This window comes from Schistocerca nitens, chromosome 6 (assembly GCF_023898315.1).
Source record: "Schistocerca nitens isolate TAMUIC-IGC-003100 chromosome 6, iqSchNite1.1, whole genome shotgun sequence".
NCBI lineage: Eukaryota > Metazoa > Arthropoda > Insecta > Orthoptera > Acrididae > Schistocerca > Schistocerca nitens.
The window spans coordinates 281,566,483-281,638,571 of NC_064619.1; positions in this window are offsets into that span (position 1 = coordinate 281,566,483).

Here is a 72,089-nt window from a genome sequence, read left to right on the forward strand (position 1 = left end):
TCTCCATACAAGTCTAGGATGGAAGGTAAAATGGATGTCTGAAGCTTCTGAAGGTACACCTCACCGGTAACTGTGCTGTCAAAGAAGAATGGCCCAATCAAGCCCCGGTAAGACAACCCACACCACACATTTACTCCTGGCAAATTCACGGCTTTGTCTACATGGACGTTCGGATTTTCGGCGGCCCAGTAGATGCAATTGTGGCCATTTACTGTACCATTGAGTTTGAACTGTGCCTCATCATACCACACAATCATCTCTGCAAACTCGTCATCGTTGCGCACCATGTTAATCAACCACTCGCATACTCCATTCTACGATCTGGGTCGTCCTTGTTCATTGCGTGTAGCAATCGTGGGATGTAGCAGTTCCACTTTGCTGTCTTCAAACTTCGCCGAACACTTGAGCGACGCACTCCAGTTTCACGGGCACACTGTCTCACAGACTTCTGCGGTGAGCGAGTGAGTTGTTGTAACACACGACGGGAGTTAGCTGGACTTGTTACTGTTACAAAACAAAACAACGCAATACAACGCTTGTGTGGATATTGCCGGAACTGCAAACTATTACGCTACCACAGATGAGACAACTCCACCAATTAGTTTGCCAGTTATGGACTTTTAAACAGTGGATACATTTTTTTGGACCGCTCTGTACATTCGAACCTTCGTCTTGCTCTTCAATCCCCCCCCCACCCCCTTCCTAGCCCTCTCTTCCCCTTCCCCCGTCACACACACACTTCGCTCCATTACTAAATTGATGATTTATAGATGTGTCGGGTTGTGTCTCATAAACCCATGTATACTTTTACTCTATTTACCCTATAAATTTAGCAGTTTCCAAATTAGATTCAATACCTGCTCCTTAATAATCACATCTACCTGTCTAAGTTTCACCATTCTTCTGTAGCACCATACCTCAAAGGCCTGTGTTCTCTTTTTCTCTGGACTGCTTATCATCCTCGTTTCACCCCCATACATGGCTACATTCCAGACAAATACCTTCAGAGAAGACTTCCTAATACTTATACTTTCTTGCTGCAACCAGCTTTCAGTTTGCATTTCTCTCTACTTCGGCCATCATCATTTATTTTTCTGCCCAAATAGCAAATCTCATGTACTACTTTTAGATTCTCATCTTCTAATGCCCCTAGCATCCCCTCATATAATTTGACTACATACCATTAGCCATGTTTCACTTTTGTTGACATTCATTTTATAACCGCATTTAAAGACGCTTTCCGTTCTGTTCAGCTGCTCTTCCAGGATTTTTAGTATCTTTGACAAAATTAAGATGTCGTCGACAAAACTCATAGTTTTTATTTCTTCTCCAAACCTCTCCTTAGTTTCTTACACTGCTTGTCTAGTGCACAATGTAAGCATCAATGCCAGATTACATCCATAACTCACTCCTGTCTCAACCACCGCTTCCCTTCTCGGCCTTCGACTCTTATACTCGCAACTACAGTCTGGTCGCTGTGCAGGTTGTTCATAACCTTTTGTTCCTTGTATTTAATCATTGTTGCCTTCAGAATTTGAAACAGTGTAGTCCAGCTAACTCTGTCAACAGATTTCTCTAAAAAGAAATTTCCTGGCAGCTTGAAACTTTGTGCCAGGCCGAAAGTTGCAAGTGGGACCTTCGCCTATCGTAGTCAAGTGCTCTACCAACGAAGCCACCCTGCAGCGGAGTGTGCGCTCATATGGAACTTCGTAGCAAATTAAAACTGCGAGCCAGACCGAAACTCGAACTCGGGACCTTTGCCTTCTGAGGGCAACTACTTTTGACTCAGAAGTCAAATCAAGGCAGTGTCTTGAACACTTGATTCAGAAATTTTTTAGAGCGTTGCTCAATTGCCATTTGTCATGCGACAACGTTGACACACTGCTACGTGCTACAAATGATTGGTCTACTGCACACCTGTTTTTTACAGTCGATAGAAGAAGCTGCCACCGTAGTTGCGGAGCCTCATGTCGCTTGTACGCCAGAAGTAAAATCAGTCTCGAACCTCTTTGGACGAGTGTTTTAGACAGAATATATACGAGTGATGATAATATTTTGATTCTAGTACAGATAAACGTCAAGCACGATTGAAAAAACTTAACAGAGAAGATACGTAATCGAGACAATGGAAACAAAGTAGTTGCAATTAAGAATGAAATCACTGAGCAAGTAGATCAGTTTCTATAATTGGGACAGTTAAAGACTAAAGTTGAATGGACAACAAAAGTAATAAACAGAGTAATGCTAGAAGATGAAAGTTTACATTCGCTGTTTACTACAAATTTTTACTTGTGGCAGTCAGACACAGGCTCTTAAGAAGAAAATGTTTCAAAAATGAAGTTTTTTCCGAGAGAATTGCAGAGAGTACGTTGAGAATTAATAGGATGGAAATGGATACGAACAAACTCATCGGGACAGCCTGGAGTGGAAGACGTGCTTTTGACTGCAAAGAAAATAAAAAGTCAGCGTCAGAGGACAAGGGAAGTTCTCTGACGGAATGAGAGACACAAGACTCCGGCGACCTGTTAGAAATCGGGCAGATGGTTACAGTAAACGTACAGGAGCAACATGCATGCCTATAGCTGAAAACTATAGCGCAGTGGGCGGAGTAGGCTTTCATCTAGCGGTGGACGACAAGTAGCTGACGCTCGTAATTCTATTTGTTTATTTGTCCATATATTACTCTTTTTCAGTTCATATGTGGTACACAGGATATTGGACAGAAAACCTTTTATCTATTGGTTTTTCAAATGTGAAACATACATTATTTAAATTTTTATAACAAATTGGATCTATGCAGTTAATAATTACAATTTTTTAAAAATACTGTATATTTATTTCTGCAATTAAAGATACAAATTACACTTTTTCTTGCATAAGATACTGAGAGATTAAATAGTAGCAGTTTTCCAGAAGGTGGGCTGTCGCATACGATGGACCTAGGACAATACCTCATTGTGGGCTACGTGCTATTTATTTAACTGTATTACACTGATGAACTACATTACACCGATGAAATTGATAGAGTAGAAAAATTTCATGTCATGAATTGATTAAACTACACTGCTGCCCAAAATTAAAACAACCAACTGCTATTTCCCAAACTGCTAATTCACGGTATAATTACAAAAACTGTCAACAGATGTTACGAACGTGTTCTGCACGGAAGATGGCATTTAGATCAACGGACAACCACGCCAGCAATGGTGGCAGGGCACTTATCAAATAGGGGAGTGTTTGCAGGGTAGTCCCCCATCCACAATCGCTATGTACACTGTCAAGACGGTGCCGTATGTCACAAAAAATATTCAAATGTGTATGAAATCTTATGGGACTTAACTGCTATGGTCATCAGTCCCTAAGCTTACACACTGCTTAACCTAAATTATCCTAAGGACAAACAGGCACACCCATTCCCGAGGGAGGACTCGAACCTTCGACGGGATCAGCCGCACAGTCCATGACTGCAGCGTCCTAGACCGCTCGGCTAATCCCGCGCGGCAGTATGTCACAGAGAAGATGCCTACAGAAGTTCTGTGGAGGGCCATAGGAAGAATGGGAGCTGGAGAGTTGCTAACTGATGTCGCCCGATGGTTTAATGTGAATCATTCTGTTCTTTCTCGGATGAGGCGACAGCTTATAGAGACCGAAACTGCATCCCTGAGACAAGGACGGGGCCGAGCACGTGTGACATCAGAAAGAGTGGACCGTTATTTGGCTGTAAGGGCACAATGGTTCCGCCCCAGTACTGCACTACTACTGGCATCTGACCCCCCCAGCATCCACTGGACGTGCTGTATCGAGGAAAACGGTGTACAGAAGGCTTCAGCAGAGTGGCCTATATTGTTGGAGATCTGCTGTCCGTTTACCTCTGGCGTGTCTTCACAGAAGAGAGCCGTCAACATACCATCTGGTCGGTAGAACTTAGGGCCAATGTTCTTTTCACAGATGAGTCCCGGTTTGGTCTGGTGAGTGATTCTCGACAGATTCACATCTGGAGGGCTCGTGGAACACCATTTCGGGACCTCGCATCTGGAAAGAGACCGATATCGAGGGGGTTCCCTAATAGTGTGGGCAGGGATTATGTTGACCACTTGATCGCCTCTTCATGAAATTGTACGGGTGTACAACAACATTTAACGACTGTCAGGTATCACGAGGGGATCTTGGGATCTCATGCGAGGTTGTTGCAAGCTGCCGTGAGCCCAGACTTCGTCATGATGGGTGATAATGCTCGGCTTCATAGAGCACGGGTATCTGATGTTTTTTTTGGAAGATGTTGCACGCATGGCGTGGCCTGCTCGCTCTCCCGTTTTGAAGCCTATAGAGCATGTCTGAGATGCATTAGGGAGACGGGTTGCATCACGTCACCATCCACCAACCACTCTTCAGCTCTGCAGGAACAATGGGCATTATTGCCTCAACATGAGAGTGATGATATCATTCACAGCATTTTTCGCTGTTGTCAGGCCTATAGTGTTGCCAGATGTGGTCACACCCTACACTGAGCACATTATCCAGTTGCCATACTGTGTGTGCCAATCAGTTAAATTGGAAAAAGATGATCATTTTTGTCTACTGTTATACAAGTTGCAGTTTATTACGTTCTGCATTCTTTACATTGTTTCTCCTTTTCTATCATTTGTTTATACTGCTTTGCGGCAAAATAAACGCAACCTTGCAAAATTTCCGTCTGTTGCTTTAATTTTGTTCACCAGTGTACATTGGTTTTAGCTGCAGCAGAAGTAGAGGTTTAACATTCACAACTCCAAATCATCTTTTTTGTTAGATACCTTAATGTTTTCTACTTCCCTGTTATTTAATTTTCTGATGAAAGATAACATAGTAGATGATACCATGGGTGCATGGAGAAGTTATTAATTTCTCAGACAGGTGACGAACAGCTGTTAATTTTTTAGATCGTAAGATGCATTTATTTATCGATGTAATCCCCTTTCAGGCCTCTGCACTTGTTTCGAGGTTTTGTAGTGATCACCATATAAGTTAGCAGCCGTAACGAATGTACCCAATTGGAAAAAGTCTCCTGCCACAAATCTCTGTAGATGTGAGAGTGTGTGAAAGAGCGTGCCAGATTTCATCATATGTACTGTGACTGAAATAACCGTATGTTCGACAGGCGTCAGTGTGGTCCAGTGGATGTCGGTTCCCGCGACGGATTCCGTGTGTCCGGTAGCTGAAAGGAACGTTAGTGCAGACACTATGATCATGTATGATCTACCTCTGGGTTGGAGGCTGTAGCCATTGTGACAAGTTTAATAAAGTTTATGTAATATTAGATCTCGGTGTCTTAGTATATAATTCTCGTATATCTCTAATGCAAGCATAAGACGTACCATCAGTTTTGTTAAGTTATACCTTTTATTGAAATAAAAGTAAGGAGAGACCGAGTGGGAGTTAGATCGCGTTGTTGGCTTACTTTAAGCCATTATGCTGTGCAGAGAGTAAAAGGTTAGGAATCGTGGGCTCTACTACATTCTTGCCGTGCGGTAGACGGTACAAATGTTGTCTCAGTTCATACGTAGAATGTTGTGGTTGTGTAGGTATGTTTTGAATTTTGTTGTAAAGACAGTTGAGAGTGAACAGTAACCCATCGGCTAATGAACATTTTCGTGTTACTTTTGTTAGTGCTACAATTTTTCGTAGATTTTCTTTTAAGTGCTACAATGGTTTCTCCAGAATTTTAAATAAAATTTAATCATTCTCATTACAGATCAACACGTTCTCATTGTGGGTATATTCCCGTGGTAATCTGGTGCTCTAATGTTCAGTCATTTTACAATGTTTCTCCCTTCCGACGTAGTTGCCACCGGTAGCAGATCTTGTGATAACGAACACCAGTCATATCCCTGATATCCCACTTGTAAGACACTTATGGCAAGAGAAACATGTTGAAAAAAAAGTTTTAGGCTTCTTCTCGCTTAAACACTGAAGAGCCAAAGAAACTGGTACACCTGCCTAATATCCTGTAGGGGCCCCGCGAGCACGCAGAAGTGCCACGACACGACGTGGTATGCACCCGACTAATATTTGAAGTAGTGCTGGAAGAAACTGACACCATGATATCCTGCAGGGCTGTCCATAAATCCGTAAGAGTACGAGGGGGTGGAGATCTCTTAAAACAGCTCGTTGCAAGACATCCTAGGTATGTCCAATAATATTCATGTTTGCGGAGTTTGGTGGCCATCGGAAGTGTTTAATCACAGAACAGTGTTCTGCGGTAATTCTGGACATGTGGGGTGTTTCATTGCCCTGCTGGAATTGCCCAAGCCCATCGGAATGCACAATGGACATGAACGGATGTAGGTGATCACACGGGATGCTTATGTACGTGTTACCTGTCAGAGTCGTATCTAGCCATATCAGGTGTCCCCACACCATTACGAGCTTGAACAGTCCCCTGCTAACATGCAGCGTCCATGGATTCATGAGGTTGTCTCCATACCCGTACACGTCCATCCTCTCGATGTAATTTGAAACGAGGCTCGTCCGACCAGGCAATATATGTTCAGTCATCAACAGTCCAATGTTGGTGTTGACGGGCCCAGGAAAGGCGTGAAATTTTGTGTCATGCAGTCATCAAGGGTACACGAGTGGGCCTTCGGCTCCGAAAGCCTGTATCGATGATGTTTCGGTGAATAGTTTGCACGCTAACACTTGTTGATGGCCCAGCGTTGAAACCTGCAGCAATTTGCGGAAGGGCTGCACTTATGTCACGTTAAATGATTCTCTTCAGTCGTCGTTGGTCCCGTTCTTGCAGGATCTTTCGGCGGCCGTGGCGATGTCGGAGATTTGATGTTTTACCGGATTCCTGATATTCACGGTACACTCGTGAAATGGTCGTATGGGAAAATCCCTCCTTCATGCTGTGTCCCGTCGCTCGGGAGCAACTATAGCACCACGTTCAAGCTCATTTAAATCTTGATAACCTGCCATTTTAGCAGCAGTAACCGATCTAACAACTGCGCCAGACACTTGTTGTCTTATATAGGCATTGCCGACTGCAGCTCCGTATTCTGTCTGTTTACATATCTCTGTATTCGAACACACATGTCTGTACCAGTTTCTTTGGCCCTTCAGTATATTTCATGTATGTACAGTAAACATTCTTCAAACAGTAGTTTTCCATAGCTGACATGTTCGTGCCCGAGTTTCTGAGTGCAAGCACTGTGATCTTCCGTTGCTAGTAGCGTTGTTGTTGCGGTAAGCATTCTAAGAGAAGCCAGAGAGAGTCGGCACACTGCCGAGCGGTCTTGAAATAGCTTGCAGACCGCAGGGACTAGATTACAGAGGATGATGAATTGTGAAATATGATTTTGTAAGGATTAATTGGACAAGTGAATATTTATTTGAGGTAAAGTGTTGCTGAATTGTTTGCTTGCGCATACTTCTGATGTGTTTGGAAAATGTGAAGTGTTAGTGCAATTTTCCCTTTATTAGTTTGGGTTAGTCGATCTGATTGCTCAGACATGGCTTGCACCTAGGTGTTCTATATTTACCACTCCTTTACCATTTCAGTAATTAATCACTTGGGAGAGTAAACTTTGTTATAAAACATAAATTTCGTGCAGTGTTTCAGTTTTTGCAATACAGTTTTGTTTCAAAGATAAATTTTCTTTCAATATTTACAAAATTCAAATTCCATCAGCGTCCTCTCACGAAAGAATTTCACATTTAAAGGTTTTTTGTGTCGCTCAGTGCACTTTGCGGGAACACAGTGATTAGAATAATTTGCACGTCCTTACATTACGCTGCGCAAGCCTCTTGCTTTCCTTTTAGCTTGCTGGTGGGCTACATATTGTGTGCTCACCACTTCGAGCACTACGTTCCCCTCACCACAGGTAAGCCATAAAAATTTGTCAGGACCAGATTTACGGTACAGTCAGGTTACTGTTAGATCGCTCAAGGTCAGCTTTGTTTTTCGTAATTCATTATCAGATTTAGTTTAGGTTGAGCTGTGTTATATTTCCTCGTGTATCATTTATTGTTTTGGAAGCTCGTTTAGTCAGATAACGTATGTAATTTCACAAGATATTTTAAACATTTGGGTTATTTATGCTTTCAAAGTACGATTGCTGTTTTATGTAATACTTTCGCTCGGTTAACCTTGTGTGCTGGATTTGCAAGCCACGTATTGTAGCACTTCGCTGCACTGTACAACAGAATTTCACAGAACAGCTTATTTAATACAGTTACTTTTCTAATCACTTTGATAGGGCTTATTAAAAATAAAGTTATACAGTTTCAGTTTTGGCGGCTCGCTTATCAGATAGCGTTTCTATAACTACACCATTTGCATCGTTCAGGTTTACAGTACAGATATACGAGCTATAAAGAATAACATTCGATCACAGTCCAGACTGAGTTCGCAAGATTTATTAATAAAAGTTGCAACGTGTTTCATATAGCCAACTGGTACATTGTTACCAATTCACTGCCATAACGTAGTCAGCTGTGTAAGGTCACATTATCACCTGCTACCAGTTATACTTTATCTAAACGTTTTATAACGACCAATGTGCTCTTTTAACTGAGTCACTAATAATTTCTGCAGGGAGATTTTGAAAATCATACCGACACTACGTTCCTGAGTTGGGAGTAACCTGCGATTTTTTTTCTGATTTATATTACTTTCGCAGGCAGGCCACTTTCTAAGTACTTTTTGGAAAGAAGATATATTTTAAGTTTTCAGTTACTGTGCCGTTCTAGAACTGCTGCTGATGAGACGCCGATGTTAGCCCATGAGCCTCATACAAGAGCCCGTTGAGTAGCGTAGAAACAGAGACAGAGGTAGAGAGAGATGGGTTTGAAGGGAGCTGGCGGTCCTTCGGTTTTCCTCATTACCGTAATGGAAGCGAAGACGCTCATTTGTAAGCGGAAACAGAGGGAAAGCCCCGAGCCGCCACAGTTCCGAAAATCTTGCCACTTGTCAGCGAGCGCGCACTCGCAACCGGCAGACAGCGCTAAATTGCGGCCGCGGAGACTCCAGTCCCGCCGCTCTTACCACCACTCCTTCCCTCCACGGGCCTTCCGGGAGGGACGGAATTCCTCCGTGGCTGGCGGTAGAACCTCTCAACGTACTCACTCGTGCCGTGCCTGGGGATCTGGGAGGTGGTGATGCTGGGGAGAGCTGGGCGGAAAGGGGGTGGTGGGATACTCGGCGCCGTGTCTGATACGACATCGCCCCCCCCCCCACCCTCCCATCCCCCTCGCCTCGGTTAATTAGCGGAATTCGTTGCCGTGACGCAGTTGGTCGCGGGTCGCCCCAGCTAACCGCATCTAATCCGCCCGTCCATCCGTCGGCTGCGGATAGATTTTATATCTGCTGCGCTGCGAAATTGGAGGCGACTTAGCCTCGTCGCGGCGGAAACTTACTACCACTCTAGCAGAGGGAGATAGAGAGAGAGAGAGAGAGAGGGGGAAAGAGGGGAGGCAACTTAAGTGGGGTGGAGGCACTCCATTTCAGAGATACTTCGGTACGAGGAAATATCTCGGGAAACTTACGACGACTTTGTTCCGTGATCTCCGGACTGGTTTGACAAACACGATGTTGACTTTGCCACGAAGTACTGCCGCCGTTCTGTAGATTCGTCACTGCTGGTTACGTTTTAGTAGCATTTTCACACACGCACACACGCACACACACAGATTCATCTCAACACCAAAATTATACTGTAGACAGACGTTTAAAAGGTAAAAATTTCCTTAATTTGAATCCGGGTTTGTTCAGTGCAATGCTTTACTGAACACGGGCCTGTTGGAGGTGATAATTACGCTTTTTCCTTCCTCCGACCTTCAAATTTACGTATATCATCTTCCAGCATTATAATTTTTTCTATTCTACCATTTTTATGAACTGCCTACATGTTAAAGCACTCCGTATAATGCATAACATTCAATATGTACTAATACTATTACCCATATAAAAGCGCGCCTCTTGGTTTCGGTACCAAGGAAGGCTGCGACATTTATGTAAATCGGAAATGGGGTGCCAGGGTTCTATAAAAAGTTTGCAGACTGTTTCTCCTTTACTTTTCATAATCAACTACTAAATAAAACGAAAAGCTGACTCCAAGGAAAGATCTGTAGGCAACAAGTGCTGCCGACGATGTTGAATGTCCCGACACTCTAGAACAGCAGACATGACTATAAATGACATGTAAAGCAGAGATCTTTAATGAAATGATGCATATTTTCGTAATTCGCAAGTATAAATACGAAAACCACCAACTACGGCAAATTAACTTCGCTTCATGCTTATCGTTTTCCGTGTTTTAGACTCTGAACTTTGGACGTACAGTTTGTGGCCTCCTTTTGAGTTCGCGTGATAAACCAGTCAAGTTTTCGTGACGTATCGAATCCCATACTTTGACTCGCTGACTGACTGACAGACTGACTCAGGAAAACCGAGCAGCCGCCATGTATATTTAAGTTTCTGTGAGGCTAATATGCCATGTTTGGTGCTTTTCGTATTCATACTTGGGTAATCCGAAAATATGCGGTTTAAGTATTTTGTTATTATTATTATTATTGTTCATCAGTCTTCTCTGATGCGGTCCGCCACGAATTATTTTCCTGTGCCAACTTCTTCATCTTAGAGTCGCACTTGCAACGTATGTCCTCATTTATTTGCTGGATGTATTCCAGTTTGTTTTCCTCTGCAGTATTTGCTCCCTACGGCTCCTCTAGTACCATGGAAGTTATTCACTGATATCTTAACAGATGTCCTACCGTCCTGTCCCTTCTCCTTGTCAGGATTTTCCGTATATTCCTTTCCTCACCGATTCTCAACAGAAACTCCTCATTCCTTACCTTATCAGACCACCAAATTTTCAACATTCTTCTGCAGCACCACGTCTCAAACGCTTCGATTCTCTTCTTTTCCGGTTTTCCTGCAATCCTTGTTTCACTGCCTAACAATTCTGTGCTCCAAACGTACATTCTCAGAATCTTGTTCCTCAAATTAAGGCTTACGTTTAATACTAGTAGACTTCTCTTGGCCAGGAATGCCCTTTTTTTCAGTGCTAATCTACATTTGATGTCGTCATTGGTCCGTCCGTCGTGGGCTATTTTGCTGCCTAGGTAGCAAACTTTCTTAACTTCATCTATTTCGTGAACACCAGTCCTAATGTTAAGTTTCTTGCTGTTCTCGTTTCTGATATTTCTCATAACTTTAATCTCAATCCGTATTCTTTGCTCATTAGACGTTTCATTCCGTTCAGAAAATCATGTAATTCTTCTTCACTTTCAGTCAGGATAGCAATGCCTTCATCGAATACTGTGATTGATATCCTTTCACTTTGAATTTTAATTCAACTACTGAAGCTACATTAAATATCGTCCACAAAGCGTCAATTTGAGCACAGATTCTTGTGCTAAAGTATCAGGAAACGTGATGTTAGGTCAACATGTTACCAATTCATACTGTGTTTGTTTTCACATTGACGATTTGTCACAATTGTTCACAAGGAAATAAAATTTACAAATCACAAAACAATACACTCACAAAAGGAAACTTGCTAATAATCCACGTTATACTGCAAATGCTGCCATAAGCAACGAAGTTCTTAGTAACTAAAGGTAACGGCATATGTTTTGTGATCTTATTTTTTTTCAAACAGTCGTGAAACTGTTGCTGAGTGATGAAACTTATGTTATCGTGTTCTAATGCACTCTAGTGAGACATTTACAAACTTAGCATGCCTTTACAACAATACATAGAATCACCGAAACCAGCATCAAAAGGTAATTTTAATGCTATCAGAAATTAATATTAAATGTCCCCTAGTAACGCATCGAAGTATAATATACGAGGTTTCGAGAGTTAAGGTTCAACCACTCTGTTGGTTCCCTTTCGTTGTAAGCGGCGGAACGTGAAGAAATTGTGAAGACCAGCGGGATATCTTTTTGCTGAACCAACCGAACCTTATGGAAGCCCGTAAAAGACGTATACCTTAGCCGTCTCCCCATCTAACCTCTACCAGCATTTCAAGGTTTCGCTTTAAAACCAGCCACTGGCTAATACTTGATATTAGCAATTCCAAAAAAGGTTACTGTCATTATTAAAATCCGTGTAGGAGGTTTCTAAGTGCGTCTTGATGATTAAAATTCTGTAATATGTCACTGAGAAATATATTTTAATGCATATTTTTGTGCGGTTCCGCTTCAAAGCCCTTAACTAAAAGCCGCGCTTGAATTTTGTTGCACACGACCTAACCAATTTGCTGGTGTTATATCGTTTCAGAGATATTATTACTCCCTTCTAGTGTCCTTATACGTATCTTTTAAACAAAGCTTACTTTGCATAACGTAAATGAAACCAGTTGTTCCAACGCGTTTGTAATATCTGAATTCAATAATTTCATAAAGCAGTCTCCAAGCTAGACTCTTTGCGATTTTCTTGGGCTCGATTTCCTTGTTTTTGATCATTTTCTCTCCCTTTGTTTCGTATCCAGCTTCTGTTGTTAGTATGTCGCCCTTTTCGGTTGTCTTTGTTTTAATTTTTTAACTCCTTCTTTCGCTGTCTACGCCTCCTAGGGCTCAACACGACGAGTTAGATTTTCACCAAATGGGTCTTTTTCGTAAATTTACCTGCTTGGTGTGAATGTCGATAAATAAGGGTTCGTTCGTTGCCTCTTCAACTTACGTGTGTTTGCGCTGTCACAGTACTTATTTCTCCAATACTGCTTGGGCTGCAAACTTTGATTTCGTTGACACTCTGTCACTAATCTCACTCGTGTTGTGTTTCCTCACCTCGCATTTGGGGTACGTAAATTCTTTGCTGTAGACAGTTAACATCCAACATCTGTCCCAGCCAAGATAGTTTCGTCTTTCTGATTATCCCTTCTAATAAATGTCTTTCTTTTTCTACGTTCTTTATTGCTTATCAGTCCACTCCGCATTAAGCAGTCTTCACCACAGCGCATTTCAAAACTTTCTGAATATCACTCTTGTTTCATTTCAATTTTCCACGAATCACGCTGTATAACATTACACACCAGACATAACATTTAGCATTTCTTTTCCTCAGCTATACTGGAATCCTTCTAGCTGTCAGTAACTGTTTAATCTTGTCTAATACTCTCGTTCCCACAGATATCCTGTTCCTTATTTCTTCTGTACAGCTTCCGTTCCATGTCATTAAACTTCCCCGGTAAAGAAAGAATTTTACTTGCTCTATGAGTTTTCCGTCTAAGAATATATCAACTGGCTCTTCTTTCTTGCTTATTCTCATCAGTTTTGTGTTTCGTGTATTTATCTTCAGACGTTCTTGGCCTTTCTTGCAATACTGTTTGTCAACAGCTGCAGCTCCTCCTCTGATTCCCCCTGCACTGCTTGGCCATCCGCATATTTTATAGTGATTATCATTTTTCCTCCAATTACAGTGCCTCAAGCATTCTCTGCACATTACCTATTAGTTCTTCTCCGTGTATGGGGTGGGCCAAAAATCACTATCATCGTAACCCGTTGTAAAGTTTAAGTTAATCTTGTTTCCTCTCTATAATTATAGATATGAGAATGCACTGCTGTATTTTTTTTTCCAGATAATGACTGATACAAACCCAAGAGCGCACTGCTAAAATCAAACATTCTGACATTGTTCACTGTTGATTGTAATCTGTCGGAAAGAACTTCTCTAATGAAGAAAGAGTTTTTTCTAAAAAAAACGTGGTACAAACGTGGATATAATTTAATAATAAATCAGTGGAATACTAATTTCAACACTGTTCCACCTACAAGAAAGGCTTTCTACAATCTACGGAAACATTTTGAGTAAAGGGGATCTGCGGTTGATTGTCACAGGTCAGGCAGGCCATCAGTAAGTGATGAAAGTAAGCTTAAAGTTATCCAGAGCCCTAAAAAGTCTACCCGTAGACCATATCTCGAGCGGGAAATTTCTAGAACTTCTGGGCGGTGAATTTTACATAATTCCAAATTATAACAGTAGATACGTCGTATCATACCCGAATACATGGCTGAACATGACTTACAAGTTCGTGGCGCCCTCCATCCGTAATGCTGGAATTCAATATGGTGTTGGCCCACCCTTAGCTCTGATGATAGCTTCCACTCTCGCAGGCGTACGTTTAATCAGGTGATGTAAAGTTTCTTGGGGAATGGAACCCTATTTTTCAAGGAGTGCTGCACTGAGGAGAGATATCGTTGTCGTGAGGCCCGGCACGAAGTCGGCGTTCCAAAACATCCCACAGGTGTTCTATAGGATTCAGGTCAGGACTCGGTGTAGGCCAGTCCATTGTTATTGTTGTTGTGGTCTTCAGTCCTGAGACTGGTTTGATGCAGCTCTCCATGCTACTCTATCCTGTGCAAGCTTCTTCATCTCCCAGTACCAACTGCAACCTACATCCTTCTGAATCTGCTTAGTGTATTCATCTCTTGGTCTCCCACTACAATTTATACCCTCCACGCTGCCATCCAATACTAAATTGGTGATCCCTTGATGCCTCAGAACATTTCCTACCAACCGATCCCTTCTTATGGTCAAGTTGTGCCACAAACTCCTCTTCTCCCCAATTCTATTCAACACCTCCTCATTAGTTATATGATCTACTCATCTAATCTTCAGCATTCTTCTGTAGCACCACATTTCGAAAGCTTCTATTCTCTTCTTGTCTAAACTATTTATCGTCCATGTGTCACTTCCATACATGGCTACACTCCATACAAATACTTTCAGAAACGACTTCCTGACACCTAAATCTATACTCGATGTTAACAAATTTCTCTTCCTCAGAAACGCTTTCCTTGCCATTGCCAGTCTACATTTTATATCCCCTCTACTTCGACCATCATCAGTTATTTTGCTCCCCAAATAGCAAAACTCCTTTCCTACTTTAAGTGTCTCACTTCCTATTCTAATTCCCTCAGCATCATCCGACTTAATTCGACTACATTCCATTATCCTTGTTTTGCTTTTGTTGATGTTATACCCTCCTTTCAAGACGCTGTCCATTCCGTTAAACTGCTCTTCCAAGTCCTTTGCTGTCTCTGACAGAATTACAATGTCATCGGAAAACCTCAAAGTTTTTATTTCTTCTCCATGGATTTTAATACCTACTCCGAATTTTTCTTTTGTTTCCTTTACTGCTTGCTCAATATATAGATTTAACAACATCGGGGAGAGGCTACAACCCTGTCTCACTCCCTTCCCAACCACTGCTTCCCTTTCATGTCCCTCGACTGTTGTAACTGCCATCTGCTTTCTGTACAAATTGTAGATAACCTTTCGCTCCCAGTCCATTACAGTGATGTTATTGTGTAACAGCTGCATTATGAACAGCTGCTCGATCGTGTAGAACGATGCAATCGCCATCCCCGAATTGCTCTTCAACAGTGAGAAGCAATATGGTGCCACACTAAACAACAAGGTGTGCAAGCCCCCTCCCTGAAAATCACGATCACACCATATCACCACCGGCTCCGAATTTTATTGTTGGCACTACACACGCTGGCAGATGACGTTTACCGGGCATTCGCCATACCCACACCGTGCCATCGGACACCACATTGTGTACCGTGAATCATCGCTACACTCAACGTTTTTCCACTGTTCCATAGTCCAACGTTTACGCTCCTTACACCAAATGAGGCGTCGTTTCGCATTTACTGGCGTGACGTGTGGCTTAAGAGCAGCAGCTCGACCATTAAATCCAAGTTTACTCACCTCCCGCCTAACTGCCATTGTACACGCAGTGGCTCCTGATGTAATTTGGAATTCCTGTGTGATGGTCTGGATAGATGTCTGCCTATTACACATTACGACACTCTTCAGCTGTCGGTGGTCTCTGTCAGTCAACAGACGCGGGCGGCCTGTACGCTTTTGCGCTGTACGTGCCCCTTCACGTTTCCACTTCACTATCATATCGAAGACAATGGACCTAGGGATGTTTATGAGTGTGGAAATCTCGTGTACAGACGTATGACACAAGTGACACCCAATCACATGACAACTTTCGAAGCCCGTGAGTTCCGCGAAGCGCCCCATTCTACTCTCTGACGGTATCTAATGACTACTGAGGTCGCTGATATGGAGTACCTGGCAATAGGTGGCAGTACAATGCACCTAATATGAAAAACTTATGTTTTTGGGGGTGTCCAGATACTTCTTTTTGTATCCTGCCTGGAAGGCTACGCGGCTACGCGTGGGTCTGTTTACTGCGTTGCTTAAAGAATTCGTTTTCCGCTTACTAAAATTTATATGTTTAACAGTCTGTGATTCCCCCCCCCCCCCACTCCCTCTCTCTCGTGGTGGTCAAACGCAAAAGTGATAAATTTAATACTCGTCAGTATAAGGATCAGACCACGATAATTTATCTGTCATAAAGTAACTGGTTTTATTTTCAGCTTACCTCTATATGTTAAATGGTTTTATCTCTAAACATAGTTAAAGGGAGCAAAACTGTGGTAAGAGTGTAGAGAGTGTCGAGAGTCGAATGTGCTTCGTTGGGAATACAGTTACTGTAACACTCACTTCCAATTAATGTGTGAAGATTGTGCTAGTAAAGAACGATGCAGAACCTATCAGCAGCTACGAGTGAAGGACTCGGGTGAAATATATAGTAGACTTCAGGTTTAGAGACAGTGTTGTTACACTCCTGGAAATGGAAAAAAGAACACATTGACACCGGTGTGTCAGACCCACCATACTTGCTCCGGACACTGCGAGAGGGCTGTACAAGCAATGATCACACGCACGGCACAGCGGACACACCAGGAACCGCGGTGTTGGCCGTCGAATGGCGCTAGCTGCGCAGCATTTGTGCACCGCCGCCGTCAGTGTCAGCCAGTTTGCCGTGGCATACGGAGCTCCATCGCAGTCTTTAACACTGGTAGCATGCCGCGACAGCGTGGACGTGAACCGTATGTACAGTTGACGGACTTTGAGCGAGGGCGTATAGTGGGCATGCGGGAGGCCGGGTGGACGTACCGCCGAATTGCTCAACACGTGGGGCGTGAGGTCTCCACAGTACATCGATGTTGTCGCCAGTGGTCGGCGGAAGGTGCACGTGCCCGTCGACCTGGGACCGGACCGCAGCGACGCACGGATGGACGCCAAGACCGTAGGATCCTACGCAGTGCCGTAGGGGACCGCACCGCCACTTCCCAGCAAATTAGGGACACTGTTGCTCCTGGGGTATCGGCGAGGACCATTCGCAACTGTCTCCATGAAGCTGGGCTACGGTCCCGCACACCGTTAGGCCGTCTTCCGCTCACGCCCCAACATCGTGCAGCCCGCCTCCAGTGGTGTCGCGACAGGCGTGAATGGAGGGACGAATGGAGACGTGTCGTCTTCAGCGATGAGAGTCGCTTCTGCCTTGGTGCCAATGATGGTCGTATGCGTGTTTGGCGCCGTGCAGGTGAGCGCCACAATCAGGACTGCATACGACCGAGGCACACAGGGCCAACACCCGGCATCATGGTGTGGGGAGCGATCTCCTACACTGGCCGTACACCACTGGTGATCGTCGAGGGGACACTGAATAGTGCACGGTACATCCAAACCGTCATCGAACCCATCGTTCTACCATTCCTAGACCGGCAAGGGAGCTTGCTGTTCCAACAGGACAATGCACGTCCGCATGTATCCCGTGCCACCCAACGTGCTCTAGAAGGTGTAAGTCAACTACCCTGGCCAGCAAGATCTCCGGATCTGTCCCCCATTGAGCATGTTTGGGACTGGATGAAGCGTCGTCTCACGCGGTCTGCACGTCCAGCACGAACGCTGGTCCAACTGAGGCGCCAGGTGGAAATGGCATGGCAAGCCGTTCCACAGGACTACATCCAGCATCTCTACGATCGTCTCCATGGGAGAATAGCAGCCTGCATTGCTGCGATAGGTGGTTATACACTGTACTAGTGCCGACATTGTGCATGCTCTGTTGCCTGTGTCTATGTGCCTGTGGTTCTGTCAGTGTGATCATGTGATGTATCTGACCCCAGGAATGTGTCAATAAAGTTTCCCCTTCCTGGGACAATGAATTCACGGTGTTCTTATTTCAATTTCCAGGAGTGTATTTAAAAGTGTTTGTACTACAAACACTCTTTTTAGAGACTTTTACACCTTTGATTTTCTACACTGTGCTGAGAAATGCGTGTGTGTAGATTATTAGGTACTTACGAGGTATGACGTCATATTTACTGACTGAGTCAGAAGTTTGTTGACCAGTAGAAATGTGAATGACCTATGTTAGGTTGGTTCAAATGGCTCTGAGCACTACGCGAGCAGCCTACTTGTTCGGGAAGGGTGTGCTGACTGCGGCCAGTGACCTGCACGGCCGGAAGCGGTCATTTGTAGGCCACCGGGACGGAGTTTTCCGCGGATTAGCGGCCAGGGCGCACGCAGCGCTAAATCAGCCACCGCCGCTCCCCTGCGATTACCGCGGCCAGAAATGTGTGTTCGTGCGCCGGGGAACGCCCTGAGCACAGCGTTCCCACACTCGGCCGTGTCCCAGTATTGCTCTACACTCTCCTCATACACAGCTCGCAGGCAACACTACAACACCAGGAAGGACAGAAAATAACAAAATTATATTAATTACACACGACAGGGGGCCAATAAGTAATGCAGCACTTTTTTTTCTCTTCCAGTTTCAGTTGAAAAATACGAAATTTGCTGTGGGATATAGTGGAATATTCCCGATTCAGCGGCTTTAGTTTCGCGAACTACCGAGAGGTGGCAGCACGATACGTGGCCATCAAAATGGCGTCTGCAACGGACGCTAGTTCCAAGTAAAAAAGATATAATTGAGTTTCTTTTGGTGTAAAACTAGAGCACTGCATAGCAGATAGATATTCATGAGCGCTTGCAAGATGTCTACGAAGACGTGGCAGGGAACAAAAGCACAGTGAGTCATTGGCGAGGTGGCTGTCATCATCGTAACAGCGGCGAGCCAACATGTCCAATCTGCTGCGTGCAGCCGGCCACACACAGCTGTGACTACTGCAATATTGGAACGTGCGGAAACTCTCATTTGTAGTAATCGACAGATCACACCTCGCTGCACAACTGGACGTCTCTGCCAGCAGTGCTGACGCTCTTGTCTACCAGTTAAGGTAGCCTACTCTTGTCCACTGGGTTACTAGATGCCTAATAGAAGACCACAAAGAGCACAGAAGGACCGTCTATGCGGAACTGCTTGCACGTTACAAGGCTGATCGTGACAATTTTTGTCGAACATCGTTACAGGTGATGAAGCATGGGCTCTTCCCTTCGAACAGGAAGCGAAACGGCTATCAATGTATTGGCACCACACCACCTCTCCTCTGAAGAAAAGGTTTAAAGCCTCAGCTGATAAAATCATGGCGACTGTCTTCTGGAAATCTGAAGGAGTTATGGTGCTTTATGTCTTTCCTCATAATTCAAGACCAACTCTGAAGCGTATTGTGCTACATTCAGAAAATTGAAGAAACGACTTCAGAATGTTCGTAGTCACAAAAATATAAAGGAACGTCACCTTCTTCATGACAATGCAAGGTGTCACACAAGTCTGCACTACCGAGAGATGCTCACAAATCTTCGTTGGACTGTTCTTCCTCATCCAGTCTACAGCCCAAATCTCGCATTTTCATTCTTCTATACATTTGGCCCAATGAAGAATGCACTCTGCAGGAAGCACTGTGTGCAAGATGGGGAGGTTATTGATGCAGTAAGACGTCAGCTCCAACGTCGACCAGCAGGGTGATACCGTACACACTGATAACATCGGCGTTGAGCGCCCCTAAGCTCGTCCTCTGATACAATGTGAGAATACAGGGCCTGCCAGTAAGGTGGCGTAAGGTCGTTGTACTGAGTAGAGATAATGCTGAAAAATAAGGTTCTGTAGCCGAAAGGGTGGGGAATAATATGGTGTACTGGAATACGAAATACAAAATGAAGAAAGGGTATATCTAAAGAAATTTAAGATTTTCGGTTTTTTTTCATCAGTCAAAGGGCATGTCTAACGAAATTTAAAATTTTCGTTTCTTTTTTCTTTCCATCAACCAATTGCTGGAGTGCAGCTCTATGTACTACACAGAAGAGTCACACATATACGCAATGGAACATGATTTCGCTCGCTGTTGATTATGTTGAAAGATGTAGAATGTACATACCTAGTAGAGTTGTTCCTTTTCAGGAGAGAAGGGAATGTAGATGTTTTGTTGTGCTGGGCATGAATGCTATGAACTTATGAAATGGAGCAGTGTGTCTAGACGTTTCTCCACCAAGTGGTGAACTCAGATGATACTCTAGCGTTCAAGAAATGGTGGCCCACGCACCATTAAAAAAAGTGTGTCTGTCAGATGAAACGGCGTAAGGAGGTATTCCTAAGAAATATAAAATTGATTTTCCAGTTGTCCAAGTTGAAGCATATTGAATGTGAATCAGATATGAAACGGAAGATTGTTCCTGATGAGTATATTGATGGACTATTCGAGCACACATTTTCACTTAAATGTTACAATATCCTTCCGAGTCTACTATGAGAAAGCATTCACCAGTGGTAAAGTTCCAGTAGCGATGAAAAAGTGAAGGATCTGCAAAAGCTTGCACAGCATAGTGTGGTAGGCTACAGTGAGTTTTATGAGACACATTTCCAATATCCCACTACATATACGGGACAAGAGGACAATGAATGAGTAGAATCACTTTATTCACTAGTATTTCTGAGAAGACCCAGTTTTGCTCACTTCGTAATCTTCTGTCATATGAAATAATATAAAAAGTTTCTGGTAGCTTAATGTTTATTTCATTACAGTTTTTAAAATTACTATGATCGTAAAAGTCATACTTTGCAAAAAAAAAAATCAATATGTATAATGAACAATAACTGCCTGGTATATCACATGACGGAGTAGTTTTCCTTTCAGTATTATGACAAAACATGATTACGAAGCTGTAGAAAAGTTTTATGGACAACCTTTGTGTTTCAGACTATCTATGAAGTTTTGGTGCCTACTAAACTTTTTCTCATTTGTTACATCCGTCCTTCCTCCATCTTGCAAAAAATGGTTCAAATGGCTCTGAGCACTATGGGACTTAACTTCTGAGGTCATCAGTCGCCTAGAACTTAGAACTACTTAAACCTAACCAACCTAAGGACATCACACGCATCCATGCCCGAGGCAGGATCCCCTCCATCTTGCAGTTAATATATATTATAGTAAGATGAATGTGTGTTTCAATTTGTAGGTGATCTGGGTGTGCACAAGTTCTGAACTTTAGTATACAGAGGTGCCACTTTCGGTAGCGATAACGTCTCTAACCTGGTGTGACTGAGCGATCTCTTACGTCTCTCTGTTAACATCGACCTTGGTAAATTCTTCAGACGTACCGTCTGGCCTGAGGTGACGTATAATGTTCCTCAGCAGAAAAAAATAACTCTATACGAACAGGCCTTGAACGCTCGACGGTGTCGACCAACTGCCTTGTCATCCTCAGTCGATAGGCGTCACTGGATGTAGATATGCAGGGGTACGTGTTCCGCACACCGCTCTACCGGCCGTTGTCAGTTTACGTAATCGGAGCCGCCCCTCAGTTAGCCACTAGACGTCAGCAGCGTGTATAGAGTTACTTAAGTCTTATACACGTAAAGTGAGTTAATTTCATTATCTTTGAGAGTAGTTACTAAATTAAGAAAAATTCTTGTCTAAAATACACTACTGGTCATTAAAATTGCTACACCACTAAGATGACGTGCTACCCGACGCGAAATTTACCCGACAGGAAGAAGATGCTGTGATATGCAAATGATTGGCTTTTCAGAGCATTCACACAAGGTTGGCGCCGGTGGCGACACCTACAACGTGCTGACATCAGGAAAGTATCCAACCTATTTCTCATACACAAACAGCAGTTGACCGGCATCGCCTGGTGAAACTTTGTTGTGATACCTCATGTAAGGAGGAGAAATGCGTACCATCACGTTTCCGACTTTGATAAAGGTCGGATTGTAGCCTATCGCGATTGCGGTTTATCGTATCGCGACATTGCTGCTCGCGTTGGTCGAGATCCAATGACTGTTAGCAGAATATGAAACCGGTGGGTTCAGGAGGGTAATACGGAACACCGTGCTGGATCCCAACGGCCTCGTATCACTAGCAGTCGAGATGACATGCATCTTATCCACATGGCTGTAACGGATCGTGCAGCCCCGTCTCGATCCCTGAGTCAGCAGATGGGGACGTTTGCAAGACAACGACCATCTGCACGAACAATTCGACGCCGTTTGCAGCAGCATGGATTATCAGCTCGGAGACCATGGCTGTGGTTACCCTTGACGCTACATCACAGACAGGAGCGCCTGCGATGGTGTACTCAACGACGAACCTGGGTGCACGAATGGCAAAATGTCATTTTTTCGGATGAATCCAGATTCTGTTTACAGCATCATGATGGTCGCATCGGTGTTTGGTGACATCGCGGTAAATGCACATGAGAAGCATGTATTCGTCACCGCTATACTGGCGTATCACCCGGCGTGTTGGTAAGGCGTGCCATTGGTTACACGTCTCGGTCACCTCTTTTTTGCATTGACGGCACTCTTAACAGTGGACGTTACATTTCAGATGTGTTACGATCCGTGACTCTACCCTTCATTAGTCCCTGCGAAACCCTACATTGCAGCAGGTTAATGCACGACCGCATGTTGCAGGTCCTGTACGGGCCTTTCTGGATACAGAAAATGTTGGACTGCTGCCCTGGCCAGCTCATTCTCCGGATCTCTCACCAATTGAAAACGTCTGGTCAATGGTGGCCGAGCAACTGGCTCGTCACAATACTCCAGTCACTACTCTTGATTAACTCTGGTACCGTGTTAAGCTGCATGGGCAGCTGTACCCGTACACGCGATCCAAGCTCTGTTTGACTCAATGCCCAGGCGTATCAAGGCCGTTATTATGACCAGAGGTGGTTGTTTTGGGTACTGATTTCTCAGGATCTATGCACCCAAATTGCGTGAAAATGTAATCACATGTCAGTTCTAGTATAATATATTTGTTCAATGAATACCCGTTTATCATCTGCATTTCTTCTTGATGCAGCAATTTTAATGGCCAGTAGTGTATATATTCTACATTGTCACTTAGATTACACTATGTTTGCTACAAAGTGCGTCTTAACACACAAATCCAAAAATCAAAACACTAAAATAGGCACAGCTTGTACTAACACTTTCACACTTGCATCATACACGCTCTTTCCAGAGATCAAGATGTCAACTCACCACACGTTACTGAAAGAACAGCGTGCCTTATCAGTTAATAAGCAGTCTGCAAAATACACGCCGTGTTTAATGGTTTTGGATGCTCTCTCAAATACCACGCAGCTCATCAAGTTTAGTACTCTTAAAGTTCACAATTACAACTGCACAGCACGCCACGCACAATCGTCACGAAACTATTAGAGCTGCAGGTTACATGACCTCATATCACAGGAATTGACCACAGACTGCTCATAACTATCTCACGAAAGTCCTCCCCCGGTGCCAAAGCGAGCGAAAGATCTCTTTCCCGGTTGGTCAAACAACGCATTATTCAGTCAGTTTCCTGTTTCAATTCACTGTACACAGTACGCTCCCTCTTTCGATCAGGCCCAATTCTAAAATCAACTTGTACGAAAATATAAATTAATAAATTAATACAATCCAAATAAGAAATTAAATCAACTTAACCCCGTTTTCATCGTCTGAAATATTCCCCCAAATATACAGGGAGTTCATTTTAACTGAAGACATTGAAATACCTCGGAAACTACACGCTGTACAGAAAAGCTATAATTTCAATTTGTTTGTCTCGGAGGGGGCATCTATTGACATCACAATCAACCCGCCATCCAGCTCAGTGCGTGGCTGGCGAGTGGAAAACTTGGATATCTTCAATGGGAACCCCCGCTTCTTACTGCAGATTACGATTCCACGGCAAAATTTACACACGTTTTGTCTGAAGCATTTCCTTCGTTTCGCCACAGTTGGCGCTGTAACCGAAGAAATAGGAATGGCTACACAATCGTAATTTACGCCATGCGACTCAATGGCCCTGGAATATCGAGTGGCATGTGGGACCCCACTTCCATGGTGCGAGGGTGGGACATGCCAGTATTTCATATCTTTTAACGGGAAACCCCATTCGCAGGAAGATCCGCAGCGGATAGGCACTTGGAGCAGGGAGTGGCAACTGATCCTTAACATAGAAAAATTTAATTTATTGCGAATACATAGAAAGAAGGATCCTTTATTGTATGATTACATGATAGCAGAACAAACACTGATAGCAGTTACTTCTGTAAAATATCTGGGAGTATGCGTACGGAACGATTTTAAGTGGAATGATCACATAAAATTAATTGTTGGTAAGGCGGGTGCCAGGTTGAGTTTCATTGGGAGAGTCCTTGAGGGCAACAAAGGAGGTGGCTTACAAAACACTCGTTCGACCTATACTTGAGTATTGCTCATCAGTGTGGGATCCGTACCAGGTCGGGTTGACAGAGGAGATAGAGAAGATCCAAAGAAGAGCGGTGCGTTTTGTCACAGGGTTATTTGGTAAGCGTGATAGCGTTACGGAGATGTTTAGTGAATTCAAGTTGCAGACTCTGTAAGAGAGGCGCTCTGCATCGCGGTGTAGCTTCCTGTCCAGGTTTCGAGAGGGTTCGTTTCTGGAAGAGGTATCGAATACATTGCTTCCCCCTACTTATACCTCCCGAGGAGATCACGAGTGTAAAATTAGAGAGATTCGAGAGCGCACGGAGGCTTTCCGGCAGTCGTTCTTCCCGCGAACCATACGCAACTGGAAGAGGAAAGGGAGGTAATGACAGTGGCACGTAAAGTGCCCTCCGCCAGGCATCGTTGGGTGGTTTGCGGACTGTAAATGTAGATGCAGATGTAGATGAACGTTGTATTCCTCTGACATATCGAACAGGGGAGCACTCGACGCCCCACTGTGGCTACATTTGCAGTTAGAGTTAATGTTCAAACATAGTACCGTCAACGTCAGTGCACTTGGTGATCCGCTTTTCAAATGACCGTACGCGGGACAGAAGCATGTCTTTGGGAATGTCAGCTCAGCCGTTTCCGATGCTGTCGACCATGTTTTCACGGCCTGCTGGCACTTGCAGGCACGCCATATCTTTTAAACATCACCAAAGGGAAGAAATCCGACTACCTCAAATCCAGCAACCAATAAATACGGGCACCTCTGCCAATCCACCGACCAGTGTAAACACGGTGTAATACTGTCCTTGCTTCAGTTGCGTTATGCGCTGGGAAACCCTCAAGTTGAAACGACATACGTTGTCCAACGTCCAGGTCAACATCCTGCAGCAGTACCGGTAGTTTCTGTTCCAAAAACGTTCGATATTTGCGCCCATTAAACGTGCCGTCGATGAAATACGGACCAATGGGTTTGTTCCCCATGATGCCACACTATACGTTACCCTACCAAGGACGTTAACTGTCAACTTGCCGTAATCAGTGAGGATTATCTCCACTCCAGTAATGCGTGTTATGCCGGTTATCGTTACCGTTGTTTGCAATTGCTGAGTCATCAGAGAATAATACCTCGGCAAAGAACGTGGGGGTCGTTTGCATTGGTTGACATGCCCATCCACGAAACACTACACGGTTATGGAAATCGCGCCATAAAGGTCTTGTGCAGTGACACGTGGTGTGGATGATACTTACGACGATGCAGTATTGTGACAATACTACATACGGGCATACAGGAATCGCGATGCAATTGTCGAACGTTATCTACTGGTTGTGGTGTACTGCCGCCAAGATAGCTATTTCATTAGCTTCTCCTGTTACACGTTTGCTTCGTTTCCTTTTGCTGGTCTGTACGCTGCCAACAGACATAAAATCGTTCACAACCTTGTAAAAGAATGAACGCGAGCGAGCTTTCTCTGGAAGACGCTCGGCGTATAAGGCAACAGCAGACTCAACATTTCTCCTACGTTCTCCGTAAATAATTTTTTTCTTCTGAGCTTTGCAACATTCATCGTCCACTTGCACGTCTGTTCTCCAAATGATAGGTAGTAGTGCTTCTTAAATGGTCGATAGCTGACACATACGATATTATCGGTAGTAGTAGTGGAAACTATCGCTATATCAATTAACTATCGATCGTTTTGCGCAGGTATTTCAAATAAAAATTAACTTTTTTAAGAACTTCTTATCATTTAAAATACATCAATACAAGATATGCAAATTTTGTTTTATAAAAAGTAAGGTATTTAATAACTGCCCTTTAGTATGTTGTTTAAAATACAACATTACAAGATATGCAAGTTTTGTTTTATAAAAAGTGAGGTACTTAAAATTCTTCTCCTATAGTCTGTTGTATTTTTCATTAATTATTTCCTCTACCTTGGAGAAAGCTCTCTCTGCAGGAACTGAAATCGCTGGACAGCACAATTGTTTAGTGGCCGTTACACGCAACGTAGTATTAGATTTTGGTCAATGTTCTAATACGGAAGCCTGCTTGTCTATTACAGGTTTTGCAAAATGCTGACATAAGCCAGTTGTGGAATCAGTGACTGATGTAACGATATCGACGTTACGCTTTTGCTGACTAGTCAAAAAAGTGTATCACCTGATTTCAAACTGTTAGACGTATAAGGAGATGTTTCGCACTGCCTATGGATGCTTCTATTTCAGTATTATTCTTTGTGTTGATGCGATGGTAGCAACTTACTCTTTCTGAAGTAATTGTGGAGCATTGTCTGCCTCTTGAAATGTCCTGAAACAAAGTTTTTAAACATAGGATCTAATAATGGCGTATGCCTATTAACAGTCCAAGTGTTAAATGGTTTCAATCTTTCATTGACTGATTTAACCGAGGCATCCGGAACACTTCATCCTTCATTAATTGTTAATCTGCTTTCCAAGTCTGACAACTTTGCAGAAATACGTCGTATAAGAGGTGTAATTAAGGAAGCAGTGAGGTACGCCGCACCTGAGTTTGTTGTTGTTGCTACTTCAGAAGGTTCAAGAAGACCTATTATCTCTCGTAGAGCCAAGTAATTTTCTGCTGTGGAAGAAGGCGGTACTTTTGAACTTTCATTGATCGCAATCGCAAACTCACTTCGTACTTCCAAAATTCTTTTGAGCCTGTAGCATGAGCTGTTCCATCGAGGCAGCACCTTTTCAGTTCTCTTTTGTTTGCTCTTTTCTAAGCATTGAGCAGTTTGTCATTGGCTAGTGTAGAGTTGTGAAAGAAAGTCACAGTAGCCTTCGTTTTCAATAAAAATTCGAAAACTGCTTCTAAGAGGGTTGCCCAGAAAGTAATGCATAGCATTTTTTTTTCTTCAATAATTCTTCATTGAATCTAATGAGAATTACACACACGAAAGAATGGTGTTTTATCCACACACCCTATTTTCCTACGTAATCTCCATCGCGTTCTATGGCCTTCTTCCAGCGCGAAACAACTGCGTATATGCCCTGTCGGTACCAATCCTTGTCCTGGTGGCGGAGACAGTGTTTCACTGTGTGAATCACCTCCTCATCGTCCTCAAAATGTCTTCCACGAATGACATCCCTTAATGGCACAAACAAGTTGAAGTGCGATGGTGCTACTACGTCAGGTGTGTCAGGTGTGACAGCCGTGGGGACGGTCTCCGCGACCGCTGCAAATGTTGGAGCTCCGTCGAACCGCCTTCTGATGTCCTCACCCTCCGTACCCAGCGACTAACTGTACTTCTGTCCAGAGCAGATGCTCCATAGACTTTGCACAAGCCTTTGTGAATATTCCCCAGAGTTTCTTTCTCTGCAACGAGAAATTTAATGACGGCACGTTGCTTGTAACGTACGTCACCTACAGAAGCCAGTTTGAAACTGTGCTGCCGCTACGCTATCTGTCGGAAGTGACGGGAACTTGGCGTGCTCACTCAGAAGACTTCAAATATTACCTGCGTAACGTTTCACATTCGTAGCACTGTTTTCGGCTGAGAAAAAAAGAATGTGGTGCATTACTTTCCGGGCAGCCCTCTTACTTCTACACAATCTTGTACTGAAGGAGAGGCACGCAGCAGTCCGTCACAATAACGTTAGTTTTTATTACGCTTGAAAAACTACACTCCTGGAAATTGAAATAAGAACACCGTGAATTCATTGTCCCAGGAAGGGGAAACTTTATTGACACATTCCTGGGGTCAGATACATCACATGATCACACTGACAGAACCACAGGCACATAGACACAGGCAACAGAGCATGCACAATGTCGGCACTAGTACAGTGTATATCCACCTTCCGCAGCAATGCAGGCTGCTATTCTCCCATGGAGACGATCGTAGAGATGCTGGATGTAGTCCTGTGGAACGGCTTGCCATGCCATTTCCACCTGGCGCCTCAGTTGGACCAGCGTTCGTGCTGGACGTGCAGACCGCGTGAGACGACGCTTCATCCAGTCCCAAACATGCTCAATGGGGGACAGATCCGGAGATCTTGCTGGCCAGGGTAGTTGACGTACACCTTCTAGAGCACGTTGGGTGGCACGGGATACATGCGGACGTGCATTGTCCTGTTGGAACAGCAAGTTCCCTTGCCGGTCTAGGAATGGTAGAACGATGGGTTCGATGACGGTTTGGATGTACCGTGCACTATTCAGTGTCCCCTCGACGATCACCAGTGGTGTACGGCCAGTGTAGGAGATCGCTCCCCACACCATGATGCCGGGTGTTGGCCCTGTGTGCCTCGGTCGTATGCAGTCCTGATTGTGGCGCTCACCTGCACGGCGCCAAACACGCATACGACCATCATTGGCACCAAGGCAGAAGCGACTCTCATCGCTGAAGACGACATGTCTCCATTCGTCCCTCCATTCACGTCTGTCGCGACACCACTGGAGGCGGGCTGCACGATGTTGAGGCGTGAGTGGAAGACGGCCTAACGGTGTGCGGGACCGTAGCCCAGCTTCATGGAGACGGTTGCGAATGGTCCTCGCCGATACCCCAGGAGCAACAGTGTCCCTAATTTGCTGGGAAGTGGCGGTGCGGTCCCCTACGGCACTGCGTAGGATCCTACGGTCTTGGCGTGCATCCGTGCGTCGCTGCGGTCCGGTCCCAGGTCGACGGGCACGTGCACCTTCCGCCGACCACTGGCGACAACATCGATGTACTGTGGAGACCTCACGCCCCACGTGTTGAGCAATTCGGCGGTACGTCCACCCGGCCTCCCGCATGCCCACTATACGCCCTCGCTCAAAGTCCGTCAACTGCACATACGGTTCACGTCCACGCTGTCGCGGCATGCTACCAGTGTTAAAGACTGCGATGGAGCTCCGTATGCCACGGCAAACTGGCTGACACTGACGGCGGCGGTGTACAAATGCTGCGCAGCTAGCGCCATTCGAAGGCCAACACCGCGGTTCCTGGTGTGTCCGCTGTGCCGTGCGTGTGATCATTGCTTGTACAGCCCTCTCGCAGTGTCCGGAGCAAGTATGGTGGGTCTGACACACCGGTGTCAATGTGTTCTTTTTTCCATTTCCAGGAGTGTAGTTTTTGGATATAAACAGCTATGTTACGTGCATTTCAGTGTATTTTCCAAACGACTCGCTGCAATTCACGTCACCATCGCCACTGATGGTGACGTGAACTGCCGCTTCAGATAAGCCGTAGCAGTGTTTCCGCATCAAGGAGCAATTCAGTTTAGATTTGCGACATCCACACACTGCTGGGAATCCTGCTTCGCATGTGCAGGAAACCATCTTCAGAAGTATGTTAGGTACCGAATCTTTCGTCTTCATCAGGGGAAACAAACCTCAGCAACACAGAACAGTTTTCTTCGCCAGCAAAGATTGCACTTGATGGTAGGATCTTAATGAGTGCCACCTTGCTGCGTCCGATGTTGGCAGTAGCCTTCCATGTTTGAAAGATTTTCTCGGGGCAGACTTTAGAAAAAGCTCGTGCCTGAGCTCGTCCAAAGTCACGCAGTTGGAATTCCCATAAAGTGCTAACATCAGCTGTTCTCCTGCCTGTGGTATTAAGTTTTCAAAGACTGAGTGTTTAACAAATTCAGCGGCTTGCACTTTCAGGTGTGGCTGTTGCTCCATAAGTTTATTTAGTGAGAAAATTAACTACAGATATACCAATGGAATAATGTAATTTTTATAAACCGCTGACAGCTGATGGGAGAGGGAATTTTGCGGGCTTCCAGCAACTAAACTAGATGTTTTTTTATAATGATAATGAGTTTTTTATAAGTTCCTGAATAAGTTGTTGGCTTCCTTAGTTGCTTATTCAATAGTAGACTGTAATCAGAAACCTGTTGCAATTGCTTTAGCGTTTTAGTGAGATGAGGCTGTGTAAACTTTTCTGTCTTTTAGCAAAAGAAGCAAAACTTTACACTACGACAACAGAAAAGTGGGCGTTATCCAGATCTGTCAACCGATGACACTAAAAATTCCGACGAAACTAAATATCCACTTCTCTTACAGCTTTGCGGGAATCGTGTAAGCCACGCTTCTCTTGTTGTTGTCAGTCTGCATTTTATATCTTCTTGACTTCAGCCTTTGTCTATTAATTTGCCGCCCAAATAGGTATACTCACCTGTTGCTTCCAGTATCTAATTTATTAATCTAACTCCTTCAAAATCATATGACTGAATTCGGCAAAATTTGTTTACTCTTGTTTGACTTTTATTGGTCGTCATCACATTACTCATTTTCAAGACTTTCATTTCGTTCAATCGGTCAAGTACTTGCCGACTCTGTCAGAATTACAATATGATCGGCAAACCTTTAAGTTTTTGTTTTTGCTCTCTGAATTTTAATTCCCTTCCAAATTTCTATCTGCATTCCCTTCTTGCTGACTCTTTGTACACATTAAATAAATTGGGAGAAGGATTATAAGCAAGTTCCTGTACCTTCTCAACTACTGCATGAACTTCGACACTTAACGAATTCTGTGGGTTCTGTACAAGTTTGTAAATAACCTTTCGCTCCCTGTATTTTATCCCTTGTAGCTTCAGAATTTCAAGGAATACATTACAGTCAAGTCTGTCAAAAGCTTTTTTCTCAGTCTTCAAATTCCACAAATATGGATCTGCTTTCTTTTATATGTCTCCGGAAACCAAATTGATGTTCTCTCATGTCGGCATTTATCAGTCCATCCATTGTTCTGTAGCTAATCTGTGTTGACACTGGACAACCATTACTTATAAATTATGTCTTATATGAGGCTGAACACACTCATAAGCAGATATCTTGAATAACAACCGGATTCATGGCAGGCTTAAGGAATAGTGGATCCATGCTTTCTTCTTACCTGACTAATCGATAATTGCGTCATTTATTCCTAGAAAAGGAATGTTCGATCCCGTCCATTTCGCAAGTTTAATGTCATTATTTAAGATATATCACTTGATGATATGCCTTCTACGCTACGAAATCGGTCATTAAATAAATTATTTCCAAGAGCAACCATGCAATTATTGCTCAGGCGTTGGCTTGTTAAACTGTTGACGCACACATGTCAGCGCCTCCCTCATGAGCATTCTGTAACATTTTTTAACACTTAATAAAAGCTACTGAGAAATACACCAAGTGAAAATAACGAAATTCGTTCTGAATTGATTTACAACCCTCCAAGGACGATAATTTTGTCCAGCACACAACGACGCCGACAGTGAACAGTTTTATAAAGCTACTGATTCTATCTGATAGTTTATATATGTATACTGAGAGCTTTAGAGGTCATATTACACTTCGTGTAGCACACCATATGTCACTTTCATTGCATCATTGCAGTTGATTAGTCGCTGTTCAGTACAACGTTGTCTTTCTTATTACACACGCTTTCTGAACTCGGTATTTGCCGACAGATTCGTACTTCGTAAACTCAGAAAGTATGCGCAACATTTTCATTTACAGTGTGTGGAGAAACTCTTTTGATGTTCCCTTAGAAATGGCTTGAACTTTGAGGTATAAAGTGTCTTTGGCCGACAGTAGATTTATTTTGTAAATCACAGGTTTTTCGCCTGGTTTCTTGCTAACTCCATCTACATAAACATGAATAATCTGTAACTGACAATTACGATATTGGAGTACCTGTGTTACTCTGATTAGGATGCATAGTTCCTTTGGACATGCATGCATGTCCAAAGGACCAGGCACTGCGGCAGCCGCAGCCGTTACGAAACTCATCAAATGAATTCGCAATTGCAATTGCGAATAAGGACTATCATCAATTGTAGAATGGAATGACGACAGTGACAATTTGTGCCCGACGGATGGTTTTTTGGGGGTGGGGGTGAGTTGTGCTCGGATAGGCAAATGGTAAGGCGACCACTCGCGATAAACGGGGGATCCGTGTTCTAGTCCCCGTCCAGCAAAAATTTTCACTGTCGTCATTCCATTCTACAGTTGATGGTAATCCTTATTCGCAATTGTGAATTCAATTGATGACAGTTAATTGCTTTGCAGGGGGTTCGTCAAATCAGTTGCAAACTTTTTCTCTAAAGGTTCTATTTTCGAACAGTACGTGGGAAAAGCGAACATCTAAACCTTCCCATGCGAAGTCTCATTCCCCTTATTTTATTTCGATGATTATTTCTTCCCATTTAGGTAAGAGTGAAATAAATAAAGTTGGTGATTAAAATTTCGTGAAAATATGTCGTCGCAACGAAAAACCTTTTTCTATTGATTGCCATCTTTGTGACATTCTCTCTTCTATTTTGTGGTAATGCAAAACGAGCTGCCTTTCTCTGAAATTTTTCGAAGTCCAACCCCTGTTCTACCTGGTAACAATATCAACAGATTCCTTTTTGTTATAATGTGAGGGACATCACACTTTTTATTATTTGGAATCAACTGCAACTTTTCACACCATCCAGATACCTTGTCTAAATCATTTCACAATTGGTTTTGGTCTTCTGATGGCTTTACTAGACGGTAAACCACAGCGTTACCCGGAAACTGTCAAAGACGGCTGCTCAGATTTTCTCCTAAATTGGTTACACAGATTATGAACAGTAGAGGGCGTTTAACACTTCCTTGCAGAACTCAAGATATCACTTCTGTGGCATTCGATGACTTCCCGTCAGTTAATACGAACTGTGAACTTTATGATGGGAAATCGAGAATCCTGCATCTTTTCCTACATCTTCAATCCTCTATTCTGCACGATCTTGTCTGTGTTCATCTCTACTATTTTTTCCTCCATTCCTTCCTGCGTCAGGTTATCTGTATGTCGTAGCTGATGTCCTAAGAATCCGTCCCTTCTTCTGACAAGGGTCGTCCTTAGATTTCTTTCCTCATCTATTAGTGCTTAATCTGTCCAGTTGATTATTAACATTCTAAGATAGCACCACATTTCAAAGTCTTTCAGGTTCTTATTCCCGGCATTTCCGACGGTCTATGCTTCACTGCTGTAGAATACTCTGCTTCAGATGTAACCTTTCAGGAACTTGTACCTGACTTTTATATGATTATCTGACGCCAGTCGATATCTTCTGCTGAAGAAAGCTCTCTTTCTGTGCCAATCTACCTTTGATATCGTCCATCCTGTGTATTCTTTGTTCCTCGGTAGAACAATTTTTGTCCTTTTTCCACTAATGTGTCACTCCCAGGTTTTTATGTTGTGTATGTCTTCATTCTATTTTCCGCTCCTCTTCGTAACCCTCATCTTTGTTTTGTTTATTCTTTAGCCCTATTCTGTGCTGATAATCATGTCTACTCCTTTCAACTATTTTTCAAGCTTTCCTTACATTCATCGAGAAAGATTGTATCATCGGCGAACCTGTTTGCCTAGCACTTTCACCGTTCTTCCAAAAATTTCCTTTCGGTACCTTCATTTCTTCTTCCACGTGTTAGTTGGAGAACTGCAGTGGATGATGGTTTCACTATCACACAAATATCCCGTAACGTGCCAGCATATCTGTCATGCCGTATCAAACCGGTTCGGCATCCGGTAGAACCTCTATGTTCGTCGCCACGGCAACAATTAGTGGTAACTCATTTTACTGAAAATCTAAATTTTTTAACTGGTGCCCTGAATGTACTCATTCGCCCTAAGCATCCAAATAAATAAATAAATTAGATTACAATTTCGTCGAGGTTAATAAAAAAAAGGTTCAAATGGCTCTGAGCTTATGACCCTTAACATCTGTGCTCATCAGTCCCCTAGAACTTAGAACTACTTAAACCTAACTAACCTAAGGACATCACACACATCCACGCCCGAGGCAGGATTCGAACCTGCGACCGGAGGTTAATCCAGCTCCACCCAAGCTTGAGAAAGTATTTCTACTTCCAAATCGTTATAAAACAGCATCAGTAACTCCACGGAAATTAATCCGAACTACAAAAACAACATCACTTTAATTGGATTTATTAAATAGAGATGGACCACGAAGTCAGGTTCAGAAATGCTGCGGCAAAAATCAGGCGAAATATTCGTCTCGGATGTTTAAGAGAAACCTAGAAATGTCTAACGGAAGGTCTATGTAGCGAGATTTTAATGCATGAGGGGCTTCTTTCGTATCTCTTTGTCGTTGTTACACCACCTGCTAGACAGAAGATGCGACTTACTGTTTCTAACTAGTTTTTCATGTGCAAATGACTGAATTAATTCCTAACATACGGACCAATACAATTTCATTATTACGTCTTCCGTGAGTGACAATCACTGAAAACGTAAATTCACCCATCACACTATCTTGAAAAAGTTCATTTCATATCCGTTTTTATTTAAGTTTTATTTTCAAGGGATGTGTCTCCGCTGTGCAAACACGGACCATCACATTCGCTCGAGTAAGCGAAGAAGCAACAAACCAATAAAGTTTTTGTACGCAGCGGACGTCCTGCTTTATAGCGCAGTAAACAAGTGCCTGGAATTGGCGCAACTGGCCGTAAAAACTTAACTACACATTTAGAAAACGACGAATAAACAATTACTTTCTGCAAACCTCAAAGTGTTGGCTCTGGTATAGCACATACCACCCACAGAGAAATGTTCACACATTTTCGGTTCAAATGGCTCTGAGCACCATGGGACTCAACGGCTGTGGTCATAAGTCCCCTAGAACTTAGAACTACTTAAACCTAACTAACCTAAGGACAGCACACAACACCCAGCCATCACGAGGCAGAGAAAGTCCCTGACCCCGCCGGGAATCGAACCCGGGAACCCGGGCGTGGGAAGCGAGAACGCTACCGCACGACCACGAGATGCGGGCCACATTTTCGGAATAAACCACAGTTCCCTAGAAGTTACTGTAGTTGAGTCGGGCACTCACTGTTGGAGAGGACGACAAAAGAAATATAGGTACTACGTAGTCAGTCCGCATATGATTTTGCAACAGAATCTTGCACATTATGCTACGGGCCATATGTTCTAAAACTACAACCATGGTAGAAATGTCGCATACTGCGTCTGCGGATACAGGAGAGATTATACAGGCTAGACATATAAATCTACAGAACATTAGAATTGAATGCGTGACCATTTGCATGGCGTGAACTTAACTATACAACAGAGGGCAGTGTGAATTTGCACTTTGACTGGGATTCATAGATTTTGAGATAGCTTTTCATTTACAAGGGGAGGCCACGATGTTGGGATCAAGGATTTGGTTGGCTCTGAGCACTATGGGACTTAACTTCTGAGGTCATCAGTCCCCTAGAACTTAGAACTACTTAAACCTAACTAACCTAAGGACATCACAAAACACCTAGTTATCACGAGGCAGAGAAAATCCCTGACCCCGCCGGGAATCTAACCCGGGAGATCACGGATTTACTTCAGACTTTGTACACCGTTAGTAGGCCATTAAAACAACATAGTGTGCAAGTAATAAGATGCAATACTCTGGAAATTCCGAGGCAACCGCAAGAGAAGTTTTACGCGTCTGTTACGTACCTGATGTATCTGCGCGAAAACGCTTTACGTAGGAAGTCATTGTAGTTAGCTTAGCGTGTTCGGTCGGAGGATTAGCTGCCCTCTGTAATAAAAAAACTCAGTGAACGGATCAATGATGAACTTGGGTGTCATGTGATGTCAGCAACTAACAATAACGAACAAAATGAGATTAAAAAAAAAAAACGTGGTTAGCATTCGCGCCCTGTAAACGTGCCAAGGGCTAGACGTGGCTTCGAAACAAGGTAGCACTTTTTTATGTATATTTTTTTCTCCAAACATTTCGATAGTAGGATGATAATCGCCACTGCACCTGCAGAAATTGTCGGTGACTGCTCTATTTCAATAAGGTTCGCTTCTTGAAGAATAATTTCACAGTACATGAATTCATCTTTAAAGAGATGTTTTGTAACTGCATTATGCATTGATTCGTCATGACATTCATTATCTGCTTACATTTTTGTAGTGCAAGTGTAAATTCTGAGATATTGAAAAAATTTCCACCTATACTATTCGTTCTTGCTACACGTCTCACCGCTACTCAGGTTAACTGCCAAACGGGACCTGTCTTTGTATCTCAATTTCGAAGGATTGAGGTCAAAATTAGTTCCAGGTACCTTGCCAGATTGCACGTATAAGGGATTTCGCAAATCACGACAGGCATACATTTTCAGGAAAACTATTCGTTTTTTCGTTTACTTGTCGATAGTTATATATATGTCTGTTCTAATAATTAAATTTAATTAAAAATAGTAAGCAATGAAATAACATGAAATTCTCTAAGACTTCCTGCAAATACACGTGTTTTTTAATATATTATCTCTCAAATATCGTACGAATTAAAAAACATGACAAATGATGAATAAGCTAGGGGCTAAAAATTAAGGTTAGCGGAACTCGAACCATCACGTCATACACGTTGGTCTCAAACGCTAACCACTTCACCACCATGAACTCTAACGTAAAATATCTGCCCACAGGTACATGAGGTACATAATAGCTGCCTGAAACTTCTTTTGCGATTTTCTCGGAATTGCGAGAATAGTGCACCTCCCTACTTGCGCATTTTGTTGTTTTAATGGCCTCCTAAAGGTGTACAAAGTTTGAAGTAAATCTTTGGTCCCATCGTCGTGTACTCCCCTTGTTAGATTCAAAGAAGTCTACTGACAACCACTGTGAAACAAGTCATTGGTCAACCAATGTAAGTACAGAAACGAATATATGCGGTAATGCTACAGTTTGCAGTAGATTTCGTCAGGATAGCTAGAAATTCAGAACTGAAAAATAAGTCAGGCAGAGAGGTTTAGTTGTTTGATTCGGCCCGCCGCCACGAATTCCTCTCCTGCGCCAACATCTCCATCTCAGCGTGGCAAATTATAACCCTCGTCATCAATATTATTTGCTGGATGTGTTCCAATGTCCGTCTTCTTCTACAGTTTTTACCCTCTAAAGTTTCCTCAAGTACCATGGAAGTTATTCCCTGCTGTCTTAACAGACGCTCTGTCATCCTGTCACTTCTCCTCGTCAGTGTTCTCCATATATTCTCCCCCCCCCCCCCCCTTTCCATATTCTGCGGAGAGTTTCCTCATTTCATACCTTACCAGTTGAAATTTTTCAAAATTATTCTGTAGTGCCACAACTCAAATTCTTCAATTCTCTTCTGTTCCGGTTATCCCACAGTCCATGTGTCATTAACGTACAATGCTCCGCCCCAAACATACATTCTCAGAAATTTCTTCCTCAAATTAAGGCCTGTGTTTAATAGCAGTAGGCTTTTATTGGCCAGGAATTTTCTTTTTGCCAGTGCTAGTCTGTTTTTTACGTCCTATTTGCTCCGTCCATCATGAGTTATTTCGCTGCCTACGTAGCAGAATCCCTTAACATTTTTTACTTCGTGATCCTCAATGTTGAGTTTCTCGCTGTCTCTCTTCTGCTAAATCTCATTACTTTTGTCTTTCTCTGATTTATTCTCAATCCATATTCTGTACCCATTGGACTGTTCATTCCACTCAACATATCCCGTAATTCTTCTTCACTTTCACTCAGAATTGCAATATCATCAGCAAATCTTGTTACTGATATCCTTTCACCATCAGTTTTAATGCCACTCTTGAACCTTACTTTTACTTCTGTCATTGCGTTTTCGACGTACAGATTGAACAAGAGGGGTGAAAGTCTACATCCCTGCCTCACACCATTTATAATCCGAGCACTTCTTCTTCATCCTCCATTTTTATTGATCCGTTTTGGCTCTTGTATATATTATATATTACCCGTCTTTCCCCATAGCTTACCGCTATTCTTCTCAGAATATCGAACATCTTGCACAATTTTATATTGTCGAACGCTTTTTCTAGGTCGACAAATCCTATGAATGTGTCTTTATTTCTCTTTAGTCTTCCTGTCATTCAACCGCAACGTCAGAATCGCCTCTCTGGTGCCTTTACATTTCCTAAAACCAAACTGATCGTCATCTAACACATCCTCAATTTTCTTCTCCATTCTTCTGCATGAGCTGTTAAGCTGGTTGTGCGATAATTTTAGGTTAGTTTAACTGGGAAAACGAAGGAGAAATACATGTGAATGGTTTACTTCTGAACCATCTTTTCAGTTGCAGATGTATGAATACCTCCATTTCCACTTAAGGGACTGAAAATGAGCTGCTACGAGGATGATGAACTTCATACATACAAGGGTTGGAACTTTAATAGTGGCAACTATTTATTTACAGCTCGTACAAAATATATATGTGTTTCAAAGTTTTACTGACCTTCAAAGTGGTCACCAGCATTGTGTATAACCCGTTGCCAGCGATGTGGAAGTCGTAGGATACTCTTAGCAGTGTCAGTTGTGTTGACAGTTCGAGCGGCGCGCGTCTATTGCCCAACGAATTTGTAGCAGTTTTGAAGTAAATGCCGTGAAGTGTTTCCCTCAGTTTTGACATAGAGTTGAACTCACGAGGGCTTAAGTCAGGGGATTGCAGTAGGTGCTATAGCAATTAGCAGCCCCATCAGTAACAGTTTGCACTGTACGTGCTTGAGCATTGTCCTGCGAAATGACGGTCAGGTCCTGCAGAAAGTGTCATCACATCTGTCTCTAAGCTGGTCGTAAGTTGTTTTCCAAAAATGAACAGCATAGAGACAGAAGTGATGACATTTTCTGCAGGACTTGACCATAATTTTGCAGGGCAGTGCTCAAGCACATACAGGGCAAGCTATTACTGATTTGCTTAAGCCCTCGTGAGTTCAACTCGATTTCTGAACTGAAGGAAACACTTCACAGCTCTCCCTTCGGAACTGCTTCAAATTCGTCGGACAATAGACCGCGCCGCTCGAACTGTCAACACAACTGGCACTGATAATAAATGGTTCAAATGGCTCTGAGCACTATGGAACTTGGCATCTGAGGTCATCAATCCCCTAGAACTTAGAACTCCTTAAACCTAACTAACCTAAGGACTTCACACACATCCATTCCCAGGGCAGGATGTAGCGGTCGCGCGATTCCTGATTGAAGCGTCTAGAACCGCTTGGCCACTGCGGCCGGCTACTGCTAAGAGTATGCTTCGGCTTCCACATCACTGGCAACGGGATATATACAATCCTGTGGACTACTTTGAACGTCAGTACGACTTTGAAACACGTATCTGTTTTGTACGAGCTGTAAATAAATAGTTGCCACTATTAAAGTTCCAACCCTAGTAGATATATTTTTCTTATCTTCAGACAATGAAACATTCGTCTTTCCGGGAGATGAGATGTAGAAGAATGTTAGTGCTCCCTCATCTTTTCTTGCGTTTAACCCTGACGTAGGATAGCGTCATTCTACTCTTTTATCTGCCCTCCTTTTCATTACCACATACGTAGCATATCCCACATCTCTCGTAGTCTGCTGCCTTGGTCGTTCCTGACTATCTCATTCCTTAATGCCTCTTCCATATGTTGCTCCAATGAAGTATTGTGTCTTGAACTGTGCCCTACGAATTTGTCCTCTTCAGTTTGGATGCGTCTCCACAAAGATATGGTTTCCTATACTCTTCTCAATGCGTCTTCATTAATACCTCTGTCTTTCCAGCTGGTATTCATCATCCTTCTGTAGCATCAAATATCTCTCTTTTTTCCTGCTGTCCAAGCTGACACCATTATAGGGCCACGCTCCAAATAAATGCTTTCATAATACATTTCCTTATTTCCAGACTGATGTTCTTGCTGGTGAGTAAGTTTTTTCTCAAATTAAATACAGTTTTCGCCTGCTTTATTCTTCTCACAGTATTTTTCAGCTTCTGCCATCCCTTCTGATTCTGATTCTAAAATATATAAAGTCCTCTGTCACTTCTAACTCGTCTCTTCCAAATGGCATGCACACAGGTTGATATTGTCCTTCAGTTCTGAACACTTTAGTGTTTCTCTTGTTTCTTCTCATACGATACTGATTACAGAAAATCCTTTACATTGTTCTGAGGACCCTTTCTGTATCTTCAACTGTTTCTGTGACCACATGTCTGTCTTCCGTCCATTAATTTTGATTCCCGACTTAGTTGTTTTGCGAACTTGATCTATAGTTTCCTGATTGTAAGCACTGGACATAAGAAGAGAGAGAACACGCCCTTGTCTCACGGATTTCTAACTTTTGCTTCTGATTCGTAATGACAATTCATAATTACAGCCACTTCCTTTTTTGTGGAAGCTGAGTGCTACCGGAATGAAACTATGCTGTATACAGAGTGTTCGGAAATTCCAGTCACAAACTCTACAAAAGATGTCGTCCTTGTTGCTTAACAGACAGACATATTCCGTGTCATTAATGTCTTCCTCAGCAGGAGTGGACTGGAGATGGGCTCCTATTCAAAGTACAGAGTTTATCAAAAAGAATCATCCGATTTGGCACATCTCTACTTAATTTATTTGTTTGTATATCTCCGTTATCAGAGAATCTTTTTAGAGTTATAATTCTCAAGATTTATAATTATGAAGTATTTAAGTAAACGAAAAATAATACCACCAAAATAAATATTCAAAAAATAAAAGTTAAAAGATAAATCTTAAAATTAGAATCATATCTATATTTCTGAAACTAATTAATATATAAAATGAATTTTGTTTTTTGGTGAACGGGAAACTAAAAAGGTTTTTTTCATACCTTTTCATAGGTGTCCAATATGCCCCTCTCGAGATGCGGTATTCTAATTGTCCCCACACTGCAGCGAGCATGTCTTGAGTTACAGCTTCCACAGCTGCTGTTATGCGATGTCTCAATTCATTCATTGTTGCTGACAACGGACGCACATAAGCAGAGTCTTTTATAAACTCCCACAGGAAATAATCACATAGTCAGGTCCGGTGACATTGAAGGCCAGTAATGTAAGGTTGAATCATCTGGTCCAGTGTGATTTGAGAATTCCCCCACTCCCATCCTATTGGTAAATGAAGTCTTTCAAATCAGTCTCCAACTGTGAGAAAAGAAAGTTCTCAAGCATATCGAGGTATGTGTTTCCCGTAACAGTAATCTCGGCAAACAAAAATGGACCATACACCTTTTCACATGAGACTGCACAAAACGCATTAAATTTTGGAGAGTTCCTCTCATGTTACACAACTTCATGTGGTTGTTTCGTACTCAGCATTCTCACATTATGACGGTTCTCCTTTCCATTTAAATGGAATGTTGTCTCGTCACTAAACACTAAGCGGTAAGAAAACTGTCATCCTCCATCTTGCCAAGAATGAAATTACAGAAGTCCACACGTTGTTGTTTGGCGCCTTCACGAGGAGCTAGCAGTAACTGATTTTTGTATGGTTTCGTGTGTAAACATCACGCAACACACGCCAGACGGACATCGGGGCACATGCTATAAAGCTACATGGCGAACGGATTTCTGCGTATCCTTGTGAAACTATGGCAGAGGCATTTGACGTCTGTGTCAGACACTCGGATACGACTCGGCGATTTGCTTTTACACAAACAACCTGTTTCTCGGAATTGTTCATGCCATCGTCTAATGTTCTGTGCTGTAGGAGGATCCACACCATAACTAATACGAAAGTCACGCTGAACAGTTATTACTGAACCGCACTGCGCAAAATGTAGAACACGAAACTCTTTCTGCTGCCCCGACACCATTTTTACTAGAAATGAAGTGGGCGAACACTGCTGCTACCTAATGGGAACCATGTAAAACTTGACAGTTTTCTCTTTCCAACAGTACGTTGTTCACGCACATATCTCAAATAACATAATAGTTATGATTTTGTTAAAGCGGATGATTCTTGTTGAGACACCCTGTATTGTGCACTCAGTCCCATCAACTAGTCCCAGAAGCTTGTAACTGGAATTTCCGAACATCCCGAGTATTTCAGGTGGCTGCCGATAGCACTGAAACATCAAGAAGAACGGTTTAATACATCAAGCTAAAATTTCCCACCCGAAGAACACTGTGGAACAGTCGACCTGAAGGTCGGTGCGTGAGTGTGCGTACATTACTGCAATCAACGCACACGGCCGTGTGTAACAGCTCGTGTTTGCCTCGAGTAAACCTGTGTCCAGATGTGTGTGTGCGTGTGTGCGTGCGTAATTCATGCGCACTCAGGTCGGCAGCGAACCGTGAGTGATTACCCGACGCTGTCCTCCATCTCCGTCGGCGCGATCCCACAGTGTACGTAGCCGAAGACAAATTGCAACTAACCGTCCCCGCTACTACGCGAAATTAATGCTGCACTGAAGGTGGAACGGAAAAGCCGTTAACTACACAGCTGCACACTTCCAGAGCAGCTAATTGCCATCTGTGAGATGTTGTTCAACTTCTGTCGGAAAACCTGTGGAAATTTAAAAAAATTAAAACTCTGGGGGTTGATAAATGAGTAAGGAGAACTATTACCATTGATAAGATTCTCAGACGTCGTATTCTCCCAGACCACATGTAAGAAACCCTGAGAGAAACTGTTGAAAAGGATTAACGACACACTCAGTAGAAAATACTTCTCAAAAATAAGCTAAGAAAGAATGAAATTGATGAAAAGTAACAAAAAAGAGAGAAACGACTTGCTTAACATCAAACTGGAAACAACAGAGTTGTGGAATTACCTGTAGCTTAGGATTCTGGTGGTGTGATTTTAGGTTCAAAAAATGGCTCTGAGCACTATGGGACTTAACTTCTGAGGTTATCAGTCCCCTAGAACTTAGAACTACTTAAACCTAACTAACCTAAGGACATCACACACATCCATGCCCGAGGCAGGATTCGAACCTGCGACCGTAGCGGTCGCGCGGTTCCAGACTGTAGCGCCTAGAACCGCTCGGCCACCCTGGGCGACTGTGAGTTTAGGACTTGGGGCTTATTTCAATAGTAAACATCTATTAAACACCAATAAATTCTTCAACAGTTTAAAAAAATAGAAAATTAGCAAGTCTGAACTCCAGTATCTTGCCCAGGTGCAATCTTCGAGACGTTGATAAACAAAAAACAGTAAATAAATTAGAATTTATTCCAGTACAATAGTAAGCCAATCTGATAGTAAATACTGCCCTAGTGACAGCAGACTTAAGGGCAATAACTAAACAATGTGCAGCTTTAGGTCCTTTGCCTCTTTGCTTTTTTTATGATTTATTTTGCATTTATTATTTATCAATCTTTTAACTGGTTTGATGCGACCCTCCACGAATTTCTCTCCTGCGCCAACCTTTTCATCACAGAGTAGCATCTGCAATCTACGTCCTCAATTTGCTGGATCTATTCCATTCTCCGTCTTCCTCTACAGTTTTTATCCTCTACAGCTTCCTAATGTCGTAACAGATTTTTTATCATCCTATCCCTTCTTCTTGTCAGTATTTTCCATATATTCATTTCCTCCCCAACTCTGCAGAGAACCTTCTCGATCCGTATTTTATCAACCCACCTAATTTTCAACATTGGTCTACATAGGCCAATCTCAAATACTTCGATTCTCTTCAGATTTTTCCACAGTCCATATTTCTCTACCACAAAATACTGTGCTCCAAACATACCTTCTCAGTAATTTCTTCCTCAAATTAACGCCCATGTTTGATACCAGTAGACTTCTCTTTGTCAGGAAAGCCCTCTCTGCCGGAGCTAGTACGCTTTTTACGTCCTCCTGGTTCCGTCCATCAGGGGTTACTTTTGTTGGCCTAGGTAGCAGAATCCCTAACCTTCATCTACTTCGTGACGACCAGTCAAGCTTCTCAATATTCTAATTTCTGCTACTTCTCATAACTTTCCCCTTTCTTCGGTTTACTCTCAATCCATAATCAGTACTGATTAGACTGTTCAGTCCATGCAAGAGCTCTTGTAATTTTTCTTCAGTTTTACTGAGGATAGTAATCTCAACAGCCAATCTTATCATTTATATCCTTTCACCTCGAATTTTAATCTCATTATTGAACCTTCATTAACGTCATTCCCTTTTCGATGTATAATCTGAGTAGTAGGAGCGAAACACTGTATCACTGTCTCACATCCTTCTTAATCCAAGCAATTTGTTCTCCGTTCTTGCACCTATTGTTTCTTACCGGACTTACCCAATACCGAACCCCTGTTTCTCTCAGCATTTCGAATACCTTGCACCACTGGTCCATAAAACATGGAAAGCATAAAATAAGAACCAGCACTCAGAAAAAAATAATACCAACCACAAAATCACAGTCGAGGCTCTCAGACCTTACAATAGGCCGTACCAACGCCATTTGTACTAAGAACGCCCTCCACCAATTAGTCACTACTGCTAATACTACTGCCGGCCGGGGTAGCCGAGCGGTTCCAGGCGCTACAGTCTGGAACCGAGCGGCCGCTATGGTCGCAAGTTCGAATCCTGTCTCGGGCATGGATGTGTGTTATGTCCTTAGGTTAGTTAGGTTTAAGTAGTTCTAAATTCTCGGGGACTGATGACCTCAGAAGTTAAGTCCCATAGTGCTGAGAACCATTTGAACCATTTTTTTTTTTTTTGCTAATACTACTACCACAGAAATAGGATTCTACCTATGTTAAATCACAGCAATTACATAAATCTCTGTACAAATAAGTATTCACATACTCTTAATAATGCTCGCAGAGTAATTATCACAAAAGCATTCAAAGCGCTCTCCTCTTGAGAGACATTAATGTATACTCACTTTATGCAATAAAAATGGAAATGGAAATGATTGTATGGCGTCAGTGGCCGGGAGTTCCCAGATGGGAAGTTCGGCCACCAAGTGCAGGTCCTATTGAGTGCGACGTCACAGTGGGCGACCTGCATGTCGATAATGGGGATGAAATGATGAGAAATGCACAACACCCAGTCCCTGAGGGGAGAAAATCTCCCTCCCAGCTCGGAATCGAACCCGGGCCCCCATGCGTATGAAAGAAAAAATAAATCAAATCAGACACGCAACACTGCGTTCACGGCCGTGCCGTGCGAAATTCTACTGCCAATAACTTTAAACTGAAATAATAGTGTTTGCTCTGTTCACTGTACGCTGAACTCAGCTAGCACAACTCAAAGAGTCGACCAGCTGACCACACACCTACCAGCCTCTAAAACACACATATAGTGATCCTTTTCTCTTGCAATAAACGAAGCCCTTGTCTGCATACCTTCTAGAAAAGCCATTCTCTCGGCACTAGGCCGGTTGTGTCCACACAGCTTAGTCACATCCCGTGCCGAACGTTAGTGATTTCAGTGTCCCGGTATCACACCCCAACAGCTCGCAACTGACTTCCTTCAATTCATTCTGCACTTAATGATACGCTTCCTGCCATCCTTGAAGCTCCAACTGCAGTCCCCTGAGACGCTTTCGAGCTTCCACACCCCTTCAAATGAGTCTACACCACAACCTACAACAAGCACGGTGCCACCACTAGATTCCCCAGCCGGTAGCCCCTTGGCATCCGGCAGAGGCTCTCGTAGATGTCGCCGTATCTCCCATTCCCCTGTCTAACACACCTCCAAGCGCAACCCGCTTCCACCAATCTCGGCCACAGACCCCAGTTCGACCACGCGCTGCGTTGACGTTGGCGACACGCCAAAAACTTTTCGACCGTTCCCCGTGGCCACAGCACTGGAGCACTGGCTTCGGGGAGACGCTCCTGGTTGCAGGCAGAGCAGCTGACTGACTTCCTCCCTTTCCCATGCGCCGCCCCAGTTCACCTCCAGCTCTAACGCTGCTAACTGAGCCGTATAGCCTAGAGTACTGGCGCTGTGGACGGGTGGGCGGAGCAGATAGATCTACATGAATTTCAGATTCACCGAGCAGAGTGAAAGAACTATTCTATCTAGGAATCAACATTATACGGGATGGCTGAAGCAAGGGAGATATGTCACAAGTATATAAAAGATTTGCCACAAGTATATTGATCCAGACCAAAGCTTCCTTCTATGAAAAAACTCCAGTGGTGCTACAAACAGCTGTAGAGGTGACGAAGAAGTTCAGTAAACGTATATTTGACCATCAGCTGTTTTACTGAAAACCTTAAGATAATTGGTTTCCGTCTAATACCAGCATCAACGGATATAAATTTTGATAAATCTCAGGCGTTCAAACATGTATTCACTGTCAAATAATGACACGAGAGCTGTATTTACTTGAACTGCTTTTAACCTTATATCCGTTGATGATGGTCTAAGACCGAAACCGGTTGCTGCTTAAGGTTTTCAGCTGTAGTCAAGTTTGTATATTACACTACTGGCCATTAAAATTACTACACCAAGAAGAAATGCAGATGATAAACGGGTATTCATTGGACAAATATATTATACTAGAACTGACATGTGATTACATTTTCACGCAATTCGGGTGTATAGATCCTGAGAAATCATTACCCAGAACAACCACCTCTGGCCGTAATAACGGCGTTGATACGCCTGGGCATTGAGTCAAACAGAGCTTGGATGGCGTGTACAGGTACAGCTGCCCATGCAGCTTCAACACGATACCACAGTTCATCAAGAGTAGTGACTGGCGTATTGTGTCGAGCCAGTTGCTCGGCCACCATTGACCAGACGTTTTCAATTAGTGAGAGATCTGGAGAATGCTGCTTCAAACGTCGTCGAAGTGTTCGTGCAGATGGTTGTTATCTTGCAAACGTCCCCATCTGTTGACTCAGGGATCCAGACGTGGCTGTACGATCCATTACAGCCATGTGGATAAGATGCATGTCATCTCGACTGCTAGTGATACGATGGCGTTGGGATCCAGCACGGCATTCCGTATTACCCTCCTGAACCCACCGTTTCCATATTCTGCTAACAGTCATTGGATCTCGACCAACGCGAGCAGCAATGTCGCGGTACGATAAACCACAATCGCGATAGGCTACAATCCGACCTTTATCAAAGTCGGAAACGTAATGGTACGCATTTCTCCTCCTTACACGAGGCATCACAATAACGTTTCACCAGACAACACCGGTTAACTGCTGTTTGTGTATGAGAAATCGGTTGGAAACTTTCCTCATGTCAGCACGTTGTAGGTGTCGACACCGGCGCCAAACTTGTGTGAATGCTCTGAAAAGCTAGTCATTTGCATATCACAGCATCTTCTTCCTGTCGGTTAAATTTCGCGTCTGTAGCACGTCATCTTCGTGGTGTAGCAATTTTAATGGCCAGTAGTGTATAAATTACTTGTTAATAGTCATCTAACGAAAATGTGAAGAAGACGTTCCTTACAGTATACATCGAGAGCATATCGAATGGACCAACGGTAATCTGAACAAGAAGATACAGGAAGCTTATTAAATGTGACGTAGGCAAAGAATATTGGAACCTAAGTGGACAAATAAAATAGGAAATGAGGAAAAACATCTATGGAAAATTCTTATCAGAGAAAGGCACAGGTTAGCGCATAACCCTACCTCTACCATTGCAATTAAGTATTCTTTTACCTAAATTATAGAAAAACCTGTCTCTATGCTGTCACGTATACTATACCCCAACAGAACAAATAGTTCTGTTACGGGAAAAGCCACGTATAACCCTCACTAAAATTTAGTTTAGTTTACAAATAAAGTACATTATGGGAGGATAGTCCTGTTAATAGGAAAATCTGATCAGTAAGTTACCTTTTTTACAGGATATAACTGTGTGTTTTGTCTAATGGATAAGTAAATCAGACTATTCTTTTCCTTGGATTTTACCCAACGGTTAAATAGAAACGCAGTATGAATAATATTACACTGAAGCTAGGACAACTCAGTTCCAAGTTCATTTACTGGTTCAAAACATGTACTAATGGTCGCCAGCCTATTCAGGCAATGAAACAGTGGAGTATTGGAAAAGCAGAAGCATGGAATCTTGCCTACTTTCTTCCTACTGTTTAATTTGGTTCTTCAAATTAATATCACTCCACGCAAACAATTTTGGTGCAGACACTGGAATTTCTTTTTGACTACTACACCCTTATACATTACATTTTGAAAAGAGAAAAAGCCCAGCAGATCAGGGAAGCTAAAGAAAATTTGACCAGGGGGGACATATAGAAAATCATTTTCTATAATAAACAACTTAAATTCTAAAATACTTAGACACTAAAGCACACGTTTTTTATACTGAACATTTCAATTCAATAAAACCTCTTTCTTACTAGAATTTACTTTCAAAAAGCTATTATTCTTTCAACTAACTCTGTATAGTGATGTACCAGATTATAGTAACTTGGCTACACTCTAGCTGAATTTTACATAAGCACATTTTTACTATTACCCTTTGCAATTGTTAAGGGGAGCCGGAGGTGGTCAAATCCAAAAAATTACGATTTTTTTTTTGCTACCGAAAATTAATTGGAACATTCCTCTTTATTGTAATCTTTGAATTATTGTTCTACTCGCCCTAGAAGTGGAGTTATTACCATTTTCCCCCACGCCTGCAGAGGAAATGGGTGGCCGCTGAAAGCATATAACACCCTCTCGTGGCTTCCTGGCGAACTGCTTAGGATTTTCTCGGCCTGTTACGCATACAGCGCCTTATGTTACGCAAACAGCGAGTGTGCAAGGGTTGGCTACATTGTTTTCTGTGACAAATATTACCCGTATTTCCTTACAGCTTACTCCTATTTTCCTCAGAATTTCGAACATCTTGCTCCATTTAATACTGTCGTACACTTTTGTTCTGGTTACGATGCCATGTTTTAGTAACCGTGTATATAAGAAAAGGAAGAACGTAGGGAAAAGAAAATTAACACTAATACCAAGTTGAGATACTATAATGAATAAGAGCGCGGAACATCGTCTCTTTGCTGTTTACCGTTTCGAATTAGTTCAGTGTTGCGCCTGTTGTTGGTAGTATTATACTTCTTGTGTAAGGCGGGTAATATGCAGTATGTACAAGAATCAGGAGGGAACAATAAAACCAAATTTTCATGACTTAGCACAGCCAGAATTGTTACACAAATGTCTACACGGAAAGACGCAGAATCCTAATGAGAGCGTAAACAATTTGATTTGGAAAGTGAGTCCTAAAAGGGTGTTTGTAAGCATAAAAACACTGCACTTTGGCATTTATGATGCAATAGCAACCTACAACCAAGGGAACAGTGTGAAGTTTTGAAGGCATTAGGATTTGCAGCTGGGGTGAACACTGTACGAGCACTAAGAAATATTGACAGAGAAAGGATAAGAGGAGCAGAAAGAAGAGAAAGGCATATGAAGTATGACGGAACAACAGGCCAGAAAAGAGGACAGAAGAGGAAGCTTTTGGAGGATGAAGAAGAAGACCCTGATAATCCATCCTATAGTGCAGGAATCTATTGAGAAACTTTGATAGCCATTTCCCGTAAATTAGAATTTTTCGAATATAAGGAACATTTTCTCAAAATCCACTCAAGCTAGAGAGATGAAATTTTTATACAGCACTCCTAGTGGTCAAACTTACATTGTAACACAGCCATTTGGCAATATGTTCAGTAGTTTCATTTCAGTTTAATTATAAAGCAATTATTTGTAAAAAAATTTGGGTCATTAATAAAAAAAATAATTGGAAGGAAACAACAGAGATTCTCCAAAATCCCTCTGTCATAACTGCAATACTAAACCACTCTATATGTAAATAAAAATTCAAATTTTTCTATTTGGTAGTTTATTCATAAATGTTCCTCAAACTTACTGATTTTAACATGGGCAGAATAGGTACCTCCGGCTTCCCTTAAGAAAACACAAAACAATTTAAATGGTGCCTGTTTATATTAACATGGCACCTCATAAGTCTGTAAAATAGAATACTCGGATTCATCAATCACCAGGAAGGAACTCTACATAGGTGTATGATTAGAATGAAGTAACAGGGTGAACCACTTTCTTTAAAGTTCAAGAATTATTATTAAAACACAGTATAAATTAGTGGTTCACGCTGCACAAAAGTCAATTTACTGTAGAAAAGTCTTATCTGGTGACTGTAGGCTTGGGTGTGGCGAACAATTATGGCGGCTACACTATCCACAATACGGCCTGTAAGTCTCTTGCTGATGGGCTTAATTTCTCTTCTTGGCGTCGGTCAGCTCTATATACATTAGCCCAACAAGTCACAGTTATGCCGTAAGCCTTTTGCTGTCTCCATCCGAGGCATTTTGTGTGAATTTGCAGGCAAAGCTGCTCCACAAAGGTGTTGCCTCAATCACTGCAGCCTACAAACTGTATGACTAACTTCCAGCGCTTGCTCTAGGTAGCGTACCAATTCGCCTTTGCCCCCTTTTCCACTCCCCAGAGCCATTTTCGCTTTAAACTAAAGCACATTGGCTTTTACATAACACCTACTTCTTATATTGTTGCTAAGCGTGACCATGTAACACCAATATCGATTAGAAGTAGGTTATATTATGTTAATATCGATTGGAAGTAGGTTCATACTACGCAAATATGTATCTGTGATTATGAAGTGTTTGTTCTTTGTTAATGAAGGTCATTGGTTTGTGACAGGAAAATTAAAGTTTGTGATGTATGTATGTAAAAGGTTAAACGATGTTTAAAAATAATGAAATTTTATGTTATATGTATGTTTCTAAATAGAAATTTGTATACTGAAAGCTGGTTCATGCTTAGGGAACTTGTTTTGTGAAATATAAAAGATATAGGGAAGTCCCTCCGCAACGGAAGTGGCTTGGTGCGAGGTAAAAGATGGTTCTGGCGGTCGATCTGGGCGGCTCCTTGGTGGGAACGGTACGCAGTCAGTGGCAAGCCGTTGCATAGTACACATTGAGGGTGCCAAGGGAGGCATTTGGAAGCCGTTTTGTACGGAAGATTGCCTCGGATATGAATTTGGCTACTGCATGGTGCTCTTGGCATTAGTGAATGTTTCTAATACGATAAAAATACGTCACCAAGAAGTAATTGTAAAGAGCATTCAACATCAAGAGACTTGTGTACAGTTAGCTGCCACGTCACGTGCCACCACCATTTCGCCACATGCTGCACCGAGTACAGGCACACAGATATGTATTACAGTGTGGACCAGATAATTTGTCTGAGTGTTTCCAATAATAATCCAAGTGCTATAAACATGTGTTTTGAACCCTACCATTATCCTAATCATGAACCGATACACAATCCCCTCCTAAGTGTGCAGAAAACCGAGTATCCTTTTTCTAACAAAACAGTGATTTGTTTCTGTGTATTAAATGCGCAAAAATTCTGTGCCAAAGTGTGTATAATTTACTGTCTAAAATGCTTGCTTCACAGGTGATGTAAGAGGCACTTAAATTAAACTTATTTGAAACGTAATGTAGTCTTGATTGCTAACATTAACGATTTTTTTTTTTTTGGTTAATCGAGCACAGTGTTGAGTAATTTGCTTTAAAGGATGAAAACATAAATTATTCCAAGTGTGGCTAAGAGTTAATGTTGACTGAATTGAACTTTACTTCTGAAATAATCATAGAGTTTGCCTATGTTCTTCTCATATTAGAAAGATAAATGGAATATTGTCGCTACTAAAGAAATCTGATACATTTCTATAAATGGGAGTATAACAGTGTACATGTAGTAGTATTTAAGTTTATTTGTGGTGTTTATAGGTTAGATAAGTCAGAAATCTTTTCATAGCCAACTTTAGTTCAGTGTTTCCTTTAGTAACATCTCAGTATTGAATCACATAGTGACGGTGATTGTAACTGTTAATATTACGAGTGGACTACCATTTGGCTGTCTGTAATTACTGGTATGTGCATTAATGGTAACTACTGCAACCCAGAGTTTAGATCGTCCTGTATTCGTGTGTATCCAGTATGCTATTCAAAGGGTATTTTAATTAAAGTCATTACGACAACTAAATGTTAGATTCCCTTAAACATAACATTTCAAAGTGATATGCCTAATTAGACTGCCGATCGTTCATTGTTTCATTCGAATGGGCTTTTCTACTTTCATGAAACTCTAAAGTTAAAGCCTGTTTAGATTTCTATTAACTGCAATGTCTTTTTTCCATTAGTCAAACACAGGGTCAAATACAAAATTCCTCCCAGAGGGTAACACTAGTTTCTGTTAGTGTTATAACAATTTCTGAAATTGTCAAATTTGCATTAACAAGAACAATTTATACACGCAAATATTTTTAAATACGAAAGGTCATTAGAAAATTATTTAACATAATAAACTATTTACATAGTAGACTCGTGGAAATTGAAATAAGAACACCGTGAATTCATTGTCCCAGGAAGGGGAAACTTTATTGACACATTCCTGGGGTCAGATACATCACATGATCACACTGACAGAACCACAGGCACATAGACACAGGCAACGGAACATGCACAATGTCGGCACTAGTACAGTGTATATCCACCTTTCGCAGCAATGCAGGCTGCTATTCTCCCATGGAGACGATCGTAGATATGCTGGATGTAGTCCTGTGGAACGGCTTGCCATGCCATTTCCACCTGGCGCCTCAGTTGGACCAGCGTTCGTGCTGGACGTGCAGACCGCGTGAGACGACGCTTCATCCAGTCCCAAACATGCTCAATGGGGGACAGATCCGGAGATCTTGCTGGCCAGGGTAGTTGACTTACACCTTCTAGAGCACGTTGGGTGGCACGGGATACATGCGGACGTGCATTGTCCTGTTGGAACAGCAAGTTCCCTTGCCGGTCTAGGAATGGTAGAACGATGGGTTCGATGACGGTTTGGATGTACCGTGCACTATTCAGTGTCCCCTCGACGATCACCAGTGGTGTACGGCCAGTGTAGGAGATCGCTCCCCACACCATGATGCCGGGTGTTGGCCCTGTGTGCCTCGGTCGTATGCAGTCCTGATTGTGGCGCTCACCTGCACGGCGCCAAACACGCATACGACCATCATTGGCACCAAGGCAGAAGCGACTCTCATCGCTGAAGACGACACGTCTCCATTCGTCCCTCCATTCACGCCTGTCGCGACACCACTGGAGGCGGGCTGCACGATGTTGGGGCGTGAGCGGAAGACGGCCTAACGGTGTGCGGGACCGTAGCCCAGCTTCATGGAGACGGTTGCGAATGGTCCTCGCCGATACCCCAGGAGCAACAGTGTCCCTAATTTGCTGGGAAGTGGCGGTGCGGTCCCCTACGGCACTGCGTAGGATCCTACGGTCTTGGCGTGCATCCGTGCGTCGCTGCGGTCCGGTCCCAGGTCGACGGGCACGTGCACCTTCCGCCGACCACTGGCGACAACATCGATGTACTGTGGAGACCTCACGCCCCACGTGTTGAGCAATTCGGCGGTACGTCCACCCGGCCTCCCGCATGCCCACTATACGCCCTCGCTCAAAGTCCGTCAACTGCACATACGGTTCACGTCCACGCTGTCGCGGCATGCTACCAGTGTTAAAGACTGCGATGGAGCTCCGTATGCCACGGCAAACTGGCTGACACTGACGGCGGCGGTGCACAAATGCTGCGCAGCTAGCGCCATTCGACGGCCAACACCGCGGTTCCTGGTGTGTCCACTGTGCCGTGCGTGTGATCATTGCTTGTACAGCCCTCTCGCAGTGTCCGGAGCAAGTATGGTGGGTCTGACACACCGGTGTCAATGTGTTCTTTTTTCCATTTCCAGGAGTGTATTTTACATACATTTCTCATATACAATACAAAGAACTTCAACCTCCAGTATAGTACACTTTACTTTAGCATTTACAGAAAATATAGTAGTAGTATGCGAAAATTTTAACGGACAGAAAAACTTTAAATGAACTACAAACAAATATTGTCATAAGTGCAGCATCTACTGCGGCATCGAGGAACAGTTATCGTGGTGCTGCAAGGAGCAGTTAAGAGAAAAAGTAGTAAGGACAACCAAAGACTACAATATTTAATACAGATTATGGACAGATGAAAAGACGAGCACAAAGTAGAAAACGATGGAGATAGCATGAAGCCCACGGAAAGACAAATGACTTGAAGAAAGTTTTTTTTTATTCCTCAATCTTGAGTCATGCAGTTGACATCATAAGTAGTTCCGACTTCTTCAAGATGATACTTGAATACATTTTTAGTAGTAACTCATCAAATTACAATTTGTACTTGTCAAATTTATGATGCTAATTATGTGGTATGCGACTGAAAAAGTAAGCTAGAAGATTTCCGCGGCCGTTCCCACAGTCAATAAAAATTCTTCGGGTATGTGATCGCACCGCCAATGTGTAAAATTCACCATCTTCTCGGACACTATTGCAAATTGGTCTTCCTCAACGTGTTTCTGCTAACGGTTAACACACTGGCAATGTCTTAACATACATTCAAGACTTTTACTGACTAAAGGAATTTTATTTACAAGGCGTTCATTTTGTTCTCCTTTGTCATATGCCTAGAACGCTGCCTGGGTCTTTACATTGAACTGGTGGTCTGAAAGCTGTTTGTATGCATGCAAATCTAAACAATAAGTAATATATGTTGTGCCGGATGGCTATAATTAAACTTTCTCTATTTAAATTGCTATAACACGGAAACTTATTACCGTACGAGTACCATACTTGGTAGCATTAATGTCCAGAGTACTGGATGCATGATTTCCACGCGAAACGGCGACACCGTGCAGTTCTAGCTATGGCCACCAGGCGCCGTGATCAGTCATCGTGATTCATAGTCTCCCACACCGGACCAGTCACAGTGTACTTATTGACGTCTCAAGGTGAGCTTGGTAAGGCTCTATTATCAAAACAACAGTAGTGCTGCAGTTGCACTTCGAAAATATCGCCGGCTGAAAGGATTACGAAGGGGTCATCTTTCTCTTGTGCAGAGCATGATGAAGAAGTTCGAATCAACTGGAAAACTGGCCGTCACTCCGGGAAGAGGCAGACGACCAGTTGCACCACAAGTGGTTGATGAAATCGCTGTTGCTATGGCAAACGACGATCGTCAGGCAGTGCGCGTGCTGTGTCTCGACAGTTGAACTTCCCATGCTCCACTGTACGGAAGGTGCTTCGAACCATTCTCGAATGGTATCCGGACAAGATCCATATCGTACAGCAGCTTGCACTACAGGACGCACTACGACGTGTTGACGTCGTCCTGAACTTTCTCGCAAGAACTGAAGTTTACGAGGGCTGGTCTTGGACTAACCTATAGACAAACGAAGCTCATTTTTCTCTGACGCGTGAGTTGAACACATAGCTTCACCTGCAGTCACTGTGCATGAAGTTCCTCTGTATGGTAAACGTGTCACCGTATGGTTTGCCTCTGCGGCTACGTTCATCACTGGCCCGTTCTCTTTTGAACAGGCTGGCGTTCAAGGACCAAAGACGTGCAGTGTGACTGGCCAGCGTTATAGTCAGTTGCTTTTCCAATATGTCATACCCGCCCTACAAGAGAGAGAGAGACGCACTGAACTCAACAGTTCTAATGCTAGATGGGGCCCCATCGCAATCGCTGGTGTTTACCTGCTTCTCCGAAATACTTTTGAAAACAATCGAATCATCAGCCGATCGTTTCCAAATCCTTGGCCGACACGATGACCTGATCTCACTCCCTGTGATTCCTGGTTGTGGGGCTAACTGAACGCCAGGATTTACCAGGGAAACATTCACACATGTGTTGATCAGACATGCTTCGTTCTGGTCGTACGGTAGCGTTCTCGCTTCCCGCGCCCGGGTTCCCGGGTTCGATTCCCGGCGGGGTCAGGGATTTTCTCTGCCTCGTGATGACTGGGTGTTGTGTGATGTCCTTAGGTTAGTTAGGTTTAAGTAGTTCTACGTTCTAGGGGACTGATGACCATAGATGTTAAGTCCCATATTGCTCAGAGCCATTTGAACCATGCTTCGTTCTACTGTGCAGAATCCTATACTGCGCTTCTGGACACTGATGGGCGCCATTTTGAGCCCATTTTGTAGCTTTAATGGACCAGTTTGCAATGGTATGATGCACGGTAGCAGCACATTAAAAGTCTTTCAGTTGAATTGATTCTGCATTATTTCTCTTCCTCATGTCCTTGAAATTAATGCTACCAAGTTTGGTAATCGTACGGTAATTGGTTTCTGTATTATAGCTTTTTAAACAGGGAAAATTTAACTATAACCACACGGTATACCATGATGTTGGGAAGTTGGAGAACCAGAAAAAGGTACAATTTTAAATGTTAAATGTGATATGTTCAAATAAATTACGACTTATACGTATTAATTCAGATGAAACAAATCACGTAGTTTTTCCAAACGTGGAGGATACGAAGATACTTTTTGCTCACACAACGTTATAGACAAAACTTACAACGTATTTCACCTTTTCAGTCATTTTTCTTATGGAGACCTGTGACCATAATACATTGTTCGTAATGGAACCTCTTGCTAACTTTTTCGCATTATTTTGTCCACAAACAGACAAGTTTAAATTTGTAGCCGTCTGCGAACTAAAACGAAAGGCTTTGTAGAAACATATGTGCTTCTCTCGAAAAACGCTGTCCCTTGGCATATAACCGAACATTTTTCTATACTGAAAGGGAAACGCCACCTGTTAGTCGTCCATAATAAGGCGCACAGTAATTGCACATATCACGCCGAGTTCAACAAAAATTTTTTTCTTAAGTATATTCTAAACTATGGAGAAGAAAAACAGCATAAGGAAAAAAAAACATTAAAATGTCTATCACAAATTCTCGAGTACGTATGGCGTAGTAGGATTTGTGGAAATGAAGAAATTGGTTGGGTTAAAGTACCAGAGGGCGTCAAACCATTCCGAATACATGTAAATATGAAAAATTAACGATACACAAATTTCAGGCATCAATCTTTCACCGATATTGTGTCAATTAATTTAAAATATTGGCTCATAATTATATGCAGGTAGGTGAGTAGTGTCAGTAGGCTCTTTAGCTGCAGCAATCGTTTGCTTTTATCGCAAGTAGAATTATTAACAGGAAAAATTATTGTGATCTATTTTACTTCGCTATATTCGATTTAATTATATATTTATCTGAAAATTTACGTAATATGATGAATGCAAAATAGTGCAGCGAGCCTTACATTTCTTATGTTTTATTTATTTATTTTTCTACTTGGACGTGCTCTGAGATTCCGTTAAAAAATGCCAACTTATTTGTTCGTACACATTCAACGAAAGTTGCATTTCGACTACGGTAACCAATGCGGTTAGTAATGTGTGTGTGTTGTTTATGCCTTTCCCTTATTGCAAGCATTAAAGTGTAATTCTTGTGGGAAGATGAATGCACTGGCAGCACCACCGTCCCAGCAACATTTAGGTCGAAAATGCACCGTTTTCAGTACAGGCACACAATGCACTTGGTCAGACTACATGCAGAGGTGTACCACAAACACACGGAACAAGCGGTAGCGAATACTGAGCAACACATATTACGTTGTGAATTAATTTGATGCATCTCTCATGTAATCAATTCAGTGGCCTGTGCAAGCCTCTTTGTTTGTGCATAAATACTCGTACTGCAACTCATATCATCTACATGGATATTCTACAAAACGACAGTTAAGTGCCTGGCAATAATTCTCCCTTATTCCACATCGAACAGCTCGCGGAAAAAACTAAAACCTGTATCTTTCCGTACGAGCTCTAATTTCCCTCATTCTATTAAAATAATAGTTTCTACCTATGTGAGTAGGCGTCAACAAAATATTTTCGTATTCGCCGGAGATAGGTGGTGATAGAAATTTCGCGAGAAGATCCCGCCGCAAAGAGAAACAACGTTGTTTTTACATCTACATCTACATACTTACTCCAAAGCCAACATACGGTGCGTGGTGGAGGCTACCCTGTATTACAACTAGTCTTTTCCTTTCCTTTTCCAATCGCAGATAGAGCGAGGGAAAAATGAGTCTAAATGTATCTGTATGAGCCATAATCTCCCGTATCTTATCTTCGTGGTCCCTACGCGAAATGTATGTTGGTGCCAATAGGATCGTTCCGCAGTCGGCTTCAAATACCGATTCTCTAAACTTTCTCAGTAGTGTTCTTTGAAACAAATGTCTTCTTCCTTCCAGGGATCCCCTTTTGAGCTCCCGAAGTACATCCGTAATATTTGCATGCTGATCTAACCTACCGGTAATAAATCTTGCAGCTCGCTTCAGAATTGCTTCTATATCTTTTTTAATCCGACCTGTTGCGGATCACAAAGACTTCAGCAGTATTCAATAATAGGGTCGCACCAGCGTCCTATATGCATCCGCCTTTACAGATGAACCACACTTTCCTAAAATTCTCCCAATAAACCGAAGTCGACCGTTCTCCTTCCTTGCCACAATCCTCATATGCTTGTTCCATTTCATATCGCTTTGCAACGTTATGCCATGATATTTAAACGACGATACGGTGTCAACAAGGACACAAATAATGCTGTATTCGAACAGTACGAGTTTACTTTTCCTACCCATCCGCATTAACTCACATTTTTGTACATTAAGAGCCAGCTGCCATTCATCACAGCAACAAAATATTTTTTCTAGGTCGTCTTTTATCAACTTACAGTCATTAATCTTCGACACATTACTGTACACCACAGCAAGCGAACAACCGCAGATCTGTGTCCACCCTGTCTGCCAAATCATTTACGTATACAGAAAATAGCAACGCACATTTCCCTGCGGCACTCCTAATGTTACCCCTGTCTCCAATGAACATTTTCTGTCAAGGACAACATACTAGGTTCCATTAAGAAGTCTTCGAGCCAGTCATTTATCTGGCAGCCTATTCCGAATGCACTTGGCTTCGCTAAGAGTCTGTAGTGGGGTACGTTGTCGAATGCTTTTCGGAAATCTAGAAATATGGAATTAGCCTCTTGCCCGTGGTCCAATGTTCGCAGTATATCATGTGAGAAAAGAGCCAGCTGGGTTTCGCACGAGCGATGCTTTCTAAGGCCGTGCTGATCTGTGGACATGAGCTCTTCGGTCTTTAGGAAATTTATTATATTCGAACTCTTAATACGCTCTAGAATTCTGTAGCAAACAGTTTTTAAGGATATTGGTCTTTAATTTTAATGGTCTCTTTTCTTACTATTCTTATATACAGTATTCACCTGTGCTTTTTTTCAATCACCTGGCACTTTGCGCCGGACGGGTGATTCGCAATAAATGCAACTAAGTAAGGGGCCAATGACGTAGAGTACTCTTTCTAAAACCGAATTGAAATTCCAATCAGACCTGGTGACTATTTCAGTTGTTTCTTTATGCCAGGGATGCTTATTCCTATATCATTCATACGGGAATCTGTGCGATGGTCAAACGACAGTAAGTTTGTACAATTCTCGTGAGTGAACGATTTATTAAACGTGGAATTAAAACTTCTACTGTCAAAAGAGTCTGGTCAACGAGTGACTGATTGAAAGCCTTAGACACGCTTAAAGATCTTACATAGCGCCAGAATTTTTTCGGGTTCTCTGGCAGATCTTTAGCCAAGGTATGGCGGTGGTAGCTGTCGTATGCTGCGCGCATAGATCTTTTCACAGACGCACGAATGTCTACTAATCTTTGCCTGTCGTCATTCGAGTGCCCATTTTTGAACCGAGAGTGCAACAGCCTTTGCTTCCTCAGCATTTTTCGTATTTCGTTATTAAACCACAGTGGGTCTTTTCCGCCCTTAATCCACTTACTAGACACATACTTGTCCAGATCACGATTTACAATCTGTTTAAACTTTCCCCATTATTCCCCTATGGCTGTCATACAGGAACTCAACGATTGCAGTTCATTGTCTAAGTGAGATCCTAACAACTGCTTATCTGCTCTTTCTAGCAGAAACACTCTCCTAGCCCTCTTGACTGATTTATTAACTTTCATAACCATAGTACCTATGATGACATCATGATCGCTAATGCTTTACCTTTGAGTTACAGTATAAATTCATTACTCTTCCATATTGCCATGGACAATGGTCAATATTGTTAACGATCAGTATCACTTCAATTCTTGATAATCTTACAGCCTCACAAATTAATAACACACTCTACACTTTTATAGCAATAACTACGACCTAACATTTACTGACTCGGTAGGTCCCGGCGGAGGTTCAAGTCCTCCCTCGGGCATCGGTGTGTGTGTTTGTCCTTAGGATAATTTAGGTTAAGTAGTGTGTAAGCTTAGGGACTGATGACCTTAGCAGTTAAGTCCCATAAGATTTCACACACATTTGAACATTTTTTTGTACTGACTTTGTGTGAGTATAAGCAATGTCAATCGTCCATAGACCAACAACTAAATTCTCCCAGCTAGCCACTAGCCTTAAGTCTCACATCCTACCTATGACACAGTGCAACGGCAACTGCTACTACGCTCCGCGCGCCTCAACTTCCAATCGATTCTGCCACTCAGGCAACATGTTTGGTTCACTGGTGTCAAAGATACAATGTCTTCTACATATGACAATCGTTTCAGGTCATGTTTCATGAATTATATTACAAAATCATGCTCCGAGTACAAGTGGACCCTCACAAACGAAAAATGTATCTTTCCAAAAACGCAGATAAAAATTCACTTGACGCCTTCCTAAGAGGCAGCCTCCAATCTTTCCAAATTAACAATCTATGTCTAGATCAGATGTGGCTTGAATGCAAAGAAACAGTATCGACAGCAGTTGAGAGAGTTGTACCAAATAAATTAACAAATGGCAGGTCAGATCACAGAAACAACGACAAAAGCATACCAAATTTAAAGAACTCAAAATCCTCAAGATCAGCGGTCTTTTACAGAAGTTCGAAATTTACCGCGGACTGCAATGCGAATGGTTATAATAGTTTCCACAACGAAGCCTTGTCTCGAAACCAGGCAGAAAATCCAAAGAGATTCCGGTCTTATGTAAAGTATGCTAGCGCCAAGACTCAATCAATGCCTTCTCTGCGCGACAGCAATGGACATACTATGGATGACAGTCCTGCTAAAACAGAGTTGCTAAAAACAGCCTTCCGAAAAGTGGAAGTTAATATTGCAGAATTCGAACCAAGAACAGCTGCCAACATGAGTAACTTAGAAGTAGATATCTTCGGTGCTGTGAACAAACTCAAATCACTAAATAAAAGCAAGTCTTCCGGAACTAATTTGTAAGGTAATGAAATTTTGGATATTTAGTTTTAAGTATGCAGCAACGCAATGTGGATTTCGCTTATTTTTTTACGGTGCTAACCCTTGAATGTAGAAACCAATTATTTTCCATCAGATTTAATGTATAAGTTGATTAGGTGTACCCGATTTGTAATATTTTGTGTGTTTTGTAATCCCGATACAGAGAAGTTAAATTTTGGAAACTATTTTGTCAAACTATGTCAGACTTTTTGTCATGTGACAATCCAAGTGTTTTTAATTGCGACAGAAAGTGAGAATTGTAGAACAGTTGAGAAGTTCATTGATTTCGAAGTTAATCTAAAATGATGAATATCATATATTTTGAAGGAGAAACTTTATTTTGAATACAATTTTCAAACTGAAGCATTTGGTCTTAGAATATCCCTTACCTGTACCTCATTCTCTTCCCTGTCATGCTTATTTAAGCCCAATGAATATTTCTTTAAAATCATTTTTCATTCAGAGTCAGAAGAATATTAATGTGCCAGAATCAGAAAAGTGTTAATGTTTATAACAGCTTCAATGCGGACAGCATTGCACAGCGCTGAGCCAATATCCAGTATTTTCTCTAAACATTTGCAAGGTTATTAATTTATCAACCAATCTACGGATATTATTTGTATGAAGCTATTTTACGGCCGGCATTTCATTTCGCTGTCACAAGACTGAATACTTTGTATGCCTACTGTGGAGAGAACAGAATACCAAGATTACATCCGTTGCGACTCTAGAGGTAAGGAAAATTCATTTCATTGTTTATTTGCATAGGGAATTTTGTCAGTTTACTGCACAGGGCCATAGAATTCGGTGCTCACGAGACTGAGTAAATTTCAGAGGAATTGATTTCATTAAGAGAACTGCGTATTGGTTTTGTAAGTCATTTGCTCAACAACACATGAAACTGTAAACTGGTGTGACACAAACATTACGCCTTTCATATAAGACTGCTTGTGCAAAGTTCGGCAGCTGAGAAGAACTTACCCAGGATTTCAGCTACTGGAAGGAGGGGAGAGGGAGAGAGGCAAGTCATACTAGTTCCGTGGAAGAGGGAAGGGTAATGGAAATGAAGTATCATAAGTTACATAGAAGAATGAAAATTGTTGAAAATTTCTATCTTTTAATCCCCGAACATACTACTGCTGCCTCTTTATAATAGGTACTTACCGCTTACAAGGTACGTAACTGAGCTCTGTCGGTATGAGATTTATACATATTATTTTGCTGTCTGGTGGGTACGCTTTAGATTTATGGGAATCTTTCTGCACTCCATTCTCTGTTAATGTTGACACTGATTGGTAACGCGAGGAAAAAATCGCGAACGAAGGTACAATGCTTCTGTGTATGTTTGCTCTGGGTCAATATTCATGTTCTGCCTGTCTCCATTTTCGTACTGTATCGATACGTTCGCTCCATGGCAGGACAGTATGCAAGTTTTGTAAAGTAAAGTGATTTTTTTTTTTGGGAGGGGGGGGGGGGGTGAGAAAGGTAGGGGTTTGAAGCTGTCCTCGTGAACAAACTTGGCAGCTCAACATAAAGAAAGAAATGTAATGTGATATTCATAACCAGGCTACACGATCCGATATCACGCGACTACTACATCTGGAGTAAGTCAGAAGTGTCTAGCAGTATCTATCTCGAGCGATTAAAGATGCAACAGTCACGTAAGTATAAATATGTGGAAAGAACGCAGTGTTTGTTAGGAGGATTCTGAGGATGTGTAAATCACGCACGAAAGAGGCCCCTCACAAAGTTCTCATTCGTGAGTACTGAACAACTGTTTTGAACCACAAGCAAGTTGCATTCACGAATGTGACTGAGAAGGCACACAGAAACAATGTGTGCTTCATCGGCGTAAGAATGTGACAGAAATGTTATGTCATCTACAGTGGGCGCGGCTACAACAAAATTCGGAGAGAATATTATTTCCTCCCACATACATTTCGAGTAATGACCAAGGCGATAAAATTATGAAAATACTGGCGAGAGGAGAGAGAGCGGGGGCGCCAACTTCCTTTTGTCTTGTCTACCATCTGTGAATAGAAGAGTAAAAGCACAGGGATGATTTTGTCACACCGTATCTTTTCGCCTCACTCCGGGCAATGGCTTGCAGAGTTTATAGGTGTTCGGATATTCCCGTTACAAACTTTTAGTACTTGCAGAGGGAATAAGTGCATAATGTTTTGAATAGGAACCCATGTCCTGAAACGTATCGCTTCTGTGCTACAGACGTTTGAAGATAAGTTTGCTAGATAGGTATGCAACTGGTAGTCGTGGTGGGGAGTGGCTACGTCGGATCGATTTATGTCATTTGACATCTGTCCTACCTCTTTGACCTGGTTCGAGCCTCATTCACGTGTTTGCGAGTGTTAGAGCAACATGGTTGAGTACACATTTGAAAAGTACAACGACGTGATCCTTCTGAATGGCAAAGTTCACGATAATGTAAGAGCTGTTCGTCGCCTTATCAAGATCGTTCCCCACAACTTCAAATCGCATACCCTTTTCCATAAAATTTACGCAAAGCTTTGAGAAAGGGATGCCTTCTGTGTCAGCATGCGTTGACAGTGATGCTCTAAGGACACGTCGCACATCCGAACTGGAAGCAGCCGTACTGTATCAAATTGAAGAGAACCCGTCAACGAGTACACCAGCAATTTCGCTACGGTAGCAGGTTCGAATCCTGCCTCGGGCATGGATTTGTGTGATGTCCTTAGGTTAGTTAGATTTAAGTAGTTCTAAGTTCTAGGGGACTGATGACCTCAGAAGTTAAGTCCTATAATGCTCAGAGCCATTTGATCAATTTTTACACCAGCAATTTATTTGGCTGTTAATGAGTAGAATTTTAAGACAATTTATGTACCGCGTCACGCCGAATCAATTACTTGTGAAAGCGGTTGCGTTGCCAATATGTTTTCAAATGGTTCAAATGGCTCTAAGCACTATGGGACTTAACATCTGAGGTCATCAGTCCCCTAGAACTTAGAACTACTTAAACCTAACTAACCTAAGGAGATCACACACATCCATGCTCGAGGCAGGATTCGAAACTGCGACCGTAGCAGCTTCGCGGTTCCGGACTGAAGCGCCTAGAACCGCTCGGCCACACCGCCCGGCCAATATGTTTTCAATTGGTTGTAATACGGAAACGGTAGATTTTCGGACTTGGATTCCAATTCGACATATTATCTGCTCACTCCCGTCTACAAGTCCTGGAAGTTTGTAACGGGAATTTCAGAACACCCTGTACACGCTGCTTTGTGCCGTTTTCTTTTCATAGTACTGTGTATTTCTGCGTAGAGTGCACTCGGGAAATAATTTTTGGAACACACAGCTCAAAGATGGAAATGTTAGCTACTCTACGGGAAACACGCTCATCGTATAAGTACACAAAGTCGATGTAGCACTCCAGCGGAAGCGATCGCGTTTCCGCTTGCGGTGGCCGTGCCCCCGACATAGCAGCAAAACTGCACACAAACTGCAACGCCCGCGGACCAGCGACAAGAAACAAAAGAGAACGAGGCAGAGTGGGTCGGATGAGCGAGTGCTTGTAGGCCCCAGAGTGGACGCTTCAATCCCGGCGCACATAACGTCCCCACCCCCTCCCCCCTCCCGCGAACCATTCACCCTCTACACTCACAGCCGCATTTACATCCGGGTTTACGCGGATCGCCGCTCTTTTATCGCCTCGTTTACAGAGATTCGCTGTACGCACACACACACACACACACACACACACACACACACACACACATACATGCGTAGGGAGGGCATCCTTTTGTGACTGCTAGTGTAAATTTTGCACAACTCATCCCATAGACTCGAGGCCCACTTTGCCTCCAAACAGGCGGATATCGCATTCTTTTTATTATCCGCCGCAGGACTCACTCTCTGCCCCCTCCACCACCCACAGCCCATCCTCGTAGGCTCCTCCCACACAACTTGCGCGCGCGCACCCATCCGGGACTAAGTTATTGTCCGCACGCAACAATTATTTCTGCCTCGCCCGTCCATCCCCCGCGAGCGCGGACGCACGCAGCAGACATTCATAATCACCGTCATTACACACCACCGTTCGGTTTTTGTTCCCATTGTTGGCGGCATCATTACCCCCGGTCGTACACTGCGCGTTTTATGCGGTTTGGCCCAATAACAGCGCAGGCCACGCGGGGAACCCCCCTGGCGCTGAATGCGGCCCAGTTTCACCGCCACCACCACGACCGCACTGGATTCTTTATTTCCTCCTGTTGCAAACCGTTAATTACAGTCAGTACGCTGTCCGCTCTCCACCTTCTCTCCCTCCAAATCCACCTCCCCTCCATGTCAAACCTCCCTCGCCTCCCGTTGCCACGGCACTCGTGTACTAAGCGTCACATGTTATTCTCCTGTCGCATTATAATAATCCGGGGCGCCCATTCATCCCACCGCGGTAACAATATGTTATTACGGTACCTCGCGGCCCATTCACCGAGCCGGTTATTACGGCGGCGCGGTAGGGGGTTCCCCGGAACCCGGCCAGCTAACGAGCGACGCCAGGTTGCACCGCGTCCAGCCGACAAACTACTTGTGCTCGGCTGCGCTCCGCCAGATATTGATCGCTCTGGTCGAGGGTCGAGTCCCGCGCCGCTTTATCTCTTTCTCACTCTCCCCACCCCATATTCTGTCGCCGTCTGCCGACCTTGTTCCTCTCCCCACTTCCCTTTGGCCACCCCGCCCCCTCCCAAAGGCTCGATTCTCGTGAAGGAAGAAGGAGATGTCAAAAAAAAAGTGGAAACGGGGAAAAAATCACTTCTGTGGCACAGGAAGTCTCTCCCGTCGTTTCCCCACTGGCTGCGACGGACGTCAGTGCGTGGGAGGTCGGAGACTGGGTTGACGACTGCGGGCCGTGAGGTTGGTTGGGCAACGTCCAGTACCGCTGTTCGCGTTTGGGGCACATTGTTGCCAATTACAGAAGAAACGACGTGGGTGAATAACTGTAATGAGTTCATAGGACCGCAGCGTCCCATCGAATGAACGCACTGTAGTCCAATTCTGGTAACAATTGTGTGGATGCAACTGTTTCGACTTAATAATCATCTTCAGACAGCCAGAACTATCTGTCTAGGCAGAAAGACTTTTTACGTAGACCATACGAAAGGTGTGGCTACAAATTACTTACACTACTGGCCATTAAAATTGTTACACCACGAAGATGACGTGCTACAGACGCGAAATTTAACCGACAGGACGAAGGTGCTGTTATATGCAAATGATTAGCTTTTCAGAGCATTCACACAAATTTGGCGCCGGTGGCGACACCTACAACGTGCTGACGTGAGAAAAGTTTCCAACCAATTTCTCATACACAAACAGCAGTTGACCGACGTTGCCTGGTGAAACGTTGTTGTGATGTTGTTGTCTTCAGTCCTGAGACTGGTTTGATGCAGCTCTCCATGCTACTCTATCCTGTGCAAGCTTCTTCATCTCCCAGTACCTACTGCAACCTACATCCTTCTGAATCTGCTTAGTGTATTCATCTCTTGGTCTCCCCCTACGATTTTTACCCTCCACGCTGCCCTCGAATACTAAATTGGTGATACCTTGATGCCTCAGAACATGTCCTACCAACCGATCCCTTCTTCTGGTCAAGTTGTGCCACAAACTCCTCTTCTCCCCAACTTCTTGTTGTGATGCCTCGTGTAAAAAGGAGAAATGCGTACCATCACGTTTCCGACTTTGATAAAGGTCGGATAGTAGACTATCGCGATTGCGGTTTATCGTATCGCGACATTGCTGCTCGCGTTGGTCCAGATCCAATGACTGTTAGCAGAATATGGAAACGGTGGGTTCAGGAGGGTAATACGGTACGCCGTGCTGGATCCCAACGGCCTCGTATCACTAGCAGTCGAGATGACAGGCATCTTATCCACATGGCTGTAACGGATCGTGCAGCCACGTCTCGATCCCTGAGTCAACAGATGGGGACGTTTGCAAGACAACGACCATCTGCACGAAAAGCGCGACGACGTTTGCAGCAGCATGGAGTATCAGCTCGGAGACCATGGCTGCGGTTACCCTTGACGCTGCATCACAGACAGGAGCGCCTCCGATGGTGTACCCAACGACGAACCTGGGTGCACGAATGGTAAAACGTCATTTTTTCGGATGAATCCAGGTTCTGTTTACAGCATCATGATGGTCGCATCCGTGTTTGGCGACATCGCCGTGAACGCACATTGGAAGGGTGTATTCGTCATCGCCATACTGGCGTATCACCCGGCGTGATGGTATGGGGTGCCATTGGTTACACGTCTTGGTCACATCTTCTTCGCATTGACGGCACTTTGAACAGTGGACGTCACATTTCAGATGTGTTACGACCCGTGGCTCTACCCTTCATTCGATCCCTGCGAAACCCTACATTTCAGCAGGATAATGCACGACCGCATGTTGCAGGTCCTGTACGGGACTTTCTAGATACAAAAAATGTTGTGCTGCTGCCCTGGCCGGCACATTCTCCAGATCTCTCACCAACTGAAAACGTCTAGTCAATGGTGGCCGAGCAACTGGCTTGTCACAATACGCCAGTCACTACTCTTGATGAACTGTGGTATCGTATTGAAGCTGCATGGGCAGCTGTACCTGTACACGCCATCCAAGCTCTGTTTGACTCAATGCCCAGGCGTATCAAGGGCGTTATTACGGCCAGAGGTGGTTGTTCTGGGTACTGATTTCTCAGGATCTATGCAGCAAAATTGCGTGAAAATATAATCACATGTCAGTTTTAGTATAATATATTTGTCCAATGAATACCCGTTTATCAGCTGAATTTCTTCTTGGTGTAGCGATTTTAATGGCCGGTAGTGTAGTATACACTGAGCAGGTAGACCTATGTAATTGTGAACGTTTCCACACTAAAACTAGTTTGAGTTTTGGAATATGGCCACCAAAATACAGTAAATGATGATGCCCAAAGTGGAGACTGGCAAGAACAGCAAAAGCATTTCTAAAAATTAGAATTTATTGATGTCTAATATAAATTTAAGTCTCAGGAACTCTTTTCTGAAGGTATTTGTCTGGCTGGAATGTAGCCTTACACAGAAGTGAAGCGTGGGCAATTAGCAGAGCAGTCAAGAAGATAACAGAAGCACTCGAAAGTGGTGTTGCAAAAGAATATTGAAGATTAGATTGATAGACAGAGTTACAAGCGATGAGGAACTGAATCGAATTGGGGAAAATAATGTTATGGCACAACATGACTAAAAGAAGGTATCGGTTGAGAGGACACGTTCTGAGTCATCAAGGAATCGTCAGTTTGGTAATGGAGACAACTGTGGGAGGTAAAGAAAGACCAAGAGATGAATTGATGAGCCGTGTAGGCTTGTTTCGAGTCGATCCATCGCTGTTTGCGTATCTTTGGTTCGCTGCTACATATTAATTGTCCATACCAGATGCGCCAAAAACTTTCCGTTTTTTAAAAAAATTCTTTTTTTTAAAAAAAAGCGTAATTTTACTCACAAAATTTGTATTGTTTGAAATGCCGAGGTGTTATACAAAATGGTGAAAACGAATAATTCTAATTTAATAATAATGCCGACAGCCGGCCGGTGTAACCGAGCGGTTCTAGATGCTTCAGTTTGGAACCGCGCGACCGCTACGGTCGCAGGTTCGAATCCTGCCTCGGGAATGGATGTGTGTGATGTCCTTAGGTTAGTTAGGTTTAAGTAGTTCTAAGTTCTAGGGGACTGATGACCTCAGATGTTAAGTCCTATAGTGCTCAGAGCCATTTGAACCTATGCCGACATAAAAGTGTAACATACAGATGGGATTAGAACTGAGAAAGCATTACTGAGACAATAACGTTTATTTTGTGTGTGTTATAAAGTCTCTCTGATGAGCACTTATATTGAGTGAGTGTCTCTCCCTTACACCACCTTGTGTTTGTCTTTATATGTATGAGTTACTGTGTGTGCTCTGCTGTGTTGAATACCTACACCGTTGGTTTGATACAGGGCGATATGTGAAACTGCTTTCACACTACACGCTTTCGTTGTTGTAGCGATCTATCCAGCTGCTGCAGATGCTGTATTGAAGCTGAAAGTGGTAATCAAAGTTGGGTAGAAATAGTCGTCTGGGCTCTGTTGCATAGCTATCAGATGTGCTTTCAGTTCTTAGAAATGTCCAACATTGGTAGATTTAAATGATCCGTGAAATTACTCCTTTTCCAAAGAAAACATCAAACTGATTAATTAGAACTGAACGCTCCTGTCGGAAATGTTCTCGAGCTGGTATTCGTTAACAGATCATAAATGAAGCATACAATTATGGAATAAACACGTACCTTCTTGAAATGAACAATCTTTTATTGACTTTTGTGTCAATGAAATTCTTCTCGTAACATGAATTATCTGTTCACTGGCTTATATACAGATACGTAATACAATTTCCTTCAAAATCTCGCAATGGCGTCGATTTCTACTTCACAAGGATGAAAAACTCCTAATGAATTACTTCTTAATACGAACAAAGACTTCCTACACTAAGAATAATTATCTGAGTAATAAAGAATATCTTTGTATCTCTTTCTCTCTAGCACCGCCACGTCAAGTCACGCTGCTTTCTCTCGTATCCTTCAAAATCCGGCAATGGCGTCGATTTCTGCCTCACAAGAATGAAAAACCGCCAATGAACTACTTCTTAACAAGAACAAAGCTTTCCTACACTAAGAATAATTATCTGAGTGCTAACCGCCAAAGAGTAATAAAGAATATCTTTCTCTCTCTCTCTCTCTCTCTCTCTCTCTCTCTCTCTCTCTATCACCATCACGTCAAGTCACGCTGCTTTCTGTCGTATTGCATGATAGATGAAAGTGCCTCGCAGTACGTTGTAAGTGCTCTGTGCCACCTGGTCTATAAGGTACTAGTATATCGTTGTCATCGCCGGACATCTACTGCAGAAAGGCACCAACCCTAGTCTGTGAAGGCCACCCGATTACAAGGATGTTATTGTCTTTTAACCACTTCGCCACAGGCCGTGCATTATAAATGGGTGCTCTATCTTCTTCAAATATGCAATCGCCATTCCCGAATTGCTCTTCAACAGTGGGAAGCAAGAAGGTGCTTAAAACATCAATGTAGGCCTGTGCTGTGATAGTATCACGCAAAATAACAAGGGATGCAAGCCCCTCCATGAAAAACACGACGACACCATAACACAACCAACGCCTTCGAATTTTGCTCTTGGCGCTACAAACGCTGGCAGATGACTTTCACCGGCCATTCGCCATACCCACACCCTGCCATCAGATAGCCACATTGTGTACTGTGATTCGTCACTCCACACAACTTTTTTACACTGTTCAATTGTCCAATGCTTACGCTTGTTATACTAAGCGATGCGTCCTTTGGCATTTACTAGCGTGATGTGTGGCTTATGAGCAGCCGCTCTACCATGAAATCCAAGTTTTCTTACCTCCCGCCTATCCTGATGCAGTTTGGAATTCCTTTGTGATGGTCTGGATAGATGTCTGCCTATTACACATTGCGATCCTGTTCAACTTTTGGCGGTCTCTGTCAGTCAACAGACGAGGTCGGCCTGTACGCTTTTGTGTTGTACGTGTCCCTTCACATTTTCACTTTACTATCACATCGGAGACAGTGGACCTAGGGACGTTTAGGAGTGCGTAAAACTCCTGTACAGACGTATGACACTAGTGACAAACAGTCACCTGACGATGTTCGAAGTCTGAGAGTTCCGCGGAGCGCCCCATTCTGCTCTCTCACAGTGTCCAATGACTACTCACGTCGCTTATATGGGGTACCTGGCAGTAGGTGGCAGCACAATGCATCTAATATGAAAAACGTATGTTTTTGGGGGTGTCCGGATACTTTCTACCACGTAGTGTATCTGTATTGAAAATTAATCGAAATCTTCGAGTGTTCTGATATTGCCCACGTAGACTGCAAAGTTTAAGCTAAGGTTACGTCACTGGACAATTGTTCTTCTGGGTGTATATGACCTCACTGCTGGACCTGCAGTAAACTGTAAGCTACTGAAGCTTCATTGACCTTGTTTTAAGGTCTGGAATTTTACGTGTAGTATGCTCCGCAGAACTGCAGGTCATGGTGATGTAATTTTGTGATCTAGCTAATATTTTAATGATGATTTCTGTATTTATGCTGCCTAGTCAGCAGATTAACTGTATTTTATCGAGTTTGTAAGGTTGATCATGTTGTTGAGTTTTTAAGGTAGTAAGGCGCAGGTATTTCGGGCAGTTGCTTGAACTTGTGTCAGTCCCAAGCGTAGTGGCGTGATGCAAGGTTTTGCTGTATAAAATGTAATATTGATACTGTAGTTCGAATTTGGCCTGACCCTCTGTGCAGTTAAAGCGAGTTTTTCGTCTTGTATCTCGACAAATAAGTTTTTGTATCCTGTATCTGCCTCTCATCCTAGTTGTTAACGTATTTGCCTGCGTGGTACTACGTCACTTGTGTTAATCGTCCTAGGTTGGGTTGCTGAGAGGGTCGCGCTGGCCAGTCCGCACATCTGTGATCCGGAAGGGACACCTATTGTGTGTAACGATTCTAGAGGGACTGTCGGTATATTGTGCCTATTGCAGCTAGCTCACGCAACTAATTGGCGAAGTTTAGTTGTTGGGCCTTTGATATTTGCTGTAACAACAGAAACTTCTTTGCTTTTCATGTTCCAAGAAGGTACTTACTGTACTGTTTGATGTTCTTGCATTTGCTCTGTTACTGTGTTGATGAATAGTTTTACAAGTCTAGTCTTGCCT